Source organism: Loxodonta africana, chromosome 6 (genome assembly GCF_030014295.1).
Source record: "Loxodonta africana isolate mLoxAfr1 chromosome 6, mLoxAfr1.hap2, whole genome shotgun sequence".
NCBI classification, from domain to species: Eukaryota; Metazoa; Chordata; class Mammalia; order Proboscidea; family Elephantidae; genus Loxodonta; species Loxodonta africana.
This window is the reverse complement of record NC_087347.1, coordinates 50,342,382-50,409,679: the sequence shown is the minus strand read 5'-3', so window position 1 is coordinate 50,409,679 and position 67,298 is coordinate 50,342,382. Positions and strand designations below refer to the sequence as shown.

At 37.6% G+C, this 67,298-nt stretch overlaps 1 protein-coding gene across 2 annotated transcripts; it reads right to left on the bottom strand.

Annotated features, from left to right (window-relative positions):
• Positions 1–16,248: 16,248 nt before the first annotated feature.
• On the bottom strand, positions 16,249–54,714 carry STK17B (serine/threonine kinase 17b). 2 transcript variants are annotated; one of them, XM_064286871.1, is made up of 8 exons: positions 54,470–54,714; positions 40,182–40,347; positions 32,889–33,101; positions 26,888–27,032; positions 24,585–24,711; positions 22,751–22,799; positions 21,099–21,278; positions 16,249–18,896 (listed from the first exon to the last, which is right to left on the bottom strand). In XM_064286871.1, the coding sequence occupies exons 2-8, from the start codon at positions 40,301–40,303 to the stop codon at positions 18,581–18,583; spliced, it is 1,152 nt and encodes a 383-aa protein (XP_064142941.1). In that variant the 5' UTR covers positions 40,304–40,347; positions 54,470–54,714; the 3' UTR covers positions 16,249–18,580. The 2 variants fall into 2 exon arrangements, with proteins under 2 accessions (XP_064142941.1, XP_003406207.1); XM_003406159.4 differs by having other exon boundaries at positions 16,249–18,863; positions 54,470–54,713.
• Between the last annotated feature and the right edge of the window lie 12,584 nt (positions 54,715–67,298).

Here is a 67,298-nt window from a genome sequence, read left to right as displayed (position 1 = left end):
TTTCTGCCAGTGATTTATACTTGGACAAGGATCTTTAGAAATTCTGCTTGTCTACCTTGAGTGGCTTCCCACTTCATTCTAAAAACATGCATCACTGATAAAGTAAAACTAGCTTTATGTAGTCCATGTTCGGGGAAATACAAGCTAAATGCTCTTAGTTCTCGATTTTGACAAGTAGGTTGGAAAGCAAAATGAGACGAACGGTCCTTGGCCATGACACTGAATAAGCTTGGGAAGTAGAATATATAAAAGGCCAAGACTGCATAGGATCTTATGTATGCTTAGCTCAATAAATACTATTTCCCAAAGTGAAAGTGTAATAAATTTGAGAGAGAGACCTATGGTTTGGTTCTTAGAGCCATGTTTGGGGGTAGATTTAGGGGCATAATTTCTCCGGGCATGAATCTGGGAACGGAAGTTGGAAAAGTACAGATCCCAAAGACATTTAGAAAGAGAACAGTCTAGCTCTTTGAGTATAAGTTCTAGGACCACACTGTTCAGGTTTATATCCTGGCTTCAATACATATCAGCTTTGTGACCTGGGGAAAGTTACTGGAGTTCTTTGTGCTTCAGTTCCCATGATTGTAAAATTGGGCTAATAGTAGTACCTACCTCACAAAGTCATAAGTATTAATTAATTTAATCTATGTAAAGTACTTTAAATTATTTGGGAAATGAGATAGGGTATAGATATTTAAAAAAGTTCATTGCCATCAAGTTGATTCCGACTCAGTGAATGGAAAATAACCCTTATAATATTAACGAATTCACTTTTACAGTATTGAGTTTCAAAAATACATAAGTTGGTTTTCTTTTGTAGTTGAGAGAATATAGTTCTAGGGACAGGAGATTCAGATTCAGGTCTTGGCTCTGTCACTAACCACATAATCTTGAATAAATCTCAACTATCAGCCTCAGTCCTCTCATCTGACAGGTGAAGAGGATAATGCCAGGATCACCTACCTGAATGCTTCATTCTGGTGTGCTCTGACAGATCGGTTCTTTCAGTCCATGATCTGCATCTGGTGAGTGCTTACTCTGTGCCAGACTCAGTATTGGAGGTTGGGCATACAGGGTCTCTGTTACCTTGAGGAATTCACAGTGGAAGAACATGCAGTCCTGGACTGGGTTGTGTGTGTTTGCACAGAATAGTATGAGGGGAGTGGATATGCCAATTGCATATGACAATTTTCAAATTTTGGAAAATACACCACAAGCAGGGAAATAATAGCTGGCATTTGTCTTAGCCATTCAAAAACAGGCCCCCTTCTTTTTGACATGAAAAATGTGCACATTTCCATGGGACTTTCTATCTGTAATTGCCCCCATCTGAAATGTTTGTTTTGTATTTATTTTGAATCTTCTAAGATTTCATAAACCTTTAATCCAGGTTCTAAGGACAGAATACGTGTATTTCTTTGGCACAAATTTTCTCACTGTTCATGTTCAATTATTTAGTTAACAAGATAGAAAATGATATTACTACTCTTTCAGGCTTATTACCCTTGCATTTTTCATTCCAACTTCTCATTGGCCAAAATCCTGTTTAATACTATGCAATGTCGAAAGTATTATTGGTATACCAATCTCCCTGGAGAAAAGAATGTGGCTGTCTAATTTAATTATGATGGAACTGAATTTGATAGCCTCAGACTACCAGCCAATATTATTTTTAGAGCCATGAGTAACCAGGTGACTCAGCATATTAATTTTGAGTCAGGTCAGAAAGAAGTCTAATAGGTCGTATTAGTCATTTGTTTGCACATTCCTTCAAATGTTCACTTAGTACCTATCATGTGCTTGTCCACTCAGAGCTGTAAGGCCCATCAAACTGACCAAGGTCAGTTGTAGATGGTGTCAAACATTAAGGTACCTTCCAACCCCAAAATTCTATGATTATGACATCTAAATGAAGGATGGGGGCTCTAGAAAGCAAAAACCTAAAACTTTCTTAAAATCTATTATCAAGACATTTGGTATTATTTATACTGAGCCAGAATCTTTTTTTTGTATTTTACTTTTCAATGTAATAAAAGGAGAAATACAAATGGCCTATAAATCATGAAAAGATACCTGACCTCAAAGTCAGTGTAGTGTTGGTACTCACATATAGTCCCTCTGAGAGTAACTGTGCTAAAATCTACATTCTACTAGTATTTATCAGTTTAATTCCCAATAAATATAGAATACAGCATTTATTGAAGACATTGTAAACACATAGAATTCCAGTGCCCTTTGCTAGACATTTTGTATAATACAAGAGATGGTTATACACTATTTCAGTGGGCAGCTTAGATTCCAAACTTGCACTCCTGTCCATGAAAAGCACATGGAAATAATAGGAAAAGCTGACATACATAGGTATATTATGAGTCCAAAATAATAGAGATAGACAGCAAACACTTTTTGGTATCTGGGGATGGCCTGTACTAAATTCCTGCCTCTTCCCCTCATTTGCTATATAACCTTGGCTGACTTATAAAACAGGGATAATGATATCTACCTTAGTTATTGGAGCCCTGGTGGCGCAATGGTTAAAAGCTATAGATGCTAAACAAACGGTCGGTAGTTCGAATCCACCAGCTGCTCTTTGGAAACCCTATGGAGCAGTTCTACTCTGTCCTATAAGGTCGCTATGAGTTGGAATTGACTCAACCGCAATGGATTGGTTGGTTGGTCTTAGTTATCTAGTGCTGCTATAGCAGAAATACCACAAGTGGGTGGCTTTAACAAGCAGAAATTAATTTTTCTCACGGTTTAGGAGGCTAGAAGTCTGAAGTTTAGAAAGGCTAGAAGTTCAGTGTGCCAGCTCTAGGGGAAGGCTTTCTCTTTCTGTTTGCTCTGGATGAAGGTCTTGTCTCTTCTGAGCTTCTGCTCTTGGGTGATCTTCATGTGGCTTGGCATCTCTCTTCCCCCATCTCTGCTTGCTTGCTTGCTTGCTTGATCTCTTTTATATCTCAAAAGAAATTGACTCAAGATACACCCTACACTAATCCTGCCTCATTAACATGACAATGACAACCCATTCCCAAATGGGATTATAACCACAGGCATAGAGGTTAGGATTTACAACCATATTTTGGGGGGACACAATTCAATCCATAACACTAAACTCTTCCAGTTGTTAAAAGATTTAAACGAGAAAAGGCAAGGGTAGAATCTGCCCTGTACCTGGATAGCAAACTAAAAAAAAAAAGCCTAGTTGCCATCAAGTCAATTCCAGCTCATAGCCGGCCTTTCAGTTAGTAGCCCAGTACTTAACCACTGCACCACCAAGGCTCCTATAATCCTTAGTTACAATTACAGTTAATAGGTTTATAGAGCTTTTGCATATTTGAAACCTCCTGCTCAGTTCCTACGTGTCAAACCTAAGGAGGGGATGTCAGATTGGAAGATTAGTCAGCAAACTTCCACACTTCTCAAACTTCCCCATGGATTAGACAGTGCAATCCATGGGAAGGATTCAACTAGAAAATACTCTTGCAGGCTTTCTTTATTATCATGTGTGTGAGAGAGAGAGCGAGAAGTGAGAGATTGCCTTGATGGAATATTTTTGTATAAAAAAAGAAAGAAAAAAGGGAGTAGAGAAAAACAGGCCCTCACCGTCCACAATAGTTCGTATTGCAAAGCCGTAGAGAGTAATATTTTCAATAATTTGTGACCCAGAGCCCAGCAGGGGTTATGCTTCAGGCTTCAGGGGATCGCTTTGAATTGCACAATTTTTTTTTCTTTTAAGTTATTTAAATCTTACCAAACTTTGAAGTTCCTGAGTGGATACAAACCTCCGCACAAATTGGTAAATGTTACTTAAGTTCAGCAGTGAGTGTCTCAACGCAAGGAAAAGCCTGAGGTATTCAGCGCACTGAGCGCAGGAAACAATTACCACTTTATGTGGTAAAATAATGAACCTGTTAAAACAATGACCACTCACAGGAAAAATGCAGGAAAAGTTTACTTAAAATGGGAAAAAGTTGGTGAGTTCACTGCCGACTTCAGGTTCCTAAAGTGATACCCTTGAGCCGGGTGTAGGTCAGAAAGAAAGCTGTGTCCTGAAAAACACAAAGGCTCATTTTCAGATCTTAAAAAGAGATATAATTTAGAGAATGGATAATCACAAACAACACTTTCTGCTGAGAACAAAACCAAAGCACAAAAATATTTATGGACATTCCCAAGAAACCGCTATGGCAAATCTCTTTGGAACTTTAATTCATGTGGAGGCTTGAAAACATCAGCCCACAGCAAGGAATGAAAGGGCATTTGAAAAATAAAGGACAACTGCAGTTTCCCCTCTATCTATACCTCTACAAATTGCAAAGAAAGTCCTTATTTTTAGCAAAATTGGTATCACATTTGCAAATAGCCCTTCTGGACATGTGTTCACAGCTCTGTGCCAACATCCCAGTATCGCTCTGGATCCAAATCCACCAGAACATTTCGTTTCTCAAAAGTAGTTTTGCTTTAAAATACACTTCACGTGGAGAGGAGGGAATGAGAATTGTAGTGGATAATGAGAGCTCAGGGCTGGAGAACAAAAGAAATCTGCTACAGGCCTCAAGGAGAATGCTATGAAAAAAAGTTCTTTTTTAGCTCCCAGTGAATTCCTCAGCAATTAGTGGTTTGCCTTGAAATGACAGCAGTTGCAAAAACTGTAGCCCGAGACCCATCACTTGCCTACGTCATGGGAATATTGTCGGCCTGTGAGAAAAACAAGCTGCATAAAGTTATGGCGGCACAAAATTTGTTTTTTAAAGTTTTATGGGCCTCTCTTTAAATAATACTTGAAGCAAAATACAACAGAATTAAGCAGAAAAGAATTATTCTTGATCAGGATTTCTTTGATATTGCTAAGTAGTGGGGTGCATCAGTACTAGAAAGTAACCAGCTTTCTGAACAAAGAACTGTGTCTCTGAGTAGGCCAGGCTACGCTCCAAGAAGTATCTTAAACACTTGGGGAAATAACGTCCAAAATAAATGGTCGTAGAATTTCGTAGATAAAATGATGCACTGGTTTCCCAGAGCTGCTATAACAAAGTATCACAAATTGGGTGGCTCCCTCATCTTATGCATCCAAGTAAATAGGGAAATCTATCAGTCCCACTTCTTAAGTTTCCCTTGAATCAATCCATTTCTCTCAATTCCTTCAGCCACAACCATCTCTTGCCAGGTCAACTGCAACATCCTCCAAAGTGATGTTTCTGCCTTCAGACTAACCCCTTTTAATTCATACTCCACACAAAGTGATCCATACTCCAAAGAATGATCCTTTTAAAACATATTTGTGATTATGTCAAACCTGTGCTTAAAACTCTAATTTAATGGCTCCCCCATGGCCTTAAGGTAAAAGCTAAGCTTGTTAACATGGCCCCTACCCACCTCTGCAGTCTCATATTGCACCTGTCTCTGGAGATCTTTCAGTTCCTCGAATGAGCCAGGTATTTCCTGCCTCAGAGCCAATGCTATTCCTTATGCCTGGAGCTCTCTCTTTTTAATTGAAGAATGCTTGCTCTCATCTGGCAGGTTTCAACCTTCCCTAACCCACCTGTGTTCACCTGCTTTACACTTTTCACCTTTGTAATGCTCCTCACATTTAGGAATTACTTTTTCAGTATGTTTTCCCTATTATTTGGTAGTATTTACGAAGACAGGGACTGCAGAAATCTCAGTGCCTAGCTGTCCCTGGCCCATAAACCAAAACCAAACATGTTGCCATAGAGTCAGTTCTGACTCATGACAACCCCATGTGTTACAGAATAGAACTGAGGCCCATAGGGTTTTCTTGCCTGCGATCTAGGGTCGCTATGAGTCAGAATCGACTCGACGGCACTGGGTTTGGTTTTGGTAATCTTTGTGGAAGCAGATCACCAGGTCTTTCTTAGGTGGTGCTGCTGGGTAGGTTCGAACAGCCAACCTTTTGGCTAGTAGTTGAGTGTCTAACCATTTATACCACCCAGGCAGCCTGTCTGGCCCATATTAGGTTATAAAATAATGGTTGAATGACTGAATAGCTAAAATTTATTGAGTGTTTGTTACGTGCCAGGTTTTTTTTCTGAATGTTTTACGTATTAACTCATTTAATTCTCAAAACCACTCTGAGATGGATACTATTATTATCTCCATTTTGTAGATAACAAGATCAAAACACTGTGAAACTATTTGATCAAGGTCACACAGCTGATCCGTGACAGGCCAGGAATCGCACCCATGTGATTTGGCTCCGGAGCCCATATTTAGCTGCCCACATGGTTCTGACGTGGACACAGCTGGTAAATGAAGTCTGGGCACCACATCTACAGTCAACTGTCCTGTTATTTCTATGGAATTGAAGGTGGCTGCCTGGGCCCTACACTCTTCTGCAGATTACTCTTGACATTCACTTAATAAATCAGGAACCCCTCAAAGGATATTTCAAAAAGTAGAAGCTCCTTCTATATATCAGAGCTAAATGTTTGCAGGTACAGGGATAGGGAAAGGGAGCAGCTCAGCCTGCAGAAATTAAAACAGAAGGAAATGAAGAATTTTGTTTTGTACATCTTAAGTCTTCTTAACTTTAAAATGTAGCCCTTATGCAGCTGGCTAGCAGTCAGAAAAAATCATGTTAGGTTATTTTATCCTAATTTTAATTGACTTTATGAAACATTTTCAGTTTTTATAGAAATAAAATGTAATTTAAAATTTTAATCCAAACAGTTAAAAAAAAAAAAAAAAGCAAATTCCAATCACTTTCTCCTAGTTTTTGAATTTAATCTGGAAAATTTAATTCAAGCCTGGTGTGATAGAAAAAGCAAAGGCATTTGAAGCAGGTGGACTAGATTTCAAATCCCAGTTTACGACAATTAGGTAACCGTGAAAATGTTGCATAATCTCTCTGAGACTCAGCTTCTGCGCTACAAAATCAAGATAATATTTGACTTGCAGGGTTGTTGTGAAGATTAAATAAAACAGCATAAATAAAAGAGCCAAATATAATTTCTGACTCATAGCAAGCCCTTGACAAACTTTTTTTCCTTCCTTGAATTATAGTTTATATATCTCTGGATAATTTCATAGAGAAACAAGAACACCCATTTTATAAAACCACATATTGTGAAGAAGTTTCAATCTTAAACTGATAACCTGGATACAATATCGTGGGATTATTTGTGCATGTTGTTCAGAGGCACTGGGGCAAAACCAAAGTAATTAAATCTCTTACAAACTCAGTAGCATGAAAGACCTCAGCCATTAGCTATTGTAATTATTCTATTTCTGGGAGGAAAAGAAGACAGGTTTATTTGCAGTATTTTCTGCTTAATTGTCAGTATTAAATGAATTAGGACCAAAGAAGCAAATAGCTGATTACTGCTGTTTTACAAAAGAAAGAAATAGTTGATGTTCACACAGGTCACAGTGGCCAAGAAGGCCTCTAAATAAATGGCCAAGCTCTCTTTTTCTCTCTTTATAGCTTGTTTTCAAAAGTCTTTAGTCTGCAATTACTTATTCATTTATTTCAGAAAGCTTTTTTGTGCAAATCCCAATTAAAAAACCAGCCACGTTCTTATTAAATTTGGGCTAAATCCTCTCATAGGAAGAAACAAATAAATGACAAAATGTCACCTATGCAAGTTGATTTTGTATGGCTATATGTGCAGTTAATTCAATATAAAAATCATAAAATTTAGCTATAAAATTTCAGGTAAGATCATGAAGCCTCATAGATTTATTCGTGATTACTGATTTATATTTATAGAGTATGGAAGGGCTATGGTATACGACATGGAGAATCTGTTCTTTTATTTATTCAGTAATTTTATCGAATAATTTTCCCCACATACATTTTGCACCCATTTGTTTGTTATTCAATATAATTAGAGTGAGTGATTTTACACTTCCAATTGTGTCTATAAGTGGTGATCCAGTCACATTTTATAATCTGGCTAGAAATATTGGTGTAATTAGTATGTATTCTTCTGGCTTTTCAAAGAGATATTACAATTACTAAATTTAAATTCCAGTGGTGAACTACAGAGGGTGGAATCATTCCAACTAAGAAACTAATCTCCTATTTGCTTATTCTAAAAATTGACCACAGCATAGGACTGGCATAGAACTTAAACATGATAGATTATTCATTTGCTTCTGACAGCAATTGCATCCACCCGGCCCATTGGAGACATTCTTGAACAGTTTTCCTGGTAACATATTTTAAAGGGAAGGACTTCATAGATTTCAATAAACTGGAAGACCAGTTTGTTTCCTCTAAGTAAAAACATTTACTTTCCCATATAATAAGAATATAGAAATTTGTATGTGTGTGTGCGTGTGTATGTGGCTATGAGGAAGCTCTGTGTATGGGACAATGTTGAAACCTCTATTCTCACTGGAAATCTTTGATAGGTAAGGAAGAAGACATAAAATATGGATAGGCCTTTGCTTTCAGGTGTGGAAAATATTATATCATATAATATTATCACATTATAAAAGAGTTACATTGATATACTGTTGACCCTCTGTGTCTGCAGGTTCTGCATCCACAGAGTCAACCAATCGCTGATAGGAAATATTCAGAAAAAAAAGTTCCAAAAAGAAAACTTGAGTCTAACACTTGCCAAGCACTACACTGAGTCCTTGTGAATAAAAAAAAAAAATGTGTAGCCATACCCTGCTGTAGCCTCCCACCATTTCTTGGACCCTCAGTCTCTCTCCAGCACTCATTGCTTGAGCATTGTTCCCCTCTCAGCTTGTCATTATTCCATAAACAATACAGTATAACGATTGTTTACATAGCAATTACATTGTGTTGGGTATTGTAAGTAATCTGGAGATGATTTAAAGTATACAGCAGGATGTGTATAGGTTATATGCAAGTACTACACCATTTTATATACGGAACTTGAGCATCCTCGGATTTTGGCATCCGCAGGGGTCCTGGAATGAAACCCTCGCAGATACTGAGGGACAACTTGTAGATGGAGCAATGAGAGTGCAGTTTGCTGGTTCTGGAGGCCAAGGCATTGCTGAAATGTCCAAGTCCAAGGCATTGCTGAAAGTCCCCAGCAAAGACCATGCCGATGACCTTTTATCAAGGAAATATCTTCAAGATATTGAGGACCATGAGAACAAGAGCTTGCTGGAAAAGAACAGACCGGTGATTTCTAATAAAGGTATGAAACATACAGTACTACAAGCAGGGCTGCAGAAAATGGCCCAACTTGGATCAAGAATTAGAAGCATGCCCTTCTCCAATAATAGAATTGATTGGTTCTCAAAAAACAACTTGAATGCTGTTCCTGGATAAGCCAGATCTTTGGACACCCTTGGATTACATTGCTTTGGCATTTAACACAGCATTTTCCAAATAAGTATCCATGGATAATATCCAGAGAGAGGTTAACAGGTTCAAAGTAATTACAAAACACACTGCACACTAGGTTTTTCACGTGGAGATTCCCAGGAAAGCCCCCAAGGAATCCTACAGTAAAAATGTGTGTTTAACCCTGTTTAACATGGTGTTTCCAAAACACGATTGGGTACAGAATGCTTTCTTTCTTCACCTCAACCCTAGTAACATTATAAGGGATGTGAGTTTGGGGAACACTGATGTGTCAGTTAGGATGTTTTCAGAGGCAGGACAGAAATAACAGTAAACCACACAGAGTGGCTTAAACAGAGCTTTATTTTTATCACTCACAAGAAGTTGAAAGGGAGATGACTGGGGCCACTACTCCAGTGACTCCAGTGGCCCAGCAATGTCAGAGTCAGAATCCCCAGGGTTCACTTGTCTCTTCATAGTTACAAGATAGAGGAAACAGCTTCTACCTAAGATTGTGGGGGAGGTATTGAACTTTATGCAGCATTTCTGATATTCATCAAGAAATCAAAAGCTTTTTTCATAAGCCACCCAGGAGATTTTAAGTTCATCCCTAGTTACAAGTGAGCAGGAACAGCCTTTGTAATGGAGGCAGACAAGAGACAGGGGGTTGGGTATGGATGGTAGGTTAATCTATGGTGTCTTCCCCAAAGGTAAAATTTCTTTTGCAAACCTGCATTGTGCCTGCATGTTCTCAGCATCCACCGAAAGACACTGTTGGAACCAGTTGTATGAAACCTAATGTTGTTTTTATAGTAAGAGCATTCTGTTCATGAGGATGTTGCCCATAGTAAAAGGAATATGCGCTAATAAGACCAACATGAAAAGCTCTTCTCAGGCCTCAGTGCTAACTTCTCCCTCCCTGCCATGCTCATTCCAGAGACAATGTTTACCCTACCCAATCCTTTTGTTCCTACCTTAGCTCTGATGGCCACATTCCTGGTTCTTGACCATTCTGTACAAGGTCCTGCAATATTCTCAGCATGTACCAGGGAACTGGGCAAGGACCTCAGTGCTCCACAGACTAATAGATCTCTCTGTCCTTGCTTCCCTCTGAGCTTCTTCAACTTTTCTCAAAAAGTTTAAGTACTTGGAAATAAAAGCCCCAGTGAAAAGTTTTTTTTTTCCTCCTTCTGTTTTGAGTGCAAAGAAACAATCTTCTGATAAAAATGCGAAAAATACAAGCAGAAATTATAAATCAGTATTATAAAAATTATTTGGCCATACACTTAATAAACGATTTAATCACAAATTAAGATGCTAGGTATTTAATATCTGTCCATGATGATAAGTTGTAAGCTCTACTCATTTGGAGAACAACAACAACAACAAAAAAACCAAACCCAATGCCATCTAGTCAATTCTGACTCATGGCAACCCTATAGGGCAGAGTAGAACTGCTTTATAGGATTTTCAAAGAGCACCTGGTGGATTCAAACTGCCAGCCTTTTTGGTTAGCAGCCAAACTCTTAACCACTACACCACCAGTGTTTCCCACTTGGACAAATGCTGTTCAAAGACTCTTCAGATTCCTCACCTTTTGCCAAAATTTCACTGTTCAAGCCACACCCACCTCCACCACCTCCACTCTCAGCAGACCAGCTGAAATCTTCTAAGTAAAAAGAAGCTAAGGATTCTGGGAAGATAGTGGTACAAACACACCATCGTTCCAACCCTCCCCCACAAATACAAGAAGGAAACAATGCTTGGCTTTGAGGGACTCTGAATCAAGGAGCAGAGGAAAGCACTAAGGAACTACAGACAGGCAAGAATCAAAGAATCAACAATGAGTCTCATAAGTTAGAAAAATCACTTCTCCCACCCTCCATGTTCCTCCTCCCAGCCACATGGGGCACTGGCTGCTGTGAACTGGGGAAGCGACCCCAGAAAAAGAGCCTGTTTCTCTAACCACCACAGCCCCTACCTGTACAAAGAGACAGAACCCCTAGCTTCTGCTCTAAAATCAACAAGGCAGACCTTGAGGGGGCGTCCATTTGGAGTGTACCATCACCTCCCCTACCTGGACAATGTCAGCTGCAAGCCTATTGCAAATTGCTACAGAAGGCCCATGCAGTGGAGTCTCCCATAGTAAACATTCTACCAGTCTCCCTCTGTACTCCATAGCTCAAGCCTCTGAAACCAACAGGACAGACCTCCCTGAGGGTAATTAGAATTAGTCTGCCCCCACTTCTGGATGACACTGAGGACTGTTGATTGAGGCTGCTGTGTGTTAGGAAGGAGGAGTCTTGAGTAGAGACTGCACTCACAGCCAACAACCTACCAGGAAGACTCTGATAGCGACAAGCCAGACCTTCAAGGGGATCTGACCAGAGTGGGACACTCCGTCCATAGTAAAAGGAATATGCGCTAATAAGACCAACATGAAAAGCTCTTCTCAGGCCTCAATGCTAACTTCCCCCTCCCTGCCATGCTCATTCCAGAGACAATGTTTACCCTACCCAATCCTTTTGTGCCTACCTTAGCTCACCTGGTAATTGTTGGTTGCCAGGCTGTTGCAAACTGCTACAGAAGGCCTCCGAAGCGGAATCTGTCCCCGTAGTTAATGTTCTACCTGCCTTCCTGTGTACCCCATAGCTCAGGCCTCTAAAACCAACAGAATAGATCTCCCTGGGGATCAATTGGGGTCTGTCTGCCCCCCCCCGCCCTTAAAGTTGGCACTGAGGACTGCTGACTGAGGCTGCTGTGTGCTAGAAAGCAGGATTTTTTTGTGGAGACTACACCCACAGCCAACATACTATGGGGCAGGCTCTGATAATAAGGCAGACCTCCCTGAGGGTTCATTCAGAGTGTGACTACCCCTCCCCCACCCAGCAACTGTCAGCTGCTGGATTGATATTAACTCCTACAGAAAGTCCCTACAGTGGAGTCAAGAGGTGGGTCACCTAAGTGGAGACTGCTCCCCCAACCATCACAGGGCCACTGGGGCTTTGAAATCAATAAGACAGGTCTCTCAGAAGTCCTGGGAAGTGGCAACCCTTCCTCCTCCTGAAATGGAGGAAAGTCTGCCTGTGTTTCACCTGAATGCTAGTTCAGATATAACCAGATCCCACGGAGCAGGGAAGGAAGCCTCAGGCAAAACCAGAGGGCAACATCCAGCCCCAAAGGGTTGAAGAAACAGAGAAGGGAAGATAGTAATAATCAGAGACAGGTGACTATGCCCCCTGGTGGAAAGATCAGCACATGATATCACAACTGAATGGCAGTACTTACTGGTGGACAGACTGACTACAGCATGTTCTCTGGTGTGTTTGGAGGAGATTGAATGTTGAAAACTAAGATCTGGAGCTTTTAAATCCTTATTAAATCAGAGAGGGAGAAGGAGTTATCACAGAAAGGGAGAGAAAATGGTAAGCAAATGTCAAAGGCTCCGCCCCCCTAATAGTTTCTTGCAGAAAGTAGTGCAGGCAACACTACCAAATACTGGGGAAAACTAAGAGTGTTAACACCCTTGAAAAGTCCAATGCACCAACAAAAAATCACAAGACACTCAAAGAACAGAGAAACAATGGCGCATCCAAATAAACATGCTAAAGAGTGTGAAGGCACATCTAGGGATGACCAAATAATGAAAAAAATGGAAGAATACAATAACACTAGACATAATGAAAGAAATAAGGGAAGACAGAAAAAGAGCTATAAAAAAAAGGTAAACAATGCAAGGACAAATTATGAGGATCTAAAAAAAAGAGATATTGTAACTGAAAGAGATGATAACTGAAATGAGAAATACAGTAGAAAGACTAACCAACAGATTTAATCAGGCAGAACAAAGAATCAGCAAATTAAATGATTAAAAAAACCAAGCTGTTGTCATCAAGTTAATCCAACTCATAGCAACCCTACAGGACAGAGCAGCTGAGCTTTTAACCACTGTACCAACAGGGCTCCAGTTAGTATTATAGTGCTATGGTTAATTATTATGTATTTAATTCAGATATAGTAATGTTTTTTTCCTAATATCATTATGATAAAGACAAAAGGTGGCATCTGATTGAAATCTGAGCAGTACTGATGTTCCTCAGTTATATGTTTCTGAATTTAGCTAAAAGATTGAATTTATAAAAGGTATTATTGCCTAAAGCTTGTAAAATAGCTAATACCCAAGATCAAACTATTGAATTGCCCATCTCAATCCATAATTCAAAGGCGTCAATTCCTCTTCAGTATTCCCTATTCGTTGTCCAGCTTTCACATGCATATGATGCGATTGAAAATACCGAGGCTTGGGTCAGGCGCACCTTAGTGTTCAAAGTGACATCTTCTTTGCTTTTCAACACTTTAAAGAGGTCCTTTGCAGCAGATTTGCCCAGTGCAATTCTTAACTGCTGCTTCCATGGGTGTTGATTATGGGTCCAAGTAAAATGAAATCCTTGATAACTTCAATCTTTTCTGCGGTTCAGCGTATCACAAAAACAAACCCATTGCCGTCGAGTCAATTCTGACTCATAGCGACCCCACAGTCACTTATCAGCAATTACTGAGAATATAAATGGATTAAATGCTCCAATCAAAAGGCAGAGTGGCAGAATGGATTAAATAACATGATCCAACTATATGCTGTTTACAGGAGACACACCTTAAACTCAAGGGCACAAACAGGTTGAAAGTGAAAGAAGAGAAAAACAAATATTCCATGAAATAATAACCAAGAGAGCTGGAGTGGCAATCTTAATATTAGACAAAGTAGACTTCAAGAAAAAATCCGTTAGAAGAGATAAAAATGCATATTATATAGTAATAAAGGGTCAAATAATCAAGAAGATTTAACAATCATAAATATATATGCACCCAACATCAGGGCATCTAAATATACAAACACTGGTAGAACTGAAGGGGAAAAGTGGTTAACAAAAACCAAAACCAAACCCACTGCTGTCAAGTCAATTCCGACTCGTAGCAATAGTGACCCTATAGGACAGAGTAGAACAGCCCCATAGGGTTTCCAAGGAGCACCTGGTGGATTCGCACTGCAGCCCTTTTGGTTAGCAGCCATAGCTCTCAACCACTATGCCACCAGGGTTTCCAGAAAAGTAGTTAGTACTACAATAATGGTTGGAAACTTCAATATACCACTCTCAATGTTGAACAGAACATCTAGAAAGAAGATCAAAAAGGAAAGAGAGGATATCAATGACACTATAAAACTAGACTTAGCAGGCATATATAGAACACTCCACCCAAAAACAGCACAATATACATTCTACTCCAGTGTACACGGACTATTCTCCAGGATAGACCAAATTTTAGGTCAAAAAGCAAGTTGTGATAAATTTAAAAAGATTGAAATCATACAAAGTATTTTCTCTGACTACATTGGAGTGAAGCTAGAAATCAATTAACAGAAAAAAAAAAAACGGGAAAATACACAAACATGGAAATTAAACTACACACTATTAACTACAATGGGTCAAGGAAGATATTACGAATCTCTTAGAGTCAAACGAAAGTGAAAGCGCAACATGCCAAACTTATGGGGCAGCAAAGGCAGTACTCAGGGGGAAAGGTAAAGCAATAAATGCCTACATGGAGCCTGAAAGGGAACTGCTCAGTTAAAAAGTTCTAACACATATCCATTTCTCCTTCCTACACAGTCAATGAATTGTCCAATTCTGTATGCCACGTCTCTCTCTTCACACTTCCTATCTCTTACACAGTGATTTTCTGATTTTATCATGTATCTTATTCCACAATCAGATTTTAAGCTTCTTGAAGAATCTCTTACGCATCTTTGTACAACAGGAAGCACAATGTCATTCATTAACATTTTCTAAAAGTATCTATTACAGACAGAGAACATATGTTTGCCTTCAAATTCATGTAGCTTTTCCAATGGACAGGATCTAATAAGCATATCTGTATTGGAAAAGGAGTTCAAAGATAATCTGGGTCAAGGGCTAGAACCTCCAGGCAAGCTTTTAAGAAATTTAGAAATACCTTCAAACAAAATACAACCACAAATGTAAAAAAAAGTGCTTTTAATTTTCAACCAAAAGAATAAATTGATAAAATAAACAGTTTACTGATATATTCATAATAATGTCTCTCTATATGCCTTTTTTTTATATATATATATGCCTTAAGCAACATGCTTATTTAACAAAAGCTAACATGGTTGTAATTTGTGTAAAATTTAAAATGAGAGTTAATGTTCTTTAAAATACTTTTATAAAATTATAAATTGATAATAATCTCCCAAAATTGGAAGTCAGATAACTTAATTTTAATAGTTTTGAAGTTAAAATACAATTGTTTATACAGCATTTAACAAGGATATGCTTCCAAGTCAGATATCAAACTGCAAACTCAAAAATAAACAGAAGAAATGTAAACAGTTATAAAACATTTATAAATGTTGCTGAGAGCAAGGCTATTCAAAGTATGGTCCGTGAGCTATTTGTGACCAGTCCAAAATGAAAAAAGAAGCCTTGTGCCAGAATGAAAATCAATTATGTCACTGATTACACTGGTTCAGCTGACTTTTTTCATCACAAGGCTTTCTTCATAAATGAAGAAATGTGTAGATTTTTATTCTGGCACAAGCGCCTTATCTCGCTACCGACTAGAGAATAGGTACTGCTCACTTCTTTAAAGGGCCACTAGAGTTTACTGTTTAGAGTTAGGTTAACTTTACAGTGGGGAAAAAAACTGAAATGACAATTTTAATTGTCATCTAAACATCATCTATTTTTAATCCTATTTATCCAGGGACTCAATCCAAATCAAACTATAAAATTCTCACAATTTAACGTTAATTTTCTGATGAGTTTGTTACTGACATTTGTTCACTTAAGAGAGGCTCTTTAGATACACATTTTTTTAATCTTGAGAGAAAAAGAAGAAAAATTTATTTCATAAATTCTCTTTAAAGATTGGCTGAATTTATTTTCACATTTCAACTTTATGAAAAGACCGGGTTTGTATAACATTTGTGCAACTACTAGTTGTTTTTTTGCTATAAAACAATGTTAGAAAAAAAGAGTATGGAAATTTGGAAATTTAGAACGTGCATTCTATTAACTAAGGGGAAGCATGTAAACTATTTTAAGATTCTTCAGAGAAAACGAAAGCTGGTATAAAATATCTTTTAAGAAATAGCTTATAATTGAAAATTCAAACATTCCTGATTCTTAGTTTTTGGTATGATATAAAACCTCTGGAAACCCTGGTGGCATAGTGGTTAAGTGCTACGGCTGCTAACCAAAAGGTCAGCAGTTAGAATCCTCCAGGCGCTCCTTGGAAACTCTATGGGGCAGTTCTACTCTGTTCTATAGGGTCACTATGAGTCGCAATCAACTCGACGGCAGTGGGTTTGGGTTTTTTTGTTTTTTTTTTATAATGCCTCTAGAAATTTAAAAGTGTAATATGATCTTTTGGGAAAGTAATCATTTTCTCATTCTCCAATGACTTACTAAGCTTTACCTGCATTATTTTAATGCTGAAGGCAAATAAATGGACAATCGATAATTTATAAACAACTCATCAGTTCAAAATTAAGTGCCCTAAATTGCTTCTTCGATGGCTAGATTATTGGGCCAAAAAACTGCTGCTTAAAGAATTTAAATGCATATTTACGTGTAATAAGAAGAGAGCTCTTTGGCACCTGAGTTGAGCACAATATACTAGAGCAAAGAATCTCTAAGATAAAGTTGTCTAAAGATTATATTTTATCTCTATACATATATACATACACCTATACATACACATATACACATATGCACACACAAGTAAAAGAAACTTGCTAAAGATGTTAAAGGAATTTGCCATTTAGCCAAATAAATTGACCTGATGATTAATAATAACTTTTCAGTCTAAAGAATTTGAAGTTTTATCAAAATTTCAGTAGGTTAAAGGTTTTAAAATAATACATGAATCAAAGGGGAACACTCAGGTACTTTTTGTCAAAATATAGTTTCTTTTGATATATAACATGATCATGAGGTTACAATTATCTTTATATGATAATACAACAGACTATGTGATAGTCACAAGGTAGAAATTCATCAAAGATTGCCCCAAGGAGTACATTTCTCCTCCCATTAATGGACTGAACCACTAGCCAATTGATGAAATGTTCTCCCCTTTTGCACTGGTCCCAGTAAAAGACCATACTTACAGGCTTCTCTGCAGATGGCCTTATGCCAATCCTCATCACTCACCAGGAATTTTACAGAAGCACTCTAGAACAGCTTGATGCCATCATATTTTATGATCACATAAACATCGCGACTGGTGACTCTAGCACTGTATTAATAGCCCTGCTGGTGCTATGATATTTTTTATGCACATTTTTAGAACTAAAACTGAGAAGACATCAAAAATTCTGTAAGCTGCCTAAGTCTGCAAACATGTTCTTTTAATATTAATATCAATATTAATAATAGTGAGAATTTTCATAGCCAATTAATATGCTTTTTTTAAAAAAAATATACGCTTAGCTGACTAAAAATAGAGCACATTCAGTTTTACCTAAGTATCTTCTCCTCTCTAGAAAGACGCTGTGGAAGACGGAAAACCTTACACTTACACACCGTCATTTTCCATCTTCCAGACCTTATTAAACCTGAAGTATGCTGCAAGCATGCAAAAGGCATTTGGGTATGCTAATGTGGCAAGGTTTCTAACACCTTTGTTCCGGTCACAGGGCCTCTCTCATGTAGCAGACCTTACATAATGGAAATCTTATGCAGTTTCAAAATACTTGAGATTAAAAAACATTTTCAATTCTAAGATGTCTCTTGAGCATCTAGAATACAGTACATATTCTGACTTAAACCTGACACTGTTTTCTTAAGCAAATTCTGTCAATACAGGCATGGTATAGGACTCAGTTTAGGCAAAAAAAAAAAAAAGCTATTAAATTAAATGTCTCATTTTGTTCAGTTTACATTCACCGCAATATAATCCAAACCATTTTTTCTCATATGTAAAACATTCCAGTTCATTTGAATTCTTTCATTAACATGGAAACTCACAATTTTATTTTTTGTCATATATTTATATATTTTCCTCTCTACAGAGCTGTATTTCAGGATAAGAAATGATATTATGCTTGAAACTAATAATTTAGCATAAAAGCACTTACCTAAATTCTTCTCTGCAAAAATGCATTTACAATATAAACATGCCATATATGAAGCTACAAACCATAATCACACACTGGAGCAGATTTAAAATTCCAAATTCAGTCTAAATGAGTCAAAGGGAAAAGTGCTAACAGAGCAAATCTGAAACAAGTTCCTGGGGATTGGGCAATGAGTCATCAAATCGAAATCTTTTGGAAACCATGCTGCTGTCCTCTGGGATATTCTCTTTGTCTTCTCGATCACCACAGGTTCCATTACAAGAAGGTTTAGAAGTCTTGTCTTCAGAGGACCTTATTGTATGATCCTGAATTTGAAAGGAACCAGAAGTTTCTTCAGGGTGAAACAAGTTTCCAAAGTCCCATTGTTGTAGCCAAGAATGAGAAAGGCAGCTTTCTGCTGTTGGCCTTTTCCTTTTGGGGGGAATGCCAGAAGAAAATTGAAAACTAAAGATCAATTGGAAAATGTCTGCAGTTTGATAGAATATGTACATTTTTCATTTACTATGAAAATAGCATATGTTTATCATATAAAATCCAAACACAAGGGAATAATAACAGCTAACACTTATTAAATGCTCTATATGCTACACATATATTATCTAATAATCACAAGAAACCCAGGAAATGGAGATTATTATTCTCCCCTTTTTACAGATAAGGCAAGTAAGATACCAAGAGGCTGGGATTTTGCCCAAGATCTCATAACTTATAAATGGTACAGTTGAGTGGAACTGTGACTCCAGAGTCTGTGCTTTTAACCATTGTACCATGTTATCACCTGTGAAAGTAAAAAGTAAAATCACTTTCCCCAGTCCCACTTCCAGAAATTTTCTCTACATATGTGTATACACACACACATACACAAGAGTTCATACGACTCATATTTTTCCTGAAAGTTGCTTTCATCACCCACTCCACAACATAGCTCAAATACCTTTCCATGTCAGTACAGAGGGAATTAACATATGCATTGACAGCTGTTATTAGTACTAATTTATTTAACCAAGCTTGATGTTCCCAGCATTTTGATATTATAAATACTACTACAATGAACACTGAGAAAATGTTTTTTTGGGTTGTTACTGTTAGTTGCTGTCAAATTGATTCTGACACAGGGCAGCCCCATGTGTGCAGAACAGAACTGCTCCATAAGGTTTCAAGACTGTGACCTTTCAGAAGCAGATTGCCAGGCCTGTCTTCTGAGGTGCCTCTGGGTGGGTTTGAACTGTTAACCTTTTGGCTAGTAGTCAAGCACTTAACTGTTAGCGCTACCCAGGGACTCCTTTATGAAAGCAATATGGTTATATTATATAATATTTCAAAAGAAGAAAAACCCATCTATATTCCTAATTCCAACCTTAATACAACCACCATTATCAATTGAGTATATATTTCTTTAATCTTTCTTTTTTATGTTCAGTTTTTTCTGATTATAAAAACTATTGATGCACTCATTACAGAAATTTTAGAATCTAGGTAAAAAATATTAAGAAAATAAAAATTACTATTTCTACTAAATGATCATTCATGTCTAAATTATAGCCAGTGAGATTTCGTTTGGACTTGCACGAAACCAAAAAAAAAAAAAAAAGAAACAAACCTTCAGTTTTTTTTTTTTTTTTCCTTTTCCAACAGAAAAAGAAACTGAGTCCTAGGAAGATTAAGTAATTGTCAGAGCTAGAAGACCTTGACAACACAACCAGGATCCCAGCCCGAGGCACTGTATTACAACTTCTACTTTATATGCAGTCAGGCCATATTAAAGTAAATAAGGCTGATCCTAGGTAAAGAAAAGGCAGGCTGGCTTTTTCTGTTCTTGCCTTGAAGTTGCCAGTGAGTGAGATAAGAGTCCCAAGCCATGGTTTCGAGTCCCTTCTTTAGTACGTTGTCAAAGGGCATCTGAACCTTAAAGATATGATAATTGATTATTTATGGGTCAAGCCCAACAGCCGCTCCTTAGAAACAGGTTTAGCTTTTTCGGTTTACTACGCAACTCTAGGGTCGCTAGGAGTCAAAACCAACTTGACAGCAATGGGTTTGATTTGGGGGCGGGGGGGCTTATTACATAACCATAGTTATTTAATTACAATCATTTATAATAAAGTATTATCATTACCAGTCATAAACCAAAAAAAAAAAGAAAAAACCAAACCTGTTGCCATCGAGTCAATTCTGACTCATAGTGACCCTATAGGGCAGAGCAGGACAGCCGCACAGAGTTTCCAAGGAGTGCCTGGTGGATTCGAATGCCAATCTTTTTTGTTAGCAGCCGTGGCACATAACCACTACACCACCAGGGTTTCCTAAGCAGTCATATGCATGATAAACCTTTTACTTCTAATTATTTTAGGGAATTTCAAGGATTAGTGGTAGATAGAAAAAAAAAAAAAAAAAACCCACTACCATCAAGTTGATGGTAGATAGAGAGAGCCCAAAGTTTCTCTTTACTCCAAGATTTCCTATTCTATATTTTCTATGTTTGCAGTTACATATTTACTATTTAATGAACTTTCATACCATCTCTCTCCTCTTTTACCTGAAACCTTAGAGCATACTTCTAATAATTTTATTATTTTAGAATTTATCTTTCTTAATGGACTTACATTATTTATTATAGTATTTAAACAAATTAATGTTGTTACTTACTCTGGATTTTTTACTAAAAGGCTCTGGATAAAGTCTGTGGCCAGCTGTGAAACTGATGAAAAAGTTTCTTCTGAGTAATCTACATTAACTTGAGAAATATTGAGGTATGTTTCTTGATTATCTTCTCCCACAAATGGGGATGTACGAGTTAACAACATATATGCTATTATACCAATATTCCTGAAAAACAATTGAGAGGAAGGGAGTTAAAAATTGTGTTAATCTTAAAATATTTATACAAAGTTTAATCAGTACTCTACGTATGCCTATCCTCAAGACTTGTACAATTAAATTATAGATTTAAATTTCTGTTAAAAGTTCCTATATTATTAAAACCAAAATAACTGTGTGGCCTCAAAGTTTGCCTCACATAAAGAGAATACAGCCAGCGGAATGCATGTGTATTATACAATTACATAAAAAATGTAACATATTAAATATATGTCATTATATCTACAATTTACCCTTCACACTGACACCAGCGGTCAGACCACAAAGCTGCTCAAAGAGCAGCATTTCCCAAACAATGTCTAACGGCACAGTAATGGTCTGTGAAATGTAATAGGTCTTTTGGGCAAATAAACCAAAATCAAACTCATTGCCACAGAGGCAATTCTGACTCACTGAGACCCTGGGGTTTGCAAATTAGCAAAGCACAAAGTTCAGCAGGTAGAGTTTCTTCACTGCCAAATTTTTCAGAGCCTTAAATATGTTCATGACATATTTAAGGGACCAGAAAAAGACAATACAATACAATACATGTCTCACCCATTTATTTAACCACAGGGCCCTTTTTGCATGGCAAACTCAGTAACAGTTTCATGGAACAAAGGGAAAAAGCCAAACTCTTCCACTTGGCCTATGGCTCAGTCCCCCAGTGTGGTCCCAATTAAACTTCCAGTATTAATTCTGGTCCGATTCCCTATCATATACTCTATGTGCTAGCCACAAAAACTCACAATTTCCTAGAGAGGTACTCTCATAAAACTAGATTTTTGTGTTGGTCTGACTCCATTTTTCTGCTTAGTAAATACTGTCCTAGTTCTTCTTGACCTAAATCAGATGTCTCTCACCTGGTGGAACATAACAACACCTTCTTGACTGCTGCTTCCTCCATGCTTATTAAGCATTTTACTTTTATCGGAGGGTCAGTATGAGTCAAAATCAACTCAACAGCACCCAACAACAACAAGAGAAAATCTAGCAGTGCATTATGATTATTTTGTTCTTTTACTAGACTAGTCTTCCTTGAGGAAAAAGATTTGTCTATTTATTGCTGTACCTTGTAGCTCAGAGACAAGGTGTTACTTAACAAAACAGACAGGTAAATTTCCCGTCGCATGATAATGATACTTGAGTACAACCTTTTAAAGAAGGCTTTGTTATTTTACATTTGGAATCAAAGATTCTCAGCATTTATATCAAACCAGTTGTCATCAAGACAATTCCAATTCACAGTGACTCCATGTGTGTCAGAGTAGAACTGTGTTCCACAGGGTTTTCAATGGCTCATTTTTCAAAAGTAAATAGCCAAGCTTTTCTTCCGAAGTGCCTCTGGGCCTCCAGCCAAGCACGCTGCACCACCCAAGGACTCCAGACTATACATTACCCAACTTTTAATAAAGGCGTTTAGGTAACTAACAAAATCTTACCACATATCCGCTGCTGTGGTAATGGGATCATAGTTCAGGATTTCTGGAGCTGAAAGAGAAAATAAAACTCAAATTCAATACTGACAAATTTAATAACATGAAAACTATATTAATTAGAATTGGATTCAATTTTGGAAAGCCCAGTGGTATAAGATCAGTAGAGATTTAGCATGGCATTAATTATCTTATGATTGTACATTTAAACATAGGTAATATTGAGCAAATTATATGACTGGATGGTTTAAAAAGAATCCATAATATTCTTGTTACATAAAAAAAGGCAAACTCATTACAGACAGGCAAGATATTAGAAGCCAGAACCTTTCAAAAAGTTTGTTTATTACCTTTTACTAATTAGTTAGCATTATTTTATTAGACTGATTTAAGTTTTTTTTTTTCAGTGTAAATAGGATCATAGCATTTACAATGACATTATGAGCAAATTAGGCTTCTTAGAAATGCTTTAGACTTTAAAGTAGATTAAATATTCCTCTTAAACTATCAAAAGCTCAATTTCCTAAGGAATTAATGCCCCATATCTCCTCATCTTCCAAAAATAAGAAGTGCAAAATAAATTCTCTACATTACCATATATTTCAAATTAGTAGAGTCTGAACTAGGATTTATGATTGAATAATAACTTTCTTGTTTCACAATATGGTTTCATAATTTCTCAAAAGATAAACTGTTTTCTAAAGCCTAACATTTTTATTAATAAAGGCTTTGAGTCATATCATATATTGTCAGCCTCTCATTACTCTACCTACAATCTTTCACATACTTTTCTGAGCTGTGTTATCTGTAACCGTAATAATTTACTTTAGGACATTATAGCCCCTATTAGCATTCAAAAGTTAGTAATTTTCTGTATTTTTCACTTTTGGGAAAGTCAACTGCCTAGCTGAGTGGCATCTGTTCTCTTTAGCTGTATCTTTTCAGTGGCTGCATGGGCTTGGAAACCCTGGTGCCGTAGTGGTTAAGTGCTATGACTTCTAACTAAGAGGTTATCAGTTCGAATCCATCAGGCACTCCTTGGAAACTCTATGGGGCAGTTCTACTCTGTCCTATGGCGTTGCTATGAGTCGGACTGACTCGACGGCAGTGGGCTTGGTTTTTGGTTTGATTTTGCATAAGCTTATCAACCTGGGCAACAACAAGAAAGGTAAAAAGATTATTACCATTAATTAAAATACTTTAAATTTGTATACTGCTTCATACAACTCAAAGATCTTTCATATACTCATTTGATTACTTTAGTACAATATTTCTAGATCACCTAATCATAGCTCTTTTTGGCACCCTTCTTCAAAACTATCCTTTCACAGCTCTAAACAAACCCTCACCTTGTAAAACAGCAGCCACAAACAGCAAGGAGTACTGCTAACAACTCCTGCCAAACAGAAAATCTTTGTATTATAAGCAGCTTTAGATTTGCTGCCAGGACAGAAGTAGAAGTGAGGTCTATCCAAGAGTCAGGCTTCAAGGACAATAATGGGTCACTGATTTTCTCAGTTTATGTACTTTTTTTTTTTCATTTTTCTCCTGTTTTTTAACTTCCTGTCTCTTTTTACATTTTTACATTTCTTTTTCTCCATGTATAAAGCCTTTGCACACAAAAATCAAACTTTTGCACTTATATTTTCAATGTCCTCTGAACTGTTTTGAAGTCTCAATAAGCCTACATTCACCATAGTCTATTCAAAGGTATCAAATGTATTTAAATATTTGAACCAAATGTATCCTGAAATTACATGCTCTAGAATATTGTTTTATACAGGTATTATTTGCTCAATAAATTTAAAAAATGGTGTAAAAAGTAAAAGGAAATCCTTACCTAAGTATTCTGGAGTTCCCATGATTTCCCGAAGTTCACATGCATTCCCTATTTTTCGAGACATTCCAAAATCCACAATTTTTATGTCTCCAAGAGGATATATACTGCTCAATAATATATTTTGTGGCTAAATAAAGCACAACAGAAAAGTTAATATATAATAAAATACTACTCTCAGATCAGTAATAAATGGAATTTATTGTTTACCTACTATATATTTCATTGAGTCACTTATCAAACATTTACTGAAATTTAGGAAGAAGTATGCACCCAATAAGAGCCCTGGTGGCACAGTGGTTTAGAGCTCGGCAGCTAACCAAAAGGTCAGCAGTTCAAATCTACCAGTCACTCCTTGGAACCCCTATGGAGAAGTTTGATAGGGTTGCTATGAGTCAGAATTGACTCGAAGGCAACAAGTTTGGGTCCTTTTGTTTTTTATGCAGCCAATGATGAATAAGGCCAAATAAACACTCAAAGAGATTTCCAGTTCAGAGGAGAGTTAGTTAGTTAGACAAACAGATAGATTATACTCAGTAATAAAGAAAAGACTATCAAATTCTGCCCATAAAAAGGTCCAAGAAGGTTTTTCAGTAGAAATGACGCTTAAGCTGTCTGAAAGGATAAGTAGGAGTATGCCAGTTAGAAAGGTGCTCTAGGGAATAGCATAAAAGAAGGCATGAAGGACTGAAAATGCATACATTTCCAGAAACAGAAAATGGTTCAGTACAGTGTGATGGTTCTGGATGAGTTGTGTCTGATTGTTGCTTAGGTTTCTAGCTTAGACAATAAAGTACATGGTAGGTTTCCTCCATTACCTTCTAGATCTTGGGCTCTGCTTTACTGCCCCACGCCTAAGGCCTACTACAAAACTCCCTGCTGCTGTCAAACTCCATACACCAGCTGAGGTGCTGCTCCCAAAGTCTGTGAGAAGAATCATAACCATCTCCTAACTTTGAGAAAAGCCCAAGCTCATTTACTGTCAAATCACAGAGACCATTACAGGAGAATAGGTAAGGGTAAATAGCTCTGTAGGTTCTCAACTACAGGATTTATGGTATATAAGGGTTGGGTTCTGGGAAGGCCAGGTTTATATGCCACCCTTGATTTCAACTGTTATGTGATGCTATGTAACCTACTTGATTTGTCCTTAGCATGAAAAAGACCCAAAAGAAAGCAGGTGGGGGTATGATTATCCTGATATTTACCATATTGTTTCTTTCCCAATATCTTATCGGTAAGAGAAATGGCAGTGATGCTACAGGATAAATACCCCTCCTTCCCATTTATTGTTAGCCCAACACAGAAGAAAGAAGAGGTTTTTTTTTTTTTTTTTTAAAGGTGGAAGAAAAAGAAGGAAAGATGGTAAGTCCAATTTGAGAAATAAATGTTATAGTTTCTACAGGACATCTGTGCGAGAAAGATGTGGCGGTCTGCTTCTGTGAAGATTACGACCTTGGAAACCCTATGGGCAGTTCTACTTGTCCAACAGGGTTGCTATGAGTTGGAATCGATGTGACAGCAGTGGATTTGTTTTTTTTGGTTTCCAGGACATCTAAATGATAATCTGCAGTTGGAAAAAAGGATCCAGAATTCAGGAGAGAGGCCTAGGATGATATAGGTAGAGATTTGGAAGTCATCATTATGAAAATAGTAGTGGAAGTCATAGACAAGATCATGCATGGGGACTATAAAAAGAAAAAAATAGAAAGAGAAGGGTCCAATATCCAAAGAAATAAGAGACATTTAGATTGATCCATATTTTAAGGTCCTTGTGTGGCTGTGGAGGAAGAATAATGAGAAAGGGTAATAACATGAGAGGCTTTAGTGTTAGTTTAGGGGCCTAAATGGTCTGCGGAAAAAGGAAAGAGCCAAAAGACTAAAAGCCTCAAGAGAAGATGAATGAGTATAACGGGAGCAAAGAAATGAGGACTCATAGGAGGTTATCTTCAGAGATGGAGATTAGAATTGAGTATTTCAGAAGTAGGCAGATTTGTAAGATAAGAAGGTACAGGACGTAGCTGTAAGAAAGGGATAAAGTAGAATATGTGTATGATTAGATTTTTTTTTTTTAGAATATACAGAAATGATGATTTTAAGAGCCCAGTGATTGATTTCAGCTGCTTATATATGCAGTCATCCCTATGCCAATACAAAACTAAGGCCATGTAGCCCATAGGTAAGCAGTGCAGGCGACACCCACGATCAGATTGTTGGTTGCTATCGATGCCAGCTTGCACTTGTGCATACCAAGAACGAAGGAGAAATACCAATGTCGTGTTACTTAAACTCACATGTTACATTACCTTTAAATCAAGGTGTACAATGTTATTTTGATGTAGATAACAAACTCCTTCAAGTATTTGCTTAATGAGTCTGATAACATCATTTTCAGAAACCATTTCAGCCAGCTCAGGTAAACACAGGTTGAAAATTTCCCCACCTGCAGCACTGAAATAAAATTTAAATAATAGAAACTTGAAAAATCATTAACCTAAAAATGACAACTCTTACATACGGCATACATGTTAAGTAAAAGACACGCAGCCATCCAAACTTTAGTCACTAGATATACTTAAGGACTAGGGGGTGTGGGAAAGAGGAAGAATCTTTAAGGAGGGAAATAAATGACAAAACTATTTTAAATTCCAGGTACTAATAACTGAATAATTAATAAACAAAATTGAATAGCTTTGTAATTCAGTAATATTATAAGCCACTGCAACCTGCATTAAAAATAATATGATAACACTACAAGCTTAGCTCTGCTCTATGCCCTCATATATATATAAGAATATCATTTTCTGGGTATCATCTACTTTGATCCACATGACAACCATGTGAGGTAGGTAGCTATCATTCCCATTTTTACAGACAAGCAACACAGGTACAAAGAGGTTAAGCAACTTGTACAAGGTCACACAATAAACAGGACAGGGTGGGGGGCGGGTAGTGTCAGAATGTGAATCTGCCTAATTGACCCAATATATTGTATTGTAGTTGTAGCTTCACATAGAATACCTGGGGTCAGAATCTCTTTTTTTTTTTTTTAAAGAATTAAAAATCTAAAGAATGCTGATAAAGTCGTAGTAAAAAAAAAAAAAAAAAATCCCTAGGTTTGGAAACAAATGATCTGAATTTAAATCCTAACTGCTATTTACCAGCAACATCATTTAGGGCTAGTTACTTAAGCTGAGTTTCTCCTTCTATAAAAATGGAGCTATCACTGAATTTTTTTTTTTTGAGAGTTAAATCTAAATAAACAAGATAAAATGTGTTAGTAATCACAAGATCAAAAAAACTAAATGGTTACTTATCAAATTTATACAGTATATTTGGAAATGTCTCAAGTAAAACAAAGTCTTTGTGATAAAATAAAAATTCACTCACTCTAGAAAACACTGTTATTTTTATTTACTTGGTTCACTGCGGTACCCTCAGCCTTAAGAGCAACGTTCTGGCATGTAGTAGGTGTTCAATAAGTGTTTGTTGAATAAATGAATGATGGATTATGCAGTCATTCATTAGGGTGGCGGAAACTGAGATTCAGAAGTTTTGGTGACTGCATGTCATATGTATTAGGAGCCATGAGAAGAAAAAAATACTCAATGGTGGTCTCAAATTTGTGTCCCAAATTGAAGGTCATAAGGGCTGACACTTCACAGTGCAGATGCAACTTGTAATCTAGCCATCTGACAGGGTGCCAGTTAGAGGCCACAGGATTTGCTGCTTTACACTTTGGCTTATGACATTCCAGAGAAAACTCTGTGGGAAAGCTGGTAAGGAACTCTGTGATAGCTTTAATCACACACACTTCACTTCCATCCTCCCACCCATTCTCAACAACCTGGAAATTCATAATAAATTAACTTCAATATCTGTCTCACAGTACTATGGTAAAGACAATTAATCTGAGTATGAAAAATTTAGTTTACTGTTAAGTTTATAACAGTGAACTCCAAACTAAGGTATAGAAAAATAATATTAGAAATTCTCATTAGGTTTACTCATTTTTAATCTCTATGAATAGTTAAGACACAGACTTCTCTGGCATCCCCTGGGTCAGTACGTCGGATGTTTCCTGACACACCTTCTCAAGGTCTCCTGAGGGAAGAGTGGGAGCTCCACAACCCAGGTTGGCAGTGGCACCCTCCCTCCTTCCTGTTCTGGTTACATTATTCACATTTAAATGAATCCTCTCAAAACAGAATCTTTTGCAAAGTTTCAAATTTACAGAGAAGCTGAAAGAATAGTATAATATACACCCTTATACACTTTACCTTGATTCACCAGTTTTTGAAATTTCTCCACATTTATTGAACCATTTGAAAGTAAGCTACAGGTATCAGCTTTTCCTTTGCATGCTTAAGTATTCATTTCTAAGAATAAGGACATGTTCCTAACACAACCATCACCAGTATTAAATCTAAAAGGTTAATAATAATTCAATAGTATGAATGTGTATATGTGTACCTTTGATGTATTTTTATGTTTTGAATCATGTAAATCTTTTATAATTTAAATAGAAAGGATTTAAAAAATCATATCCTGATTGAATAAAAACATAAACAAATGTACTTAATTACATATCTGACTATACACCCTTAGTGGGCTGTGTCCTAAGGACAAAAAGAGCAGCAAAGAGTTGCTGAACTTTATTAAACAGTTTGTTGTTGGTTGTAGTATTAGTATTATTATGCAAACACTATTTTGTACATATTGTAGGACAGAGCAAACTAAGGTTTTCACTGTGGGAGAACAGAGATGCAAATATGGGACAAAAGAAGGTGATAAAGAGCCTTGTGGTGGCAGATTTGAATTGGGATTATCAGAATGAAATCATGATTTTCAAAAACATCATTTCTTAGTGCTATTCTTAGAAAAAGCTGCATGGATTGAATTATGTCCCCCCAAAAATGTGTGTATCAACTTGGTTACGCCATGATTCCCAGTATCGAGTGGCTGCCCTCCGTTTTGTTATTGTAATTTTAAATTGAGAGGATTAGGGTGGGATTGTACCACCACCCTGACTCAGGTCCTCTCCCTGATCCCTGGGGTGTGACTTGCACCACTTTTATCTTTCAAGACATAAAGGAAAGAGAAGCGAGCAGAGAGTGGGGGACCTCATACCACCAAGAAAGCAGTGCTGGGAGCAGAGCGCATCCTTTGGACCTGGGGTTCCTGAGCAGAGAAGCTCCTAGTCTGGGCGAAGATTGATAAGAAGGCTGACAGAGAGGGAGAAAGCCTTCCGCCAGAGCTGACACTCTGAATTTGGACTTTTAGCCTACTTTACTGTGAGGAAATAAACTTCTCTTTGTTAAAGTCATCCACTTGTGGTATTTCTGTTACAGCAGCACTAGATGACTAAGACAAAGGCCTAGAGGCTAGCACCCAGATCCTGGTTTCTAAACACAATCCCCACTGAAAGGAGCCAGAACTTTTAGGGAGATGACTGATTACAGGTCCATGTCAGGGGAAATATACGGTGAACCTGGAAACCTTGTGCCATAAAGCAAGGAAGTCCTTAAAGACTATTGAAATCTTTTCAAAAGGACACAGGAAGTAGCTTGAAAGAGCACACTGGCTAAATTTAGAACAATTTGAACATGAAAAATAATGACAGAAACTGATTATAACCCATTAATTTAAAAACAAAACCATGAATCCATAGTGAAATTTTAAAAAGGTAAAGAAAGGAAGGGGAACTCTTCTTTATAGGAGAATACCTGCTTATTAGAAGGAATAATAATCAGGTGCCAATAAATTGGCTCTGACTCATGATGACCCATTTGTGTCAGAGTAGAACTCTGCTTCATGGGGTTTTCAACAGCAGATTTTTTGGAAGTAGATTGCTAGGCCTTTCTTCCAAGATGCCTCTGGGTGGACTTCAACCTCCAACCTTTTGGTTGGCAGGCAAGTGCTAAACATTTGTACCCCTAGAGACTCCAGAAGGAATAAAAGAATTAGAAAAATCACTATTTTTTTTTTTTTTAACATTTGTTGTAACTACTAATTCAGGCAAATATCATCAAGAGATACTGAAATCACTGGACAAAAAGTTGTTGGAGAATTTTCACATGGATTCAAAATATCACAACACAGATCACTGATCAATTACAAACAGAAAAATGTTCCTTTACAGTGGAAAGAGCTGGCAAATACTACCTAACCATGTTCAAACTTAGCAAACCCAGTAATGGAACCAAATCAAACTCACTGCCATCAAGGAGATTCTGACTGATGGCAACCCTATAGGACAGAGTAGAACTGCCCCATAGGGTTTCCAAGGCTATAAATCTGTATGGAAAGAGACAGGCACATCTCTCTCCCACTGAGTGGCTGGTGGGTTCAAACTGCTGACCATTTGGTTAACAGCCAAGTGCTTTAACCACTGCACCATCAAGGCTCCTAATAATGGAACAATGTGATATTATTGTCAGTAGATTTGATACAATAAGAAATACACATTGTCACTCACACTGTTTTCTCGCCCAAAATGTTTAACCTAAATCTAGTCAAGAGGAACAATAGGACCAGGATATGGGACATCTTACAGGACAACCGGCATCGATCTTCCCTCCAAAAAGTCTATGTCATGAAAAAACAAACCAAAGACTGACTGAAAAAGCTTAAAAAGCAAGTACAACTTGGGAAACCTAACTGGACCTTGTAACGGAAGGGGGGAAAAAAATAGGACTATAAGACATTTGGAGACAATCAAAGAAATTTAAACACAGACTGTATATTAGATGATATCATGGAATTATTGTTAACATTTTAGGTTTAATATCAGTGATAGTTATGCAGGAAAATGCCCTTATTCTTAGAAATAAATACTTTAGCATGCAAAGGGAAGTTTTCATAATACAGCTTACTTTCAAATGGTTCAGTAAATGTGGAAAAAGGTCAAAAATTAGTCAATCAAGGTGAAGGGTATAAGGGTGTTAATTATACTATTCTTTCTGAAATTCTGCAAAATTAAAGTTGAGGGAGAAAAATGAGTATATACAGTGGGTGGGGAGGGGACCAAGTTGGTAATAGTGATTAGAGTAAAAGATTCCTCTATTTTCCCCATATAAAGGTTATGCCGCCTGTCTAACCAAGTTTTTACCTTTGATGGATATGCGTGCTGTGACAATGCAATCACAAAAGTGGTAATTAAACAAAAGACCTAGCAATAATTTTTAGTCTCAGTTGCTCTGGTAAGAAATTAAATATACTAATCCACTCAAACATTTGCTCAGTGCCTGCCACATTTCAGCCGTGAGGTACAGAGATCCATCACAGCCTTGCCCTTAGAGAACTCAGTCTGCTGGGCAGGGCACCTGAATCAATTTGAGTGTAAGGTCCATCAGTAAAATGTGTTTGATTTGTTTGATGTATTTTGTTGTTGCTGTTTAGATGAACCCCAGAAAGAGGCTCTTATGAAAGTGGTCAATATTCTTATGTATATTTGTCCTCCAAATCTAGTATTCCATTAATGTTTTTTTAAAAATGTTAGCTAATGTTTACATACTTCAAACATTCAGATGTCGTGCAAGTAGATAACTTTTTTAAGGTCAGATAAAGATCCTTAACAAAAATAATCACAAAATGTATGAAAAGTGAAATCATATTGGTAGTATCATGGCCTTTTCTGTAATTCTAATTTATTTTGAGGGTGCTTTAAAAAATGCCTTAATATGGTCTCAGTGTTCTAGGAAACGTACTTAACCATCCTCTACCCACATCGGATGAGTTGCTGAATTTTTGGGTGTTTTTAATTTTTCACTGACTTGTAGGAAGGGGTATGTTTTTTTCTTATCGCTGGGTGGGGTTATACTTTCTAATATTGTGTTTTACACACACACATACTAACTACATGTGTTTCTTTAATCTAGGCAAACCTTTATATCCTCCTTGGATCATTTCCTTGAAGGTGTTTTTCAAATAGATGGACAAAATATACAAATGAGTTCAATTCTATTTGCTCATCAGATTGTTTTCCAGAAAAACTCAGCCAATTTTCCACTCCATTAGCAAAACAGAAATACTCATTTCTCCACATTCCCCAAACATTGCACGTCATTCATTTATTTTATGATGTTTAATTAGTACTTTAAAATTTTTCTATGTGTGTGAGGCTGTACATTTAGCCTTGTGAAAATATTTAACATAAATTGTATCCTTTTAATATTATATCAATAGGAATCTGTACAAGTTCTTATAATTTTATCATCCTTATTCTTATGTTTCAAAAGGCAGCTGACCCTACTGATTAAAATAGGTACCATAAATATACTTAAATTTGCTAAAATGCATACTTACTATTCCAGTATCAATATAATTTCACTTGCATTTTCATAGACTTCATGGAGGTTAATCACGTGGGGACAGGACTTTGCCAGTTCAAGTACAGCGATCTCATGTAAAATCTCTGCTCGACAATCCTGTCCTCTTCTTCTCTTTTTTAGAAACTTTGCAGCATATTCTTGGCCAGTAGATTTTGATATACATTGTCTAACCACAGCAAATTTTCCTCTGGAGGGAAAAATGAGGAAAATCAATTATAACTTTTCTGTAGGAAAAAAATGAATCAAATATTGTATGTACTTCTACAGGAATTGCACTATTGTTGCATAAAAATATAAAAGGCAAACTGTAATAACAAGATAAGACACAGAAGTTTATTTGCTCCTCAATGGTATGATGATATTATCATTGCGGGGGGGAAATCTTATTTACATGCCAACTCCATGCCATACTTTTCATATAAATTATTGGTTTGAAAATCAAAACAATCCTATATATATAAAATATGATTCTCTTTGTTTTACAAACTCCAGGAAGGATATGTAACTTAACCAAAGTAAAGATTGAAACTTGGGTCTATTTCCAAAGTCCATAATCTTCAGAGGGTGTCACGTTAACTTTCTAATCAAAACAGCCTTCCCTCCAACATAAATAAAATGAATGTAGAAATGAGTATTTGACTTATTTATTTTATTGACGTAATCACTTTATCTTCCAATGCCACTTTTATTGAGCTTTGGACTTTTTATCACAATTCCTTAGTCATTTAGTATATCTCTTAGTACTGCTCAGTACTTTATGAAGGCTGTAATACATACCAAAGGTATATGCATCCTATGGAGATTAGTCAAAAGCACTTCATGATCAACTAAGAAAATAGATGCTTATCAACAATTATGTAGAAACACACCCACTAAGGTTATATTGACCATTTTAGGAATAAGTAAGTCTTTAGTCTCTTCAAAACCTCAGCCAGTTTTTTTTTTTTTAAGACACTTAAAAATCAGAGTTTTTATTGGCAAATTTGTGTATTCCAAGTCTACGATCTCCCAAAATCTGGTTTCCCAAAGACTTAAAGCTATTTTCAGTTTGACTATTTCTCAACTAATAAAAGTTAAATTGCCTTCCCAGAAAAATGTACACATGACCTTAAATAGGAAGTTGTACATATTCCAGAAGGTTTTCAGATTTCTAAACCTATCCATGAACTTCATTATCCTGAAGCTCAAAGGTCAAATTACTCTCCAGTTTCTGGGTCTCACAAATCGTTAAATAAAGGCTAATTCAAAGATTAATTTTTGTTCCACAAACCTCTTGCCCCAGTCTCACTAAGAATATACTTCTATCCCAGCATATCAGGAAAATAATTTTTAATACACTTGGTATTCACAGGGAATGGATGAGATATACTAGCAAAATAAATTGTTTGACTGTATTCTAGTTGCTATTCCCAAGGGCCAGAATGACCAAGATTCCTGCTCTTTATTTCTCACATTTTCTCAAACTTGGGTGTTTCAGTGAAAAACACTAGAAACCAAGCTGAAAAAATGTAGCTACTAATGCAAAAAAAAAAAAAAAGCGACCAAGGTAAAATCTTACTCATCTACATTTATCAAAACATACATCAACTAAATAAATTTACATTACAAATCTAATTATCTGCAAGCACTTTTGAGACTGGAGAATGTTTAATTTAACTATAAAATATTAGCTTACTGTATGCAAAAGGAATACAAATCGACACATTTCAATGAGCACGCAGAAATATAAATCAATTCCTTTATATTGAAATGACTTGCCACGTTTTATAAATGTTATACTGGATAAACTGAGTCAGAATGAGATTAAATAACGCATGAAAGGTCATATATGGAATTAGAGTGCCAAGAATTAGACTGTGAATGTGAATTCCTAGCTTTCTGTTCTAACCGCTACAAAACAATTCCTCCCTTTTAAATTATTTTTAATAAATTCAACTCACTTCTGCCAATTCATATTCAGATTTAGAAGCAAAAAATGAGTTTAAAACAGGTATGAAAAAGTGAGTTTTATAAAGAAATCCACCTTGTAAAAATTTAGGAACTAAAAACTAGTTAGCCAAGGAAATTATGCATTTGAAAAAATATAGTTTACAGTATCAGTGTGACAATTTAGTTCTGTTATAATCTTTTTTAAAAATAATTTTTATTGTGCTTTAAGTGAAAGTTTACAAATCGAGTCAGTCTCTCACATATAAACTTATATACACCTTACTACATACTCCCATTTACTCTCCCCCTAATGAGTCAGCCCACTCCCTCCTTCCAGTCTCTCCTTTTGTGACGGTTTTGCCCATTTCTAACCCTCTCTACCCTCCCATCTCCCCTCCAGACAGGAGATGCCAGCACAGTCTCAAGTGTCCACCTGATACAAGTAGCTCACTCCTCATCAGCATCTCTCTCCAACTCATTGTCCAGTCCCTTCCATGTCTGATGAGTTGTCTTCGGGAATGATTCCTATCCTTGGCCAACAGAAGGTTTGGGGACCATGACCGCCGGGATTCTTCTAGTCTCAGTCAGACCATTAAGTCTGGTCTTTTTATGAGAATTTGGGGTCTGCATCCCACTGTTCTCCTGCTCCCTCAGGGGTTCTCTGTTATGCTCCCTGTCAGGGCAGTCATCCGTCGTGGCCAGGCACCATCTAGTTCTTCTGGTCTCAGGATGATGTAAGTCTCTGGTTCATGTGGCCCTTTCTGTCTCTTGGGCTTATAATTATCTTGTGACCTTGGTGTTCTTCATTCTCCTTTGATCCAGGTGGGTTGAGACCAATTGATGCATCTTAGATGGCTGCTTGTTAGCATTAAAACCCCAGACACCACACTTCAAAATGGGATGCAGAATGTTTTCTTAATAGAATTTATTTTGCCAATTGACTTAGATGTCCCCTGAAGCCATAGTCCTCAAACCCCTGCCCTTGCTGCACTGACCTTCGAAGCATTCAGTTTATTCAGGAAACTTCTTTGCTTTTGGTGCAGTCCAGTTGAGCTGACCTTCCCTGTATTGAGTATGGTCCTTCCCTTCACCTAAAGTAGTTCTTATCTACTATCTAATCAGTAAATAACCCTCTCCCACTCTCCCTCCCTCCCCACTCTCATAACCACAAAAGAATATGTTCTTCTCAGTTTATATTATTTCTCAAGATCTTATTGTTATAATCTTATAGCTAATTAAATTAACACTTTCTATCCAATTATTTAGGGTATTCTCAAGAAGCTTTCTTAAACAAGTGTTGTATTCTTTAATCAAGGGCAAAGGTGACCAAAGGATATTGGTAATTATTTCCTAATGCTCACCACTAAGTAAAAGCTCCATGAGGGCAAGGGCCATGTTTGTCCTAATTACTACAGTAATTATGAAACCTACACTGTACTAACACAGTGTAGTTATCTGTTAAATGAATGCAAATACCTGTTGAATGAATGCAAGGGTTATGCCTACTATAATACCATACTCCGTGCTATTTTGTATACTATTTTTTTTTATACTTAAAGCATTTGTATTTCTTTTAAAGCTGATTTAAGATTCCAGTAGAGCTATATACATAAAAAAAAATACACACACATATTTTCACTAATATGCTGTTAAAAAAGGTAAATATTTTTAATATAATTATCAGCTGTCTTAAAAAAAAGAGGTATTTTTTTCTATTTTAAAATGCTAGTTGTGGTTTAAAACTATCAAAACTATGCCATTTTTAATATCTATGTTCCTGTGCCAACTTTAATAGAAAAATTCAAGGAAACCTAAAATCCTTAACAGTAATACTTAATTCATGCCCTGAAAAGGCTGATTAGATTTCCCAGCAGTGAAAAGCTCCAATAGTTACTGTTCTGCATTCTAGAATGCACAATAAAATGTGAAAGGAGGGGGGAGGGTAAGCCACAAAGGAAGCTGACTTTATTTCTGAATCTGCCTCACCCTTCTAACCACAGGAGTCCTATGAAACCTTGCCTCACTTGGGGGAGGGGTGGAAAAAACTTACCCAACATGCTAAAAAACAGAACAATGCAATTTCTTTGAGAACAGTCAAAAATGGACTTCTAATTTTTGTATATTTTCCTTTAGTTTGCTGTTTATAAACTCTTAAACACTGTTCTTAAAATTAATTTAAAAAGTTGATTTAGAAAGATAACTGTAGTTTACCACACGCTAAAATTATGTCTATATACTTTGAAATTGCAAGATTCTATTCCTAATTTCTACTTCACAAAATTATAGGATACTAAAATTTGTAACAATGTTGAAAGAAATTTAAGGATCTTCTTAACAGATTCATGATTCCCAATTTATCAAGGTTTACTAATTAAATATATCAATAATTAAATCTATCAATGTTTATCATTTGACTCATCAGTCCAAAGCAATTAAAAGAAAAATGTTAGGTCTCTTTCATGAAAATATTAGAAGATGAGATATTAGCAATCTGAATTTGTTTTATTCCATTATAATTTTTTGCTCTAAAATATTAAAAAGTACACTTGATTTGAATTTGATTGTTATTTATAATGGCACCCCTTTTATTAAACAATTTGGAATTTTTAATATTGTTCCCTTCAAGGTTTAATTTCTCCAAAACCCTCAAAGAAAAGAAAAATGATATACACTTTCTAACTAGTTAACCAGTTGCCACTGAGTAGACTCTGACTCCTGGCAACCCCACGTGTGTCAGAGTAGAACTGTGCTCCACAGGGCTTTCAGTGGCTGGTTTTCCAGAAGTAGATCACCAGGCCTTTCTTCCAAGATGCCTCTGCTTAGATTCCAACCTCCAACATTTCAGTTAGCAGCACACTCAGTCTACACCACAGTTTGTACCACCCAAGGACTCCACACACTGCTCAGCTTCCATAACATCCCTTATTTTGCAAAGATAATTTAATAAATGCATGTAAAATTTACTCATCAAAACAGTAATTCAGAAAAGTAAAAAAAAAAAAAAAAATGCCCTTTACTGTAGTCAAGGCTTTGCATATTCAATTCCCTACCCAAAGCAGTTTCCAAACATTTCTGCAATAAAATGCAACTTGGAGATAATCTAATCCACCTTTCCATTTTAAAGAAAAGGAAATCACAACTAAGCAGGCCACTAAGTTTAGATTCAGAGCAAAGACAGGTAAATTGGCTTCCAGCATAGCCTGTTTCTACTAATATACTGTATGACACAAATTTGATATGGCTGTTGGGGGTGGGGATGGGAGAAAACTCTTAATAGAATCTTAGGTTGCTTCAACAGAGGTAATAGTTTTGTTGTATATGAAATGGTCAGATGTTGACAATAATTTATGCCCAATTCTAGGCCCCATTTTAAGAAGGACAATGAAAAATACAAAGTGGTCCAGAAGACTGGATCAAGGAAGGCTGTCTGGAAATCACATCACATGATGAGTAGTAAAGGAAACCGGCAATATTTAGCAATACTAAACATTAGAAGGTTTTCACCTGGGTGGATGTTATATGCAGCTACAAAAAGAGAACCATGTCAATTGGGTAGATGTTAGCAGAGCAGAAAACAGAACTTTCTATGCCTAAGAGGTGCCCACAAAATAGAACAGAGAAATCGTCTGAGGTAGTAAGTTCCCCATCACTGAAGCACTCAGATTAGGGCTGGATAACAGCTTGTCAGGGAAATTACAGAAAAGACTGCTGCACTGTGTAAAAAATTATATTAGAAGACCGCTGATGTCCTTCCAATGCAAAGATTCCATGACTATTCAATGTGAGATAGACAAAACCAAAAACCAAACTCAGTGCCGTCGAGTCGATTCCAACTGATAGCAACCCTATAGATATAAAAAAAAAAAAAATAGATATAGGCAACCAAAAAAAAAAAACAAAACAAAACAAAACACCTTACTCCTTCCTACTATAATACAAAGGGAAATAATTATAGATTTAAAACAAAACAATTTCTTAAAAACATTCCTAAAAGATTTTTAAGCTATATATATTTTTGTTCACAAGAGACTTTTTTAAATTGTGCTAAAATACATATGACAAAAGATTGCTGTTTTCAACCAGTCTTAAGTGCATGATTCAGTGACATTAATCACATTGTCCACGCTGTGCAAGCGTCACCACCATCCACTTCTAATCTGTATCTCTTAATATACCATTAAAATAACCAAATGTTTTACAAGTAAAATTATAAATAAATATACCAGGGGATTATGCCATCTACTTTTACATTTAACTCTTAGTTTGATGAGGTAGATATTAACATCATCCTTATTTTGCAAAATAAAAAAAGTAGTTACAACCAACAGCTGGTAAGGGAAAAAGCCAGAACTTGCCTTTACCCTTAAGATAAAAGACCACCAAGAACAGAAACACTTTGCACAGTTCAGTCAATTTTTGTTTTCACACTGAGATTTTCAAAGATGAAAATCAATCATACAATTTTACTGTACATCAATACAAACATGGACTTATTTTAATATAAGAAAAAACATTTACCTCCAGAACTAAAATCAAACTGGAAATATAAACTGACAGGCATCTTCCAACACTTCATTAAGTACCTCTAATTTAAAGCTTAAAAGATATGGATTACATAATTAAATTAATTTGGTACATCTTTTGCAATTTTCATATATATTAAAATAGCAGCCCTAAAAAGCCTCAACATTGGGTTACTCCTTGGCCTCAAAGAATTTACATCTTGGTTAAGCCAAAACAGATTAGTATTTGCATAGGGTTTAACATATAAAACATGCATTTTTATGATACTATCAAATTTTTGCTTTCCCTGTAGGAAAAAAGAGGAGAATCTCCCTATTTCTTTTTTTTAACCCAGTGCACTATACTTTTTTTTTTTTTTTACTCTACTAGGAACTTTAAAAATTGTCATTTAGTAAAAACTTATCTAGCGCTATGTTAAAATCTAGCGCTTTAGAAATAGCACTAAGAGATACAATAACTTAACTGAAGTCAGACACAGTTAGTTCATGCTACCTCTTGCCAATCACGGCCTCAAATAAAAACCTGACTTCTTATCACGGGCTCTGAAGCTAGGTGGGATGTATGACATAAGCTCACTAAAACATCCACAAATGTGATTTTCAAGTCAGTTAAGACTAAGCCTAAAAAAAAAAGAAAAAAAAATTTTTTTTAAGACTAGATGCTGTCAAATAACAACAGAGATGATTTTTTCTTTCTAATCACTGTTAAATAATGATCCAAACTGAGTTCTACAGTAAAAAAAACAGTACCAACTGTCAAATCAGAAAGCCAAAATCTGAATTTAAACAGCATACAAATCATAGAGTTTCCTTACCTGCCTAGCTCTTTGGATGTAAGTGTATAAAAGTTATTGAAGTTTTCCAATTTTATTGGCGTTTGAGGAGTCGTAGTTAGCATGCCAGAGATACTTCGGCAATCAAACCTTCTCCTCGACATGTTAGGTGGCTCCCAGCTATTCTTCTTTGGTCACTTATTTTTACCTTTTGAGAAAAAGAAGACAGAGGATATAACTTAAATATAATTAAGAAAAAAAGATGATGTTCTCTCAGACAGGATATGCATTAGATTATTATACATCTCCAAATATGGCTATAAGATAAAAAAAAAACCACCAAAAAAAAAGAAAATGCACATCCCACCCACAAGGACAATAACAAAGATCACACAAAAACTTGTATCATCTCTGTGGTACCTGAACAAAGTTACTGACCTCATTTCAGAATAAAACTACTAAAAATTGTAGAGCCCCCCAAATTCTTTAAAAAAAAAAAAGTTATAATAAAACTACAATACACGCAATCATTTCATCTCATTTTAAAACTCATTCTTTTGAAGTTCCCCTTTAACATAACAAGAAACCACAAGTCATTGATTTTAAGTTTGATTTCACATGGTCAAACAAAACTGAAAGCTAGCCTTTGGTGGTGAATTCACATATTACAAGTTATATTACTGGCATCTGAATGACTACAAGAAATAGAATTTGTTTCACAGACTGACTATATTTCAACAGTCCATTCAGAAACTGTCATAGGTCTTAGAGTTTCTTTCCTTTGGGTACAACCTAGCACAGAGCCTGCTGTGCATCAAGAGTGCAGTAATTTTGTTGGGTAAATGATTGACTATACATAAAGTCTTATTCCAGAGTTCTAATCTACGTCTGGAACTAATATTTATCTGGAACTTTGTGATATTTATGTACGTTCAGTTTCAAAACTACTATTTCATGTCAACTAAATTCATACAATAATGGCAGGCTATATATTTCAAAATACTTGACTTTCTGCTATGCCTACTTAATAACTAAAAGGTCAGAAGTTTGAATCCACTAGCCGCTCCTTGGAAACCCTATGGGGCAGTTCTACTTTGTCCTATAGGGCTGCTATGAGTTGCAATCGACTCCACGGCAACCGGTTTGGTGTTTTTGCTTAACAAAAGGCTGATATTCTTCTTCTAGTACCTTCCTATAATAACTCCTAGGCTTTTGTTCCTTCTCTGCCACATTTTTCCTCCCCTTATTTCCTACTTGACATGTACTATTCTTTATCTTCCTAAATTCAAATACCAACTATACTCAACTTACGAAATAAGCAATGTGATTAGAGTTCAGTTTTCAGTTCCTATATTTCTCTCTCTTCTTAGTTCCATTCTCAAACCAGCAGATTTTTTTTTTTTTCTCTAAATCTCTTGGTCTTCGGGAAAATGAAGCCCTTATTAGTCTTGGAGTATATCACTTAGTAGTCTAAGAGTAGCAGTGTAGGATTCTGAAAAGAACATTTGGGGTAATCACTCCAGCTATGAGAACTTAACTAAATTATTTAACTTTGCTAAGTTTCGACTTAGTACTTTCAAAAAGAAAATATCTCAGATATATAGGAAAGGATGCAAATGCCATAAAAAACATTTACTCTTTCAAATTTTACCACTTTGCCATATTCATTTAAAAAAAATAAGCCAAACATCATAGACACAGTTGAAGTTGGTCTCTTCTTCCCATCCCATTTACATCCCCAACAGCACTGTGTGGGAGGGTTTATTGGTCCATTTTCGTGCCAACACTTGGCTCCATTCAGATTTTTAATTTTTCTATTCTAATGGGGTAAAGGCGAAACGGAATTTTATTGTGATTTACTTTGCATTTCCTTGATTGTTAATGAGGAAAGCTTCAATTCTGCTGCATTTAAAGAATAGATAATGACTCTACCTTGCAGAGTTCTAAGGATTAAAAATTAAAATATAATGAACTCACATAGAATGATACATGGTTAGTGGCAGGGCAATCATGATTATTCACTAAATAAATACTGTTAATATTCTACTTAAAGATGTTCTCTATGTAGTCCCCTGCCACTGCCGAGTAGCTGTGATCTCCCTATTTTCACAAAGGAAACATCTCTCACCCCAAGTTAACCCACTGCCGTGGAGTCGATTCCAACTCATAGTGACCCTATAGGACAGACTAGAACTGCCCCATAGGATTTCCAAGGCTGTGCATCTTTAAGTAAGCAGACTGCCACATCTTTCTCCCACAAAATGACTAGTGGGTTTGAACCACCGACCTTTCGGTTAACAGTCAAGTGCTAAACCATTGTGCAACCAGGGCTCCTCTTCACCTGAAGTTAGTGTCAACTAAACTCTTAAAATTGTGTCTTTTGATTTTGTTTTAGCTATTTGTTTATTTTCTCAGTTCTGATGGCACTCAATTTTATTGGTCACACATTCTCCTCTGAGAAATCAACAGGGGACCAATTCCTATACCCAATCAATCTCCTTTCAGATCATCTTTGACTTTTAGAGTTTTATATCTAAATTAAAACATCTATGAATACGCATGCTTCTGATCACATTTATATTATATACTATAAACAGAAAAAAGGGTGACACTGTACCATGGATACAAGTGGCTAGAATTCCAACACTGTTCATCAACTGTTGTTGTTAGGTGCCGTCAAGTTGGTTCCAACTCCTAGCAACCCCACGTACAAGAGAACAAAATGCTGCCTAGTCCTGTGCCACCCTTCATTCATAAACTATATCCTAGTTCTACTACAGTACTTATGAATTGATTACTTTTTAGCTGATACACACGTCTTAAACCAAGCCAAACCCACTGCTGTCAAGCAGATTCCAACTCATAGGGATGCTAAAGGACAGAGGAGAACTGCCCCAGAGGGTTTCCAACGCTGTAAATCTTTATGGAAGCAGACTGCCACATCTTTCTCTCATGGAGAGGCTGGTGTGTTTGAACCGACGACCCTTCGGTTAGCAGCCGAGTGCTTTCCCCACTGTGCCACCAGGGCTCCTTTAAACATCTTAGAATCAAGAGCTATGTTTGTTCACCAGTCTGACTTTAGGAAACATGAGAAGTTGTATATCAACTAATTAAAGAGTAACAAGGACATGCCAAATTCAATCACAGAGCCAGAGTGTGAAGGCTCTTGATTCTAAGATGTTTAACTCCTCTAGATTCTAGATTCTAAGGTGTTTACTTAAGATAAGTATTTTTGGGTATGTATTTATGAGTAACTATTTTCTGCTCTCAATTTTCAAAAGAGTCAATATGGGTCTTGGATATAGTCAAAGATTTATGGTAAATGAAGCATGATTTATAACAGTGAAAAAAAAATTAACTCGTTGAATGAATAAACCCCAAAGTCCAGCAAAAGGGAAATGATTAAAGACAACTATAGAATATTATGCTTTCAATAAAAAGTGTGCTTTCAAAGACTATATTTCAACACATATACTGTTAAGTGAAAAAAGGAAGACAAAACTTTACATTATTATAATTGTGGGAGAAATATAAAAGCAAATAGAAGTCTGGAAAACTGGAAAATTTTAACAGTGATTATCTTGGGGTGATGTTATTATGGGCAAAATTTACATTCCTGAGTTTAAATTATGTATCTACACTAAGCAGGTAACTTAACTGTCAGTTTGTCATACTGTGGTGGCTTGTGTGTTGCTGTGATGCTGGAACCTACACCAATAGTATTTCAAATATCAGCAGGGTCACCTATGGCGTACAGGTTTCAGTGAAGAGTCCAGACAAAGACTAGAAAGAAGGACCTGATGACCTACTTCTAAAAAAACTGGCCAATGAAAACCTTATGAATAGCAGCAAACACTGTCTGATACAGCCCCAGAAGATAAGCCCCTCAGGCTGGAAGGCACTCAAAAGACAACTGGGGAAGAGCTGTCTCTGCAAAGTAGAGCGGACCTTAATTACACGGATGGAGTAGAGCTTTTGGGACCTTCATTTGCTGATGTGGCATGACTCAAAATGAGAAGAAACAGCTGCAAACATCCATTAATAATCAGAACATGGAATGTTCAACACACGAATCTATGAAAATTAGGACTCGTCAAAAATGAAACTGAACGCTTGAAGACAGATATCCTAGGCATTAGTGAGCTAAAATGGACTGGTATTGCCACTTTGAATCAGACAATCATATGGTGTACTATGCTGGGAAAGACAAACTGAAAAGGAACAGTGTAGCATTCATTGTCAAAAAGAACATTTCAAGATCTATCTGAAAGTACAACACTGTCAGTGACAGGATAATATCCATATGCCCACAAGGAAGACCAGTTAATATGACCATTATTCAAATTTAGACACCAGTTGAAGATTTTTCCCAACTTCTGCAGTCTGAAATTGAGCAAACATGCAATCAAGATGCATAGATAATTACTGGTGATTGGAATACAAAACTTGGAAACAAGGAAAAGGGACCAGTAGTTGGAAAACATGGCCTTGTTGATAGAAACAACACTGGAGATTGCATGATAGAATTTTGCAAGACCGAAGACCTATTGGAAATACCTTTCTTTCGACCACATAAACAGTGACTATACATTTGGACCTCACCAGATGGAATACACAGGAATCAAATTAAATACATCTATAGAAAGAGACAATGGAGAAGCTCAACATCAGCAGTCACAACAAGGCCAGGGGCCAACTGAGGAAGAGACCCTCAATTGCTCATATGCAAGGTCAAGTTAAGGCTGATGAAAATTAAAACAAGTCCATGAGAGCCTAAGTATGATCTTGAGTTTATCCCACCTGAATTTCGAGATCATCTCCAGAACAAATTTGATGCAATGAACACTAATGATCGAAGACCAGAAAGTCGTGGGATGACATCAAAGACATCATACATAAGAAAGAAAAAGGTCATTAAAAAGACAGGAAAGAAAGAAAAGACCAAAATGGATGTCAGAAGAGACTCTGAAACTTGCTCTTGAACATAGAGAAGCTAAAGGGAATGAAAGAAATGATGAAGTGAAAGAGCTGAACAGAAAATTTCATAGGGTGGCTCAAGAAGATTAAGTATTATAATGAAATGTGCAAAGACCTGGAATTAGAAAACCAAAAGGGAAGAACATACTCAGCATTTCTCAAGCCAAAAGAACTGAAGAAAAAATTCAAGCCTCAAGGCACAATACCGAAGGATTCTACGGGCAAAATATGGATCTCTAATATTTTAAAATATGGAAGAGATGCATCTTTGTGCACATTCCAAAGAAAGATGATAGAACAAGAATGCATATATTATCAAACAATATCATTCATATCACACGCAAGTAAAATTTTGCTGAAGATAATTCAAAAATGGTTGCAGCAGTACATTGACAGGGAACTGACTGAAATTCAAGCTGGATTCAGAAAAGGACATGGAACGAGGGATACCATTGCTGATATCAGATGGATCTTAGCTAAAAGCAGAGAATACCAGAAAAATGTTTACCTGTATTTTACTGACTATGCAAAGGCATTTGACTGTGTGGATCATAGCAAATTATGGATAACACTGTGAAGAACGGGAATAACAGAATGCTTAATTGTGCTAATAAGGAACCCGTACATAGACCAAGAGGCAGTCATTTGAAAAGAACAAGGGGATATTGTGTGGTTTAAAGTCAGGAAAGGTGTGCATCAGGGTTGTATCCTTTCACCATACTTATTCAATCTGTATGCTGAGCAAACAATCTGAGAAGATGGACTATGTGAAGAAGAACATGGCACCAGGATTGGAGGAAAACTCATTAACAATCTGCAATATGTAGATAACACAACATTGATTGTTGAAAGCAAAGATGACTTGAAGCACTTACTGATGAAGATCAAAGACTACAGCCCTCTGTATGGACTACACCTCAACATAAAGAAAACAGAAGTCCTCACCACTAGACCAATAAGCAACATCATGTTAAACAGAGAAAATACTGAAGTTGTCAAGGATTTCACTTTACTTGGCTCCATAATCAACATCCACGGAAGCAGTAGTCAAGAAATCAAACAACGTATTGTATTGGGCAAATCTGCTGCAAAAGATCTCTTTAAAGTGTTAAAAAGCAAAGATGTCACTTTGAGGACTAAGGTATACCTGACCGAAGCCGTGGTATTTCCAATCCCCTCACTGGCATGCAAAAGATGGACAATGAATAAGAATGATCAATGAAGAATTATGGTGTTGGTTAAGAATACTGAATATACCACGGACTGCCAGAAGAACAAACAAGTCTGTCTTAGAAAAAGTATAGCCAGGATGCTCCTTAGAAGTAAGGATGGCGAGACTTGGTTTCACTTACTTGGGACACGTTATTAGGAGGGATCAGTCCCTGGAGAAGGACATAATGATTGGTAAACTAGAGGGTCATTGAAAAAGAAGACCCTCCATGAGATGGTTTGACACAGTGTCTGCAGCAATGGGCTCAAGCATAACAACAATTGTGAGAACGGCTCAGAACCAGGCAGTGTTTCGTTCTGCTGTTCACAGGGTTGCTATGAGTTGGAAGTGACTCAATGGCACCTAACAGCAACAACGACAATTTTAATAATTGACAAAAATAAATGTCTTTGGGTAAAAAAGACAGCAGTGAATATGTGACTAGTCCTTAAATGCAGAAATGTGCCCATCTGCCATGGCAAAATGTATCTGTTTACTTGGTGTTTACCTGGCCTGAAGTTGACGAGTCATTATTGTTCAGGTTTTAAAAGTCCTCAGTGTTGTCTCTGCATTTATGTAGAGTTGATGTGTTCTTTATCCAAGTCATAAGTGAGTTATATAGAGATCATATAAGCATTTAGAGTAAATACTAAGCTAGGATTAATGCCTTGTTTATTATTGCATAGAAAAAAATTCATGTATCAAATTCTGAATCAATAAATCATTTATCAAATTCTGAATCAAATAAATAAATTCTACATAATGAATAGCAATTTGAAAACTTTTAAGCTGTATATCTTTTTTATGTGTATCACCCGCGCAAATCTAAAGTTACTCTGGGATCCTTCCAAAAAATCTAAAATGTGTTATCCAAACATACTGATGAAAATTAAATTAGGACACGCTTATTTTTAAGTTTTATTAGGACAAAGAGCTTAGATTACAAAAAATTGCAATGAATAATGATAATTAAACAGAACTTTATTAACCAGTCTGCTAATAATATTTCCTAATACTGGGCATTGTTATGTGTACATTTTTATCAAAAGAAATTCTGTAACACTCACATGTACTGTTGGTCATCACAATAGATGAGTATGACACAGGTATCTGTATGAATAAGGAGCCCTGGTGGCACAACGTTTAAGCACTCAGCTGCTTACCAAAAGGTTGGTGGTTGTAACTGAACCAGACCTCTGTGAGAGAAAAGACCTGTGATCTGCTCCCATAGAGATTACAGCCAAGAAAACCCTATGGGGCAGTTCGGCTCTGTCACATGGGGTCACTATGATCAAAAATGATTTGACGGCACCTAACAACAACATTTCAATGATTATAGATGTGGATGAAAACAGCGCTGGGCAACCAGCAGTTTTGTTTTGTTTTTACTATACATTAATACTGTGGCTCTGAATATGTTGGAACACAAGCTATGTCTCAGAAAAAGAGAAAACATATTTCTGACAACTGAACCCTAAGCTCATCTACTTATTGCTAAAATACCAATGTTACAAGCTGCTTTAGGCATCCATATAGTATTTCTTAGCTTGATTTTCCTTGTATTTACTACATTTGAACCAGTTGTCACAGCCTACGTATTTTTCCATTTTCTCTCCTTTGACCACTTTTGCATACTCAGTGGAGAATCAATGTCACCTTTGTGCACAAGCCCATTCACAAACATCTGGTTACCCTTTATATAAAATTTAATCCCTGGGTACATGAAAGTTATCAACTAGTGCTCCGTCTTTCCTTCTTTCATCTTCCTAAATGCCCCCCAAAACACCCTTCAATTCCAACAAACCATCCTCAGACCTTACCTTGTCTGCTACCATAACTCATAAGGAACCCTGGTGGCACAACTGGGTAAGTGCTCTGGCTGCTAATTGAAAGGCTGGCAGATCGAACTCACCCAGCCGCTCCCACAGGAGTAAGACCTGGCAGTCTGCTTCCATAAGGTTACAGACAAGAAAACCCTATGGCGCAGTTCTACTCTGTCACATGGGGTCACTATGAGTTGAAATCGACTCGACAGCACATACCAACTTGAGGGCACCTCGCAACAATACCGTAACTCATACACCTATAACTGATTTAAGTTACCAATCTCTCATTCCATTTGAGATCCATTTTATACACTTTTCAGGCTATACTGGTGAAAACAAAAAAAAGATTTTAACCTAGTAGATGAACTCATGTCTGTGAGGGGGTACACAATTACAAACACAGTTAAGCACATGGAACAATTAAGAGGGTAATAGAAAGCATAAGACAAACTTTTTAATTATGCAGTACCTCAAAGAATAATGGCATCTCAAACTTATTTTCAGAGATCTTTTTTTTCATTAACTCCCATTATAACAATTACAATAAGAATTCAGATATGCATCAAGAAAGGAAGGAATAGAAGGAATTATTAGGCTTGATCTGGGCCTTGCCTCACTTAAAGGAAGAAAGCAAATGTGATATGATCAAAAGTAAGACAAATACACAAAGCAGTCCCTGTATTCCTCTAAATAGCTCTATTTAAAAAGTATTCATGACACCTGGAGCAAAGGAGAATGAAGAATACCAAAGACACTAGGTAATTATGAGCCCAGGAAACAGAAAGGGCCACATAAATCAGAGACTACATCAGCTTGAGACTAGAAGAACTAGATGGTGCCTGGCTACAACCCAGACTGCCCTGACAGAGAACACAACAGAGAATCCCTGAGGGAGCAGGAGAACAGTGGGATGCAGACCTCAAATTCTCGTAGAAAGACCAGACTTAATGGTCTGACTGAGATGAGAGGCCCCCGGAGGTCATGGTCCCCAGACATTCTTTTAGCCCAAGACTGGAACCCACACCCAAAGCCAACTGTTCAGGCAGGGATTCGACTGGACAACAATACAGAAAATGATACTGGTGATGAGTAAGCTTCTTGGCTCAAGTTGACACATGAGACTATGTGGGCAGCTCCTGTCTGGAGGGGAGATGAGAAGGCAGAGAGGGACGGGAAATGGCTGAATGGACATGGGGAATACAGGGTGCAGAGGAGGAGCGTGCTGTCTCATTACGGGGAAAGCAACTAAGAGTACATAGCAAGGTGTATATAAATTTTTGTATGAGAAACTGACTTGATTTTTAAACTTTTACTTAAAGCACATTTTTTTTAAACTGTAAAAAAACTGTATTCATCATGATATTCATTTCAAACTTATCAAATTAGGAAGTTTTATAAAAATAGAATATGTAAGATAGAATAAATGAAAAAGTCTAGAGAATTTTCTGCTTTCAGTCCTTCATTAGCTCGCCAGAACCTACAAGCCAAAGTCTTTAGCATAACACACAAAGGCCTCTCAAGCCCAGTACTCACCAGCTTCATTTCCTGCAACATTCATATCTCATATTTTGTCTCTACATCTTTCTTTATTCTCTGCCTGGAACATCCTTTCTACCTTTCCTTAAATGGCCAACTCTTCTCATGCATCTTTCCTATCTTAATGCAGAATGTCAGCTTCCTCAGAAGCATTGCTTAAAACACACAGATTAGTCTAAACGCCTCTTCTTTATGCTTCAAATAACAGGACCCTTGGCATATCTCTTTACCTTAACCTGTAACATGTTAGATGGCAATTATGTTTAGTATCTACAGGGCAAAGATTTACTTTTGTGCCAAAGTTCCCAGCATGGTGAATATGTGATGAACTGAATTATTATAACTAGTTGCCTATGAGTTGATTTCAACTCATGATGATAGCATTAGTTAATTAAATAACGTAACTGGAGTACCTGGGTGATGCAAACGGCTAATGTGCTTGGCTGCTCATTGAAAGTTGAAGGTTCAAGTCCACCCAGGGGTGCCTGAGAAGAAAGGCCTAGCAATCTACTTTCGAAAAATCAGCCATTGAAAATCCTGTGGAGTACAGTTCTACTCAGACACACACAGGCTCACCATGAAGTGAAATTCACTCGACAGCACTGGTTCTGAATCATTTTAATTATAAAATATAGCAAAAAGAATTTTTAAGTATGTCTCATGACTTCAAGGGGTTAGTAGAACCTGAGAGATCCACCTGGTAATTATAATACTGGAACTTCAAATGCAGCCAGTCTCTACCTAAACAAAGGAAGGAATATTTTAAATTGCTATTAGAGAATTTTAGTCCTGAACAGAGTAGTCACAAAGTCCACAAACATGGATAAAATTATTTTATCATTTATTGTAATATAATGCCAATAGACCATTTATTTTGTATGTAGCTATCTTTCCAGACTAGGTGGCCTCCTGTTTTTATATAAATACCTATATTCAGCTAAGAGCATCGATATTTTAAGAACTACCTCAATCAGGACATTCAGATGCTTGTTCTAACAAGGATTGATTACTCTAGGTCTTCATGAAGTAAATTCAAAAGGCAATGGAAAGCAAAGCAACAAGATCACAGGGAAACAATTCCTTCTTTCTACACAGGCATTCATTAGAAGCCCTAGTGGCACAACAGTTAAGCTTTCAGTTGCTAAGCAAACCCACCCAGCCCCTCTGTGTGAGAAAGACCTGGTAATCTGCTCCCATAAAGATTTCAGTCTAGAAAACCCTGTGGGGCAGTTCTACTCTGTTATATGAGTCAAAAATCGATTCGACAGCACCCAACAACAATGACACATAGCTGTTTTCCCTAGGGAAGCAGAGGAATTGGAGGCTTATTTATCCAGTATCTATCAAAAGTAAAGGAAGAGCTTTCTGCTGCTGTGGCAGAAGGACCATTGTTAATTAGTCATTGATTAGAAGTAAGGTATTTTTATTGGCATAGGGAGCAGGATGATGATGACTTTCAATGTTTCAAGGAAGAGATTATGTTCCTTATATGCATTCTACTACTACAGGTTTGTGCATTTAAAAAGAAAAAAAATTTTTTTTGACTAGAATTTATAATTCAAACATTTAATCCTTTGAAAATCACAAAAGGAAGCCAGCTAACAGACTCTTGTCCAACCAGTCTAGTATATAGTATCCAAGGGCTGAAGTCCCACACAACAACCCCAGGCTCGAGTTTGTGCCAAGACAGTAAGGCCAAGAGCCCTTTCTACCTTCAGAACAAGAATTAAACCCTATAATTTCGAATCAGGATAGAAAAAAAAAAAATGTTGAAAAACGGAAATACAGTGAGCCAAGAAACACACAGTGCTTATCATTCATCGCATGGAAAATTAGGTTTCTGTTGTAAAATAAATCACTGTTTACTTAATAGCATTGCTGAAGTGCTGCTTATTCAGTAACCATACCACGCATAATGGAATCCGACCCTTTAAGGGTTAAAGAGGAAACTACCATATCACTACTACAATTATATTTTTTAAATGTTTGATGCATATGCCCTCTTTTGGGGAAGAAGTTGCAAGGTGTCATGGGTGAACCAAAATATACTGCATATCAATGTTAAAAGGAATTGACTACTTTACATGTTTAAAATGGCACTGAAATTCCAGGCAAAATTTAGTTAGAAAAAGGATAAATAAATCAAAGAAATAAAAAATAATGAGAAAAAAAAACTTTAACAACATTTGCCTTGACAATCACAAAATTTATTACAATGCATTTAGATAAAAATATGTGCTTGGAATTTAATTTATAAAAAGTACACTTCTTATGTGAAATAGTCAAAGAAATATTCCTTGAAAATGATCTACCACAAGAGTCTAAGCTACTTAAAAATAAAATCACTGAATTTTTTATCAACATTGTGAAAAACTAAAGCAACACAAGTTTTCCCAAGTGTATATAAAATGACTGTTAATGTTTCTGACACAATAAATACGAAGTACAAAATACATAAAGTACAAAAAAATTCTTAAAATATCAAGAATCAATCAAAATCCTTTAAAGCTGTAAGTCTAGGAGCACTGTTCTACTTAGCTGCCAATTTTACACGCAGGAAACATGCATTAAAATATACTATACATGTAATTTTAAGAAAATTTAATGACTCAGTGAAAGTGTTAGCAACTGGTTTCCTGGGCTTTAAGTTAGCTCTTTAAGATTAAAACAGAAATTCTCTAACTTTATAACTATGAAACAGCTCCAATACAAAGCTTTTGAAATACGTTTAAATTTTCATTTAACACCAGTAAAACACTGTCAGTGCAAGTAAAGTTGTTTGATTAGAAATGTCTGCCATAAAATGCTTGTGTTCTCTTCAGATTTGTTATTCATGTGCTGACTTCAGATTTGCTATTCATGCACTGATGCAGTGATCAATTAGTCAAGTCTCAATTTTCCTAAAAACGAATTCTATCTTAATCAAATTGTAGCTCACTATTCAAGAGTCTCAAGAGAAACTGTAACCACTCTTTCTAGACACAGAAAGGCCTTCAAATTATTAGATATTTTACGTTTAAAACGTAAACAGTTTTATTAAGTAAATATACTTTTACTTCAATTTTAGATCCATATTTTTTAAAAATGTAAAATGTATATAACGTGTACCTCAAAATCAAAGCAGATAATAATACCTGCAACTAAAAATATTTTAATTTTTAAAAATCTTGAACATCTGCTCAGAGGACAAAGATTGAGGAGTGAAGATTGTTTAGAACTTTGGGCACTGCTTCTATGGACAAGCATTTTAAGAAATGCACAGCTCTGTGGGTATGCAGAAGACCCGGTGGTGCTGTGGGTAAAGTGCTCTGCTATTAACCAAAAGGTCGGCAGTTCAAACCCACCCAACCGGGAAAAAGATGTGGTGGTCTGCTTTTGTAAAGCTTTAGAGCTCCTACAGAGTCAATTCTATGGTAATGGGTTTTTGGTTTTTATGGGCATGGGTATACAAGCTTAATACTTATAAAACATTTTAAAAGTTGTTGAAAACTACTTCTGGACAGTCCACTACGAAATTGAAGAACGGTGTATTATTGAGAAAACAGGTCTATTGTCTTTTCCATTAATAAAATTGTGCTCCTGGCCCCAAAAGGGCTTTGCATTTGTAAAACGTCCGTTTGCATATGCTGCCACTGCCTAGTATTTTTACAGACAATCCTGTCTCAGGGCACACGTCCTCAAACACGTAAGAACGTAGAGGGGCCACACCTTACCAAACATCACTGCAAGGTTCGGCACCGCATTAGTACATTAAGTAGGCAAAACAATCAGTGAATGTGGCACGGAAACCCAGCATGTTTAGTATTATTGAAATTTGATCGGAATATATTTAGGCTTTTAAAATGTATTTTTTTAATTTAAATTTTAATTTACAGAATGATGTCAGAGTGCCTCTAGTCCCGTGTCAGAGAAAACAGGAAGAACTGACACCATCTACCAGCTGCCATGAAGCCTCTGTCAACCTTGTCTCTACTTACCCCTCTGCGGGAGTTTAAAAATAGTGTTTTCCCTAAAATAAAACAAACTGGGTAAATGTCAAAACCGTAACCATCAAGTAGCTGTACCGTTTGCGGGTGGCTCAAGTACATTAAATGGTTTACATGGCATCAAAATAAGATCAGATCGCTGAAAATCGCTGAAACAGCTGCAATTCGTCTTGTTCTCTATCCACACATCAAAAAAAAAAAAAAAAAAATGCTCACAGCAGTAATTGAAAATACCCCTCAAGATGAGGACACTTCCTCTAGGCGAAAGCCGGCGTGAACAGGACGCATCCACGAGTGCAGATGTGAACACGTCCTGTGCCCACACCACAGCTGTGAACTCGGGAGGGACGCGAAGGACCACGTCGAGGCGACGTGGACGGCACACGAGTGAGCGCGTCGCCAAGGGGCCTCCGCGGTGCGCTCGCGCACCCGGGAGAGCCGGGCGGCCAGGCCGACGGCGCGCACTCGCACAGGCTCCCCCAGCTGAGAAGGGTGTCGGGAGGACCGCGGTCCGCCCGCGCTGAACCCGAGGAAACCAGGCAGGCAGGACCCCAGCCCGAAAGCAGAGAGCGACGGGCAGCAGTCGGGACACCCGAGGGGCGGCAGAGTCCCAGCCTACATCCGCCAGACCCGGGGTCCCAGAGGGCCCGATCTACACGTACCCCCGGATCTCTCATCTGGGGCCCCTCACGTTCGGGGTCCCTGTACCGAGGGTGAAGGAAGCTGGTTCAGAGTTCGCAGCCCCGAGCCCACCCGCCAAGCCCAGCATGGCCGCGGACACGCGAGGACACTGACCGCTCCGGCTGCAGCAGGTCCTCTCGGGGCTGCCCCCTCCAAGGGGGCTCCCGTCCCGCCCCACGCCGGTGGCCACGACAGGACGTGCTCTCAAGCTCCAGCCGGGTAGTTCCGAGAGTGGCAGGACCCCCTTTTACTTTCCCAGACGACAGCCAACAGCTGTGACCTGGCCCCCAGTGAGTCGGCTCCGGGTGACGGCAGCACAGACGCTTACTGCAGCTTACAGTTGAGGTTTGAAAAGTGCAGCCGTGTCGCGGGGCCGTGCTGTTCGGCCGGCCCCGCCCCCTTGGCCGGGAGAGCCAATCAGAGCGTGCATGGAGTGTTGTGCTGTCACGTGAGGGCCTGGGTGGGGTGCCGGGCTGAGATGCGTGCTGCTGGGCGGGGCCCCAGGGGTGAGTGGGTGTGCCTCGCACCTGGCGGGAGCTTGGACCGGCTGCAAAGCAGGTGGGGCGCTAGAGTAATTGCAGGGAGGGAGGGCTGAGGCGACGCTGGGAGCTGTGCGCAGGGCAGGCACAGATTAGCCAGTAAGCAAGGTAAGCGCGTGTTTAGAGCACCAGCAAAACAGGGGCACCAGTTGTCCAAAGCAAAAGCTAAATGCCAAGCAGACAGGACATAAGAAAAAATGAACACACAACAATGATTCAAGGACTCGTTGTCCTTAGTATGTATGGAAGTAGATATTGTTCGGCAGCTTAACTGTGATGAAATCTTTGACGAATTTGTAAGAGCAAAGAATAGAAAAAAATGTTTCTAGTTATAACATGTTAGAGATGAAAGATCTATCTAAAAGTAAAATATAATTTGTTGTAACATTTGTTTTCTGATCATTAAATTTCCTTTTATGACACCTTTTCATTTGTTCATTTATAATTATAGCGCTTATTATAAAACAAGCATCAAAGTATGAGCCGTTTAAAGCAAAATTAATGAAAGTCAATTTTTCATTTTGGAAACTCAACAGAATTTTACATCGATTGTTGAAACAACTAAGTTCACTGACTCATTTTCTTTGTTGTAGAATATGTGGAATACTCTTTTTGTAGAAAATGTCATATATAGTGAAAATCTTAGTACCCCACAGCCACTAAAAAATCTGTAATCCAATTCATCTCATTCCTCTAAAATGCCATATGCCACTTTTATGTTCAACTGCTAATATTATAGTTACATTTAAAAAGAAGTTACATCATGGCTAGCTAAGAAACACACACACATACATATACACATTACGTATCTAGCTCACATATCCAGTTTGAATACGTGAGTAAACAGAGGAGAGAGCACCACAGATTATCAGTGTTTAGTGCCCTCACATGCCTTAATCTGACCCTGACTCAGGGCTATTACTCTAACTGGGTGCACTCCTCCTCACCTTTGGAGTGGTCAGGACAAAAACAAAAAACCACACCCGTTGCTGTCTAGTAGATTCCGACTCATAGTGACCTGATGGAACAGAGTAGAACTGCCCCATAAGGTTTCCAAGGAGTGGCTGGTGGATTTGAACTGCCTACCTTTTGGTTAGCAGCCAAACTCTTAACCACTGTGCCACCAGGACTCCCTGTAACTCTAACTGGGTGCACCCCTCCCTGCGTTCAGAATGGTCAGGCCAAAAGGCGTGCATATCCAGAGGCTGGGGAGAAGAAGAAGGAAAGTTTATCCCAGCTGCTTCTGACTCATTACCAAACTTTTGTGCCTACCAAGGACCTGTTTTCTGACTCTTCCTGGCCATCTTCCCCCTGATCTGAACATAACCCCCAAGTGGAGAGCTGTCCCAGTTAATACAACTTGGTAGACGTTTTTTGCAGTATCAAGAATGATTAGAGATTTATGGAGCCCAGGCTATAGGGCCAGTCCAGCACTAATGTGCGATCCAGCGAAGGTGTCCTTCCGAGGTATGGCTGACGACAATGCAGGAAGAGTCAGAATAGAGTGAATTGAAGATGAAAACATGTGCAAACTACTCAGGATCGGTTACCCCATGAATAGAATGAAGAAGTTAAAAGTTCTATACAAGACACAATTGTTTTTAATTATCTGGGATTGGTTGCAGAGTATATTAACGATAATTATAGAAAACTTTTTGAAAGAGATATTGGGAGGGAGATCGTCCTCTTGTTTTCAAAAAATGTTAACATTCAGTCAACATTTAAAGAGGTTTTCTTGTTCTATACCACTAAGGCAAGCAAATTCCCATCAAATCACCATTTTGCCCTCCCACACTATTTTTATTAACATAAATGCACTCAGCCATTTAATGAAGATGGTTTGTTGTTATCAATCCTAATGTGTTCACCTTGTAAGCCTTGTAATTTGAGGAATATTGCATCCATCTACCTGGTTTCTTGTTGATAACAATCGGATTGACTAAAGAAGCCTGAAGTTAGTATGGAAACCAAAAAAAAGGCAACACTGAAATTGAATTTTCAACTATCAGTATATAAGAGTCCACAAAGCAATGAGACTGGCTTCTCTAGAAAAGCAAAACCATATATGCTTTAATGGTTTTGCTCGATGGCACTGGGTTTTTCGGGATATGCGTATATACAGAGAGAGAGAGATTTATATGAAAGAAATGGCTCACATGGTTGCTTGGTTGTAGAGGCTGCAAAGTCCCCAGGCCTTGGGTCAGGTGTCAGGCTGGAGGCTTCTCCTGACTCATGTAGCTGATGAGCCCAAGATTGGCAGGTCAGATGACAGGCTACTGGCTCAAAGTCTAAGAACTGGGGGTCAGATAATAAGGAGCCAAGATCCAGATCAAGATCTGCTTTGATAGAAAGTCCATTTATATTGGAAACTCCCTTTCAACTGATTGGCATCTCATAGCAGATCTCAACATGAAAGTGATTACATTATATCAGATTTCATCATAGAAGTCATTACATCATTATGTAACTGCCAAACTACATCATAACTGCCAAATCACTGAGAATCATGGCTCAACCAAGTTGACACACAACCTTAACCATCACAGAGATTGTCCCATCTTTTAAGAATATGGGTACCACATTCCAGAGGTCCCAGCACAAGCACTAGAACCAGTAACCTCTAAGGGTCAAAGGATTGCATTATTGTGGTGTTTTTGTTTTTAAAAACTCTGGAGCTCATCAGTTCCAACATTTGATCAACCACCGACTCTTAGCAACCTTCTCACACTCAACCTGCCCTCTCTCTGTCACTAACCCAGTCCCATATCGCTTCACACCTAGATGCAGGCCTTTCCCTCTCCATCACTACTGTAAACCAATTCTTGCTGTCACAATTCCCCTACTTTAACTGACTAGCCTTCTAGGGGTTTTTTCATGTCTTGCATTTTCCTACCTCTGCCTTGGCTCCAGCTTTTCACCGTCCTTATCAGCAGCACGTGTGCCATGGATTGAATTATGTGTCCCCACCCCCGCCAAAATGTGAGTTATCAGCTTGGTTAGAGCATGATTCCCAGTATTGTGTGGTTGTCCTCCATTTTGTGATTATAATTTTATGTTGAGAAGATTAGTGATGGATTATAATACCACCCTTACTCAGGTCACCTCCCTGATCCAAGGTAAAGGGAGTTCCCCTGGGGTGTGGCCTGTACCACCTTTTATCTCTCAAGAGATAAAAAGGAAAGGGAAGCAAGCAGAGAGTTGGGGACCTCATACCACCAAGAAAGCAACATCCAGAGCAGAGCACGTCCTTTGGACCTGGGGTCCCTGGGCCTGAGAAGCTCCTTGACCATGGGAAGATTGAGGATGGATCCGACAGAGAAAGAAAGCCTTGCCCAGGACCTGATGCCTTGAATTTGCACTTTTAGCCTGCTCTACTGTAAGGAAGTAAATTTCTCTTTGTTAAAGCCATCCACTTGTGGTATTTCTGTTAGAGCAGCATTAGATAACTAATATAATGTGCTCATCAATTTCCAGCTTTAAGGTTACCGTTTCCAGAAATCTTTGCTGACTAACCCCTTTCTAACCTGTGTTATGCAGATAACACAACCTTGCTTGCTGAAAGTGAAGAGGACTTCAAGCACTTACTGATGAAGATCAAAGACCATAGCCTTCAGTATGGATCACGCCTCAACATAAAGAAAAAAAAATCCTGACAACTGGACCAATAAGCAACATCATGATAAATGGAGAAAAGACTGAAGTCCACAAGGATTTCATTTTACTTGGATACACAATCAACACCCATGGAAGCAGCGGTCAAGAAATCAAAAGACACATTGCATTGGGCAAATATGCTGCAAAAGATCTCTTTAAAGTGTTAAAGCAAAGATGACCTTGAAGACTAAGGTGCATCTGACCCAAGCCATGGTATTTTCAGTCGCATCATATGCATGCAAAAGCTGAACGATGAATAAGGAAGACTGAAGAAGAATTTACGCCATTGAATTGTGGTGTTGGTGCAGAATATTGAATATACCATGAATTTTCAAAAGAACGAACAAATCTGTATTGGAGGAAGTACAACCAGAATGCTCCTTAGAAGCAAGGATGGCGAGACTGCATCTTACATACTTTGGACATGTTGTCAGGAAGGATCAGTCCCTGGAGAGGTACATCATGCTTGGTAAAGTACAGCATGGACAGAAAAGAGAAGGATCCTCAGCAAAATGGATTGACACAGTGGCTGCAACAATGGGCTTAAGCATAGTAACAATTGTGAGCATGGCGCAGGACTGGGCAGTTTTTTGTTCTATGGTACATAGGGTCTGCATGAGTCAGAATTGACTCAACAGCACCAAACAACAACAACAACCCCTTTCTACTCCCAGCCTGATTGCCTGTTTGCACTATGCTCCTAAGTGTAAGGCTGACCTTGTTCAACATGGTTCTCCTATGCCCCTAAATAGGTTGTTGACCTTGTACCTGACGTTAGATTTGGCATCTATTATGGATTGAATTGTCCCTCAAAAATGTCTCTTGTAAATCCTAACCTCCATGACTGTGGTTATAATCCCACTGGGGAATGGGTTGTCTTTGTTAATGAAACAGGATTAGTGTAGGATGTGTCTTAAGTTAGTTGTCTTTTGAGATATAAAAGAGATTAAACAAGCAAGTGAAAGAAGCAGAGAAGGGGGAAGAGAGATGCCACGCCACATGAAGATCACCCAGGAGCAGAAGCTCAAAAGATACAAGCATCTTTTTCCAGAGCCGATGGAGAGAGAAAGCCTTCCCCTAGAGTCAGTGTTCTGAATTCGAACTCCTAGCCTCCTAAACTGTGAGAAAATAAATTTCGGTTTGTTAAAGCCACCCACTTGTACTATTTCTGTTACAGCAACACTAGATAACTAAGACAGCATCTAAGATTTGTTACACTATCCAAAGGGCATTCAGCTACACTTGTTTGGTCTCTCGCACTGTGGTTCAAGTAACAAGGAATTCCTGGTGCTGAGGAGGAAACTATATCATCTGTGGCTTTGCAGTAAAATTCAGGAGTCAGCACGTCTCTCCATCCCACCTCACCTACTTAAGGTCATTCATAGCCACGTCAGAGATGCGTGTTCTTATTCTAACAACCTTGAGTAGGAAATGGCCGTGTGACCTAATGGTCATCGTGCGATAATTGCCCCTGACAGCACAGTCTATTAAGCTTTTCCTTGAATGCCACATGCTCACCGGGGGGGTGGTCCTCCCCAATCACTCTAGGTGAGTCATTACATGTGACCAGAAGCAGTGGTCCTCCCTGATCACTCCAGGGGAATCACCACATGCTGACCAGGGATGATGAACCTACCTAATCACTCCAGGTGAGTTGCACATATGACCAGGGATGGTTGTCCTCTCTGATCATTTAATGTTATTCACCATATTCTATCCAGGGCAGCTGATCCTCCCTGAACTCATATTTACTCCCCATAGATGCAGAGAAGGAAGGTGGAGTGTTAGACAAAAAAACCCTCAAGCTCAAAATTTCTTCCATTAACACATGTGATTCTGAAGAAAACCTTACCAGTTGCTTTTTATGTCCAGACCCTATAGTTCAATCCATGTGGAAACAAGCACTACTACCCTGTCCACAACTGAATAAATCAGAAATTTGTAGCCAGGCTAAAGGTACAACAGCCTTCGAAGGGGCTTGGCTCAAACCTCCAGCCAATAGAGACACTCATATGGAGACAGGTTTGTCTGGAGGTAGAAAGCTGGTTACACTCAGCTTTCTACCCTCTGGAGGTAGAAACCTGGTTACACTCAGATGGAGGATGTCACAGTGCATTTACTCTTGATTCCTGTAGCACTTACCAGTTTTGGAAGAACTGGAAACCAGAAAGACTCTAGAAGACCTTATATCTCCTGGCTTTCTTGAAACAAACTCCAGTGGCAAAGGTAAAGTGTGCAAATCTTTGCTGATAACAGTTATGACTCGGACTGGTCTATGCATCTTCCTCAAAGGGTGACACAACTCTTTTTTCCAAAGCACCCACGGATAACTATGGTACAGACTGCCAATCAAGCCACTACATTTACGGAGTATAACCTTCCAAAGCTGTCCAAAAGAAATGCCATGCAAGCCACATACATAACTTTAAATATTCTAATAGTCAAATTAAAAAATGTAAAAATAGATTAAATTAATTTTAATGATATAGTTGATTTAACCCGATATATCCGAATTAGTGGCATTTCAACATGTAATCAATATAAAAATTATCAGTGGGATATCTTACATTCTTTTTTTTTCACATTGTCTTAAAACTGGTATTTTATTCTTATACCCATTGCCATTAAGTCGATTGGTATGTGTTAATTTGAATGCTAAATTTTCATTGGAAATACTTAATCTGTATTTAGATTTCACAAAATTTACAGTTAAAAAAACAGATCCATATGCCTAAGTTGTCTTAAACACGTTAATTTTTTTTCAGTAATTTAATACAGTATCAGTTTTTCATTTAATTCAGATAAAACAATATCCAGTCACAGTAGTCACATTTCAAGTGCTCAATAGTCACACTTGGCTGGCGTTGGGTAACACAGGTCTAAATGGTTAGAAATTCATCTTCTAGTTTCTTCTAAGCCTCAAATTGCTTAATGTAGTGCTGGAAATTTTGTAAATCTTGATAAATATATCATAGCATCAGAGCAGTTTGGGAATTGAAAAAACTCTTAGGGTTCCAATTGCCCAATTCCCTTGGTTTGGAAAGGAGGAAACCCAAAATAAAAGTTATGGGACTGGCCAAAGATCACACAACTAGTTGGTGGCAGACCTGAACGAGAATTTAAGTCTCCTGAGTCTACATCAGAGAAATACTTCAAGGGGTAAAAAAAAAAGCTCTTTAAATTTATTTGAATAATCACTTGAATGGTATGGGCAAAGGACAATATACCTTTGCCCGTATCAGTCAATCCTAGTTGAATTTGCATACATGATAAAAGACAGTGTTTCCTACACTGTTTAAGGTACCTCCTTCTCTAGGTGCTTTAATGTTTGTCCATCACCTCAGCCTGTCACTGCTTCCTCTCCCTGGAGCCACTTCACTGCACATCCATGCAGTCCCCCCCTTAACATCCGGCCACATTCTTCTGCTCACAGCTGTCCACCACAGTTTGTTTAAGGTTGTGCTTCAGAGAATAATTTAAATTTACAAACCAAAGTTTTTGGTAGAAACTGCAGCAAAGTTGTAGAACTGCTGTCCTCCAGCTATAAACACAACAGACCATGAGGCTCTGCCTCATAAGAAATTCTGTGTGTGTGTGGCAGGGTCGGGAGGTGGGTGGGGGGAGGGAGATGTATTGTGATTAACTGTGCGGCATCAGAAAGACCTGCATTCAAGTTCCTCTCCTGCCCATACGTAGTTGCGTGTACTTTGGGTAATCTCCAGTCTCCTCATCTATAAAATGGGGATAATAATAATATGCACCTCTGTGAGATATAAACAAAATAATGCACACAAAGCACAGTGTCTGACAACAGTAAGTGCTCAGTTTGTACTAGCTGTTAGTAATTTCCATTGGTCTTCAGGCTCCTTCAGGAGAAGGATTGCATCTGTCTGGTTCACCACTGTACCACGTGACTGGCAAATGCTTGAGACATAGTAGGTGCTGAGTAAACACTTATGATTTCCTTCAAATTGTGTGATTGATGATAAGAGGGATCACTTGGGTAAAAAAAAAAATGGTAAAGTCACTGGTAAGAAAAAAGGGAGAGGGACGTGGCTTCTTTCCCTTCAGAATCCACCTGGTGGAGGAACCCAGGTTCAAAATGAAGTTGTAAGAGTGGCAAATGGTGAAGTTCAGGGGCTGCATGCGATAAAGAAATTAGAGTCACTAGTGTTTAAAGGTGGGTAGTGTTTAAAGGGAGGTAGGTATCAAGTGGAACAAAGAAATAAATATAGGGTATAAAATTGTTATTTATTTGATTTGAGTAGATAAATGTCTATTGGCTCTCTCTTTTCAACAAATCCCCTCTGCTTTCATTTTCCTGAGAAACTTCCCCCGACCAACTGCATATACCATGAAGCATGACCTGGTGTCACATTACCCAGAGCACATGGCAGGTAAGAAATAGTAAAGCTTCCAGGAAACTTCACCTAGTGAGGCTTCTTACAACAGGTAGTAACAGGTCTAGGTAAGACAGAGCTAACTTTTAACCCCTATCGATTCTGTTATTACGAGCGATCTTTGCCTCAACTGGTTTAAGGTGACAGCAGGTATATTGAGAAGGTTGATCAACTCTACTAGTTGAGTCCTTTCATGGCATAAAAGTCATGGTGATGTGGGAAATGGTAACATTACCAGTTATCACAGTTTCCCTGACATTGAGAATATTCAAATCATGCTTGAGTCTTTTTACTAGTTAGACTTGCCTTTAAATTTATGGAACAGCGTGTCCTATCTTTATTTTTACAGAGCTGTTCAGAAGCTCTTTCAAAGTCATAGATGATGAGAGAGCAGTTCTGCAATTTACCTACTATGAGACCTTCAGCAGGTTAAAAAAATCTCGGTGCCTCTTTTTTTCATCTGTAAAAGGGAGATAATAATATACTTACTCCATAGGGTACATAGTAACAATAGGTCATGAATAATGACCCTGGCACTGTTCTAAATGCTACTTGTGTTAACTCGTTTAATCCTCACATACTCCTGTGAGTTAAAGTGCTATATTTTTTCTCCTTTAGAGATAAGAAAACTAAGGGACAGGGAGATTACAATAATTTTATGTATCTAAAACTATCCTAAAATTAGAAGTTTATTTTAAAAACCTAGTCTGCCATTGCTTAGATATTCAAATTTAGGGGACTGAAAAAAAAAATTTTTTTTTTTTTTTAATAGAATCAGAAATTAGAGCTGGAAATAATCTTTGAGATCAAAGGAGGGGACAAGGCTCAATGAATAACCAAATACAGTCCTGCCTTTTTTTTTTTTTTGCAGTCTTTTCAAACACCATCCTGTCAGTAATTTGATGTAGGCTCAACTCTGTCAACCTCTGAGCAAAATTTTTGAGTTTTAGATAAAAATACATGTAAAAGGATTGTAGAAAGAATCCAAGAATTGTGTGTTTCAATATAATATATACCATCTAATTCCAATCACAAAGTGAACCTCTCATCTAGCAGTTCTCCAACCCTGGTAAGGAGGCCCTAAGTCCTGTTCAGGGAGTCCCCAAGGTCAAAACAATTTTCATAGTAAAAAAAAAAAAAATTTTTTTTTTTTTTTACTAAGATGATATTTACCTTTTTCACTCTCCTTCTCTCACAAGTGTATTATAACAGACCAATGTAGCAACAGATATGAAAATCCAACTGCCTTTTATTAAACTGGAAATTAGCAAGATTTCAAAAACATGATACAATGCCATCCTTATTACTATTTTTTGTTTTGAAAATATAGCTATTTTTCATTAAAAAAATTGTTACATGTAATTGTTATTATTGTTAACATGTTATTGTTGTTTTAAATGAATTAATAATCGTTTTAATTTCTAATACTATAAATATTGATAGATATAACCTATATAAACTAAAACTTCTTTGAGATCCTTAGTAATTTTTATGAGTGTAAAAAGCTTGAGAACCAAAATGATTGAGAACTACCGCTATAATCATAGTGTCCAGTTAGCTCTTTCAGTATTGGGATATTCGTCACTTTATCTGGAAACCCTGGTGGCATAGTGGTTAAGTGCTACAGCTGCTAACCAAAAGGTCAGCAGTTTGAATCCACCAGGTGCTCCTTGGAAACTCTATGGGGCAGTTCTACTCCAGTGGGCTGCTATGAGCCCCTCCAGGGATTATAGAATTCCTCATCTTTTGAGTCTAGGGCAGTGAAAGTGCCAAATACTCACATTCCGAGGGTCCTTTGCAGCTAGGGCAGCAGCTGCCACATCCACTCACTTGAGCCTTTGAATCTGGAAGCAGCTAGGCTCTCTGAGAAGGAAGCTGCAGTAGCATAGTGATCAGGTCCTGGAAGGGGAAGTTCCAGCGGCACCTCCCCCATCCAGGACCAGTGGTTTCAACAGCACAAGCTGCGGAATAGAATTCCACATTTTGGCAGTAGTGGTGTCTTCACTGGAATAATCCAAGGATATGGCTTTGCATATTGTTCTTGGTTGTCTTATCCTGACCCTGATTCTCCAGCCTAAATCCTTTTTGATGAGCTTCTTGACATCTTTTAAATACATTCCTTTTCAGCTTCAATCATCCAGAGATGCTTAATTGCTTACATTTAAGAACTCTGACTGCGCCTGGCAAAAATTGGTTTCTTAGTTAACTTCTGTAGTTATATATCTTGGTCTCTTTTAACATTAGCTCTTCTGAAATTCAACAAATAAGCCATGGCTAATTCCAGAGACAGCAAAATCAATTTACCCTTTGTTTTATCTGCAACAGAAAGCAAACAACTATGTAAATAATGGAAATATTTAGCATTTTAAAAGATGCAAAAAAACAATGTTGGCATTCTTCTCTAGCTATAAAACTTTACCTAGACTTTTGAATTCTGGTCCAACTTTTAACCAGCAGAGTGTAAGATTTTTATTGTGTTACTTCCCAGGTATGCAATTTCTGCAAAACGGGCAAGAGGCTCTGAAGAGAATGACTGATGACGCCATGCCATGTGCTTAGATCATTATAAATCATTTCAAGTACCTCCAGCCACTCTGAGCCAATCAAAACAGAAACGCCCCAACACATTTGAGGGTATCTTGTTTTATGGAGTGATTAAGGAAGCCATGAAAAGCACACTAGATTTCAAATGTACCAAATTATCCAGAAAGGATTTTGGAACTGGTTCCTATTAGGTTACTTTTCATTATTATTTAATGTCATAAATGAAATATAATGCTTTTCTGTTTGAGCTTCTAGGGCTTGGAATGGTTCTGCCTTTTATAATTTTGTAAGCACATTTTAAAGGATTTTTATTCTAGCCACCTTCTTGCCAGACTTTAAACTGAGAAGTATATAGTCTAACCCTTCAGATTTCCCCATTTCATGCTAACACAAATTATTGAGGACTTAAATTAATTTTGACTAAAAAAAAAAGCATCTTCTTCTACAATTGAAAAACTACTTCAGATTAAGAATTCTTTGATATGGTGTTTTGGAATAATTTAGGGAAAATTATGAAGGAAGCAATTCACTGCTTTTTCCTTTCATCCTCTTTAATTGCTAAGGTTGGCATTTAGAGACCCTGAACCTGGATTGTGATATTCCCACAGTTAACTTCACTGAGGGAAGTTTCCTTATAGTAGAAGTCAAAAAAAAAAAAAAAAAAGCATAAACCAGCACACCCTACCATCAGAAAACAGGTTGAGAAAGTAAAAAACAGGCACATGTAGTGACCAGTTATGACCTATTTCTTGCAAGCCTAAACCAGAGTTGCATTTTTTTAAATATATGGGTTTTGAGCACTTTTACAGATGATTATCTTGGTACGCTTGAGAGAAGCTGCAGAGGCATAAAATCATTCGTTTTTTAGTTCTTCCTGTCTCCTACCCAGGGCTTTTTTCTTTTTTTCTACTTGCTAAGAACAGGAACTTTCCAAAATAAAGATCTGATCAGTTCTCATTACTTCAGTGAGCCTCATTCAGTTCCAATTTAGGCCAAAAACACGTTTACATTTGCCCAAATAAATTAAATAGATTACCAAAATAGGTTGATTTTGTATAGTTTTTAATTATCTTTTAATCTTCCAGTCCTTGAGTTCTTCTCACTATTATGCCTATCTCTGAGAAGGTTGTTCTTTTAAAGTAAAAATAGGCAGTACCTTTGAGACACTTTCCATTACTCATTGACCTAGAAAAATCCCCTTCTAGTAGCTCAATGCTGAGCAGGTCTAAAAAAGCTTCTAGGCCAGCCATGCATACTGAATGTGGCACAAGATATATTAATATTAATAGCACCTCAAGTCTGTATAGCATTTTAGAGTTAATACAGAGCTTTCATATATAATATTTTATCTGAGCCTCAACAACCCTGAGATTACTGTGAGCAAGTCTAGTGAGGGCTTCTAACCCCTGCTAAGAATTTATATTTCCATCCCAGATATACTAAATCAGAATCTACATTTTAACAAGATCCCAAGGTGATTCTTATGTATAACTTCTGGGAACTTGTTAGAAATGCAATGGTTTGAACCGAACAAACCGGTTCAAAGCCCTGAGGCTAGTATTAGCTCATTTTCCAGATGAGAAAAGAGACTCTGTTAAGAGATTTGCCTAACCAAGGTCAGAGTTCAGTCCAGAACTGGAGACAACAGACTCTTCTGGTCCAGCCCTAACAGAGGGCTATCCAGAGAGCAACATTTATCTGACCTACTTCCCCTCCCCCCTCCCATCCTCTCCTTTCCCTTCTCTCCCCCTCCCCTGCCACCCCTTCCCTCCGCTTTCCTCTCCTCCATTTTTTTTCTGAAATGTT

Coding starts and splice junctions, on each gene's coding strand:
- STK17B (XM_064286871.1), bottom strand. CDS start 40,303: ATGTCGAGGAGAAGGTTTGATTGCCGAAGTATCTCTGGCATGCTAACT. Junction 27,033..32,888: donor ATTATATTGATACTGGAATA/GTAAGTATGCAT, acceptor ATTTTATTTCAG/TGCTGCAGGTGGGGAAATTT. Junction 21,279..22,750: donor ACCACAGCAGCGGATATGTG/GTAAGATTTTGT, acceptor ATTGTTTTTCAG/GAATATTGGTATAATAGCAT.